This window comes from Amphiprion ocellaris, chromosome 1 (genome assembly GCF_022539595.1).
Source record: "Amphiprion ocellaris isolate individual 3 ecotype Okinawa chromosome 1, ASM2253959v1, whole genome shotgun sequence".
NCBI classification, from domain to species: Eukaryota; Metazoa; Chordata; class Actinopteri; family Pomacentridae; genus Amphiprion; species Amphiprion ocellaris.
The window spans coordinates 40,273,843-40,338,201 of NC_072766.1; the positions used below are offsets into that span (position 1 = coordinate 40,273,843).

The 64,359-nt window shown below is 37.3% G+C and overlaps 1 protein-coding gene and 1 long non-coding RNA gene across 2 annotated transcripts; both read right to left on the minus strand.

Annotated features, from left to right (window-relative positions):
• Positions 1 to 16,657: 16,657 nt before the first annotated feature.
• On the minus strand, positions 16,658 to 46,061 carry hsd17b12b (hydroxysteroid (17-beta) dehydrogenase 12b). The gene is made up of 11 exons (XM_023274040.3): positions 45,712 to 46,061; positions 34,941 to 34,987; positions 33,210 to 33,285; positions 32,472 to 32,579; positions 32,095 to 32,159; positions 28,758 to 28,802; positions 26,991 to 27,025; positions 24,022 to 24,103; positions 22,302 to 22,367; positions 22,031 to 22,180; positions 16,658 to 17,871 (listed from the first exon to the last, which is right to left on the minus strand). The coding sequence occupies exons 1-11, from the start codon at positions 45,887 to 45,889 to the stop codon at positions 17,764 to 17,766; spliced, it is 960 nt and encodes a 319-aa protein (XP_023129808.2). The 5' UTR covers positions 45,890 to 46,061; the 3' UTR covers positions 16,658 to 17,763.
• Positions 46,062 to 49,789: 3,728 nt separating this feature from the next.
• LOC129349598 (uncharacterized) lies at positions 49,790 to 55,538 on the minus strand. The gene is made up of 2 exons (XR_008602663.1): positions 54,423 to 55,538; positions 49,790 to 51,748 (listed from the first exon to the last, which is right to left on the minus strand). It is a non-coding gene; the product is annotated as an uncharacterized LOC129349598 (long non-coding RNA).
• Positions 55,539 to 64,359: the final 8,821 nt, after the last annotated feature.

The following is a 64,359-nucleotide window of genomic DNA, read 5'->3' on the forward strand; positions in this document are numbered from 1 at the left end:
TTTTTCAAACATGGTGTAAAAACGTGCCATATGATGAAATAATGTAAAGGAGGTCATGAAAAACATTCCAGAAAGGATTTCTCTGAAAAAAAAAATCATCATGAATTTTGGCGCAAAAAAAAACGCCTTACTATACTATGTCGAAAAAAAATGGGATTTTTCAAGCATGGTGTAAAAACGTGCCATATGATGAAATAATGTAAAGGAGGCCGTGAAAAACACTCCAGAAAGGTTTTCTATGAAAAAAAAATTATCATGAATTTTGGCGCAAAAAAAACGCCTTACTATAGTATGTCGAAAAAAAATGCCATTTTTCAAACATTTTGTCAAAACGTGCCATATGATGAAATAATGTAAAGGAGGCCGTGAAAAACACTCCAGAAAGGTTTTCTCTGAAAAAAAAATCATCATGAATTTTGGCACAAAAAAAAACGCCTTACTATACTATGTCGAAAAAAAATGGGATTTTTCAAACATGTTGTCAAAACGTGCCATATGATGAAATAATGTAAAGGAGGCCATGAAAAACACTCCAGAAAGGTTTTCTCTGAAAAAAAAATCATCATGAATTTTGCCGCAAAAAAAACACCTTACTATACTATGTCGAAAAAAAAAGCCACTTTTCAAACATGTTGTAAAAACGTGCCATATGATGAAATAATGTAAAGGAGGCCGTGAAAAACACTTCAGAAAGGTTTTCTCTGAAAAAAAAATTATCATGAATTTTGGCGCAAAAAAAACGCCTTACTATACTATGTCGAAAAAAAATGCCATTTTTCAAACATGTTGTCAAAACGTGCCATATGATGAAATAATGTAAAGGAGGCCGTGAAAAACACTCCAGAAAGGTTTTCTCTGAAAAAAAAATCATCATGAATTTTGGCACAAAAAAAACGCCTTACTATACTATGTCGAAAAAAAATGGGATTTTTCAAGCATGTTGTCAAAACGTGCCATATGATGAAATAATGTAAAGGAGGGCATGAAAAACACTCCAGAAAGGTTTTCTTTGAAAAAAAAATCATCATAAATTTTGCCGCAAAAAAACGCCTTACTATACTATGTCGAAAAAAAAGCCACTTTTCAAACATGTCAAAACGTGTCATATGATGAAATAATGTAAAGGAGGATGTGAAAAACACTCCAGAAAGGTTTTCTTGAAAAAAAAATCATCATGAATTTTAGCGCAAAAAAACGCCTTAATATACTATGTCGAAAAAAAAAGCCACTTTTCAAACATGTTGTCAAAACGTGCCATATGATGAAATAATGTAAAGGAGGCCGTGAAAAACACTCCAGAAAGGTTTTCTCTAAAAAAAAAATCATCATGAATTTTGCGGCAAAAAAAACGCCTTACTATACTATGTCGAAAAAAAATGGGATTTTTCAAGCATGGTGTAAAAACGTGCCATATGATGAAATAATGTAAAGGAGGCCATGAAAAACACTCCAGAAAGGTTTTCTCTTAAAAAAAAATCATCATGAATTTTGGCGCAAAAAAAACGCCTTACTATACTATGTCCAAAAAAAAATGGGATTTTTCAAACATGTTGTAAAAACGTGCCATATGATGAAATAATGTAAAGGAGGCCATGAAAAACACTCCAGAAAGGTTTTCTCTGAAAAAAAATCATCATGAATTTTGGCGCAAAAAAAAACGCCTTACTATAGTATGTCGAAAAAAAATGCCATTTTTCAAACATTTTGTCAAAACGTGCCATATGATGAAATAATGTAAAGGAGGCCGTGAAAAACACTCCAGAAAGGTTTTCTCTGAAAAAAAAATCATCATGAATTTTGCCGCAAAAAAAACACCTTACTATACTATGTCGAAAAAAAAAGCCACTTTTCAAACATGTTGTCAAAACGTGCCATATGATGAAATAATGTAAAGGAGGCCATGAAAAACACTCCAGAAAGGTTTTCTCTGAAAAAAAAATCATCATGAATTTTGGCGCAAAAAAAACGCCTTACTATACTATGTCGAAAAAAAAAGCCATTTTTCAAACATGTTGTAAAAACGTGCCATATGATGAAATAATGTAAAGGAGGCCGTGAAAAACACTCCAGAAAGGTTTTCTCTGAAAAAAAAATCATCATGAATTTTGCCGCAAAAAAAACGCCTTACTATACTATGTCGAAAAAAAAAGCTATTTTTCAAACATGTTGTCAAAACGTGCCATATGATGAAATAATGTAAAGGAGGCCATGAAAAACACTCCAGAAAGGTTTTCTCTGAAAAAAAAATCATCATGAATTTTGGCGCAAAAAAAACGCCTTACTATACTATGTCGAAAAAAAATGGGATTTTTCAAGCATGGTGTAAAAACGTGCCATATGATGAAATAATGTAAAGGAGGCCATGAAAAACACTCCAGAAAGGTTTTCTCTTAAAAAAAATCATCATGAATTTTGGCGCAAAAAAAACGCCTTACTATACTATGTCCAAAAAAAAATTGGATTTTTCAAACATGTTGTAAAAACATGCCATATGATGAAATAATGTAAAGGAGGGCATGAAAAACACTCCAGAAAGGTTTTCTCTGAAAAAAAAATCATCATGAATTTTGGCGCAAAAAAAACGCCTTACTATACTATGTCGAAAAAAATGGGATTTTTCAAACATGTTGTCAAAACGTGCCATATGATGAAATAATGTAAAGGAGGCCGTGAAAAACACTCCAGAAAGGTTTTCTCTGAAAAAAAAATCATCATGAATTTTGGCACAAAAAAAACGCCTTACTATACTATGTCGAAAAAAAATGAGATTTTTCAAACATGTTGTAAAAACGTGCCATATGATGAAATAATGTAAAGGAGGCCATGAAAAACACTCCAGAAAGGTTTTCTCTGAAAAAAAAATCATCATGAATTTTGCCGCAAAAAAAACACCTTACTATACTATGTCGAAAAAAAAAGCCACTTTTCAAACATGTTGTCAAAACGTGCCATATGATGAAATAATGTAAAGGAGGCCGTGAAAAACACTTCAGAAAGGTTTCCTCTGAAAAAAAAATTATCATGAATTTTGGCGCAAAAAAAACGCCTTACTATACTATGTCGAAAAAAAATGCCATTTTTCAAACATGTTGTCAAAACGTGCCATATGATGAAATAATGTAAAGGAGGCCGTGAAAAACACTCCAGAAAGGTTTTCTCTGAAAAAAAAATCATCATGAATTTTGGCACAAAAAAAATGCCTTACTATACTATGTCGAAAAAAAAAGGGATTTTTCAAGCATGTTGTCAAAACGTGCCATATGATGAAATAATGTAAAGGAGGCCGTGAAAAACACTCCAGAAAGGTTTTCTTTGAAAAAAAAAATCATCATAAATTTTGCCGCAAAAAAACGCCTTACTATACTATGTCGAAAAAAAAGCCACTTTTCAAACATGTAAAAATGTGCCATATGATGAAATAATGTAAAGGAGGCCGTGAAAAACACTCCAGAAAGGTTTTCTTGAAAAAAAAATCATCATGAATTTTGGCGCAAAAAAAACGCCTTAATATACTATGTCGAAAAAAAAAGCCACTTTTCAAACATGTTGTCAAAACGTGCCATATGATGAAATAATGTAAAGGAGGCCGTGAAAAACACTCCAGAAAGGTTTTCTCTGAAAAAAAAATCATCATGAATTTTGGCGCAAAAAAAACGCCTTACTATACTATGTCGAAAAAAAAAGCCATTTTTCAAACATGTTGTCAAAACGTGCCATATGATGAAATAATGTAAAGGAGGCCGTGAAAAACACTCCAGAAAGGTTTTCTCTGAAAAAAAAATCATCATGAATTTTGGCACAAAAAAAACGCCTTACTATACTATGTCGAAAAAAAATGAGATTTTTCAAACATGTTGTAAAAACGTGCCATATGATGAAATAATGTAAAGGAGGCCATGAAAAACACTCCAGAAAGGTTTTCTCTGAAAAAAAAATCATCATGAATTTTGGCGCAAAAAAAACGCCTTACTATACTATGTCGAAAAAAAATGCCATTTTTCAAACATGTTGTCAAAACGTGCCATATGATGAAATAATGTAAAGGAGGCCGTGAAAAACACTCCAGAAAGGTTTTCTCTGAAAAAAAAATCATCATGAATTTTGGCACAAAAAAAAACGCCTTACTATACTATGTCGAAAAAAAATGGGATTTTTCAAGCATGTTGTCAAAACGTGCCATATGATGAAATAATGTAAAGGAGGGCATGAAAAACACTCCAGAAAGGTTTTCTTTGAAAAAAAAAATCATCATAAATTTTGCCGCAAAAAACGCCTTACTATACTATGTCGAAAAAAAAGCCACTTTTCAAACATGTAAAAATGTGCCATATGATGAAATAATGTAAAGGAGGCCGTGAAAAACACTCCAGAAAGGTTTTCTTGAAAAAAAAAATCATCATGAATTTTGGCGCAAAAAAACGCCTTAATATACTATGTCGAAAAAAAAAGCCACTTTTCAAACATGTTGTCAAAACGTGCCATATGATGAAATAATGTAAAGGAGGCCGTGAAAAACACTCCAGAAAGGTTTTCTCTGAAAAAAAAATCATCATGACTTTTGCCGCAAAAAAAACGCCTTACTATACTGTGTCGAAAAAAAATGGGATTTTTCAAACATGTTGTCAAAACGTGCCATATGATGAAATAATGTAAAGGAGGCCGTGAAAAACACTCCAGAAAGGTTTTCTCTGAAAAAAAAATCATCATGAATTTTGGCGCAAAAAAAACGCCTTACTATACTATGTCGAAAAAAAAAGCCATTTTTCAAACATGTTGTCAAAACGTGCCATATGATGAAATAATGTAAAGGAAGCCGTGAAAAACACTCCAGAAAGGTTTTCTCTGAAAAAAAAATCATCATGAATTTTGGCGCAAAAAAACGCCTTACTATACTATGTCGAAAAAAAAAGCCATTTTTCAAACATGGTGTCAAAATGTGCCATATGATGAAATAATGTAAAGGAGGCCATGAAAAACATTCCAGAAAGGTTTTCTCTGAAAAAAAAATCATCATGAATTTTGGCGCAAAAAAAAACGCCTTACTATACTATGTCGAAAAAAAAAGCCATTTTTCAAACATGTTGTCAAAACGTGCCATATGATGAAATAATGTAAAGGAAGCCGTGAAAAACACTCCAGAAAGGTTTTCTCTGAAAAAAAAATCATCATGAATTTTGGCGCAAAAAAACGCCTTACTATACTATGTCGAAAAAAAAAGCCATTTTTCAAACATGTTGTCAAAACGTGCCATATGAAGAAATAATGTAAAGGAGGGCGTGAAAAACACTCCAGAAAGGTTTTCTTTGAAAAAAAAATCATCATGAATTTTGGCACAAAAAAAACGCCTTACTATACTATGTCGAAAAAAAAAGCCACTTTTCAAACATGTTGTCAAAACGTGCCATATGATGAAATAATGTAAAGGAGGCCGTGAAAAACACTCCAGAAAGGTTTCCTTGAAAAAAAAAATCATCATGAATTTTGGCACAAAAAAAAAAACGCCTTACTATACTATGTCGAAAAAAATGTGATTTTTCAAACATGTAAAAACTTGTCATATGTTGAAATAATGTAAAGGAGGCCGTGAAAAACACTCCAGAAAGGTTTTCTTTGAAAAAAAAATCATGAATTTTGGCGCAAAAAAACGCCATAGTATACTATGTCGAAAAAAAATTCAATTTTTCAGCATGTTGTAAAAATGTGCCATATGATGAAATAATGTAAAGGAGGGCGTGAAAAACATTCCAGGAAGGTTTCCTTTGAAAAAAGAAATCATCATGAATTTTGGCGCAAAAAAAAAACCCCACCATTGTATACTATGTCGGAAAAAAAATGTCATTTTTCAACATGTTGTGAAAACACGCGTCCAAAAAATGTCATAGTATAGCCTTTGGTTCAAAAAACGTCATAGTATAGCATGTCAAAAATGACGTTTTTTTGGGTGACGTGTGTGATTTAATTTTTTTTTTCTGGACTTGTGTTGCCTTGTTAGTATTGGGATCAGATTTTGACACCTGTGCTCCTTAAACTATTAAAAAGTTTAAAAATTAAATAATTATCCTTTTAACGTATGCTTTCAACGGATTAAATGCACGAACCAAAAGGAAATACAAGGAAAACGTGCATTGTATTTCATTTTCTTGCTTTAATTTGTTTTTATCTAGGCATTCTAGGCATACTATGACGTTTTTAGAGCGACATGCTATACTATAATGTTTTTAGAGCGACATGCTATACTATGACGTTTTTAGAGCAACATGCTATGCTATGACGTTTTTTTGCCGACATGCTATACTATGAACTACAGGCCATACTATGTCATTCTTGAAAAGTATACTGACATTTTCTGAACTACATCCTATACTATGAAAATCAAAGCATTTTTAAAAAAATCGTATATCCCTTTTTAATCATGAAAAGGAAAAACGCCTTGTATTTCAACTTTAAGTTTTGTATTTTAAAACGAAAATCAAATAACACTCGTTTTTTGTTTTTCAATACCCGTTTCATAACGGAAAATCCAATTACCAGATCCGTACACGGACCTTGTGGGGTCTCATCTTCAACATTTAAATTATTCTGATAAATTTGCACAATATATTTTATTGCAGGATTTTAACTTTATTGCACTATAGGTAAGGTAAATTAGTATTTTACATAATATTACAGGGTTATGAACTTAGATTTATGTTTACTTAAACTTGTCATTAGTAACCTCCATCTTATTCCTGTATCGGAAATCACTTTCATCAACGTAAATGTTGTTTTGACAGTCCCATAAGACTGTTTACACAAGCATTAGTACGAGAATAATGTTAACTCACCTTGTTGTTGCTGATCTTAAATCCTCTGATGGACATTAAACTGGTCGGAGCTTTAAAATCCACACGAGGAACGTTTGGATCCAAAACATAAATAAAACTGTGAGGATGTCAATAAAGGAAGACATTAAATCCGTACTGGGTGCAGGAAAACTGAAAAACTTGAGACTTAAAATGCTGAAAATCCGCCATGGTGGAAAAGTCGCGATTGATTAATGATCCGATCAGCTGATTGGGTCACGTGTTCCTGGAGGTGCGTTTACTGACCATCTCTAAAACATGTGATGTTGCATTTAAAGGTAGAAGTTAAATAATGACCTGGAAAGTTGTAGTTGTAGAAAATCTGGACCCAAACTGGCTTTCAAAACTTTCATCAGCCGATGAAGACCTTAGAAAAAAAACAGCTCCAGAAAACTGAGACAACCCTGAATTCTTTCTTTTTCTTGTCAAATACATATTTTTAAAAAAAAACACATAAATATTAGTGCAGAGATCTCTGGAACGCAGTTTGATTTAATCTTAAATAAATAAACACATAAATAAAAATGTAATATACATAAGAAACAAAATTTTAAAAAATGATTATGAAAAACATTCTGAAATAAATTGGCCAATAAATAGAATAGAATAATTAAATAAACAGGTTTTTAATTGTCAAAAAGGACACTTTTTTCAAAGACTACTTTTGTTTACTTGTGCCGCATTTATTTCATAGGAATATTTATTCATTTATGTATTGACTGGTGTTACATAAAACTAAAGCTTTTATGTGAATTAATTTGTTAATGCTTTTATTTTGTATTTGGGACTCTCGAGGAATTTTCTAACACTTTATTACTCACGTTCTTATGCCCCATTTTTTGCTTTTTCTGCATCAATTTATGATGCCGATGTCTTTATGTAAAGGAAAACTATTTAAAATATGATAGAATATAAGACAGTATTATTTATTCTCCTGCAGATCATCTTTTCTCTTTTGTTATGATCCCTGCTGATACATGCTGGATTCACCCCTCTGACCTTTTATGTGCCTTTTGTTTGGAGAAGCAACTTCTTGAAATGTATGTTTTTCTTTACTTTTACTGCACATATTCTAAATAACAATGGCATGTATTCCCTGTGTCTCCCTCCTGAACTCTACAGCTATGACCTCCCAGAAAGACCTGATGAAAACATTAATTATCATAATTATTATACAAGAAACTCAACGAGAAAATGCATGAAGAACACGACAGGACGCGTTCACCTCTTCACTGCTGACCTCTTGACTTTTACACAGCAGGAAAAGCACAAGTGTGCTAATAATATCTGCAGAGAAGTTCCTGTTTTTTTTTCCATGTCTGTTCCAGACTCTTACTGTGAAAGATTACCGAATCTTTATTGGAGCAGAGGAATCATTAATACACCTTTTCCTTCTGTCCGAATGTCTGATATGAAGCAGATCGATGCACAAAACACAAAATACGACACAATAAAAGCGCCATAAAACAAGAAGCTGCAGATTTTCCATGACTTCTTGACCTGAGGCCTCTTTAAAAACTCCTAAAAACTGAGATCCTGTCTTGGTTTTGGTTTATTTGGGACTGGAGTGGACGACTCAAGAGACAAATTAGTCTAAATAAGACTTTCATGCATCAGTTTTTGTAAAAGATGCTGCTGCAGTCCTTATATACGTTATGCATCATTTACACATTACAACTTCCAGATCACAGAGTGTCTATAAAGGAACACAACATTTAGTCACAGATATCTGGAACTGAATGATACAGTATTTTATGATCAAAATAACAACGTCAGACAAAAAAGACAAAAAAACCCCAACAAAAACAAGACAAAATATAACAAAAAGGATACACAAAGCACCAGAACCGAGAAACAAAATGACAAGAAATGAGACAAACGACATGAAACAAAACAATAAAAGAGACAAAAAAGTTACAAAGCGACAAAACAATGGACAAATGACTCAAACGAGACAAAAAAATGACAAAAGCGAGAAACAAAACGACAAAAATGAGACAACATGAAACAAAAATGAGACAAAAAAAATTGACAAAACAGTTAGAAAGTGACAAAAAATGGAAAAATGACACAAATGAGACAGAAAATTACAAAAGCGAGACACAAAACGACTAAAAAATACACTAACAACACAAAACAACAAAAGCAATGCACAAAACAATGAATCAAACAGAACACAAAATGACAAAAAAATAGAACAAAACACAAGCAAGACAAAAAGGAAATACAAAACGGCAAAAACAAGAAACGACAAAAGTCAGACAAAAAAAGACAAAAAACAACAAAAACAAGACAAAATATTACAAAAGTAAGACACAAAATGACAAAAGAACAATGAGTAATCTAGTATTTTACTTTATAATCTGAATAATTTGTCATGGTCTAGAAATTATCATAAATATATAGTTTTACAAATTTACAATTTGCAGTTAATGTCTTCTCTGTAATTTTGAAACTTTAAAAAGTCGTCCTACGGGCTGGATTGGACCCTCTAGTGGCCCGGTTTTGGCCCGAGGGCCGCATGTTGGACACCCCTGGTCTATAGAATTAGCAGGACGGCTAAATATACATTTTTGCAATGACATCTTATTTTGAAGGAGTCTTCGAAATACTTTGAAGGAGTCTTATTTTGAAGACTCCTTCAAATGTACACAATAACAGCATGTGGCACCATAGACAGAACACGCAGAAAACATGTCAACCACACATTATAACATGTGGAGCAAAACTTTAAAAAGTGTAAAATTCTTCCACGTGTCAGTTTTATAAAACCATTTTTTCATAAAGAAATGCACGTAAAATCTTTTTTTAAATCTGCACTGGAAAGACCTTCATATAAAATACATTGGTTTTTACATGACATTGATTTTAAACATTTTTATTTTACATTTAGACTTTTTTCTCTTTTCCTGATGTGATGATAAACAGACACATCTCCTGTTCAGAGTGGGTTTGAAAATATGTGAAATGAACCATTTTCAAGCCAAGTAGAAGAAGTTTCAGCCTAAAGAAACACTTTAAACATTTTTATTTATTTCACTATAAAATGGGTCAGTTTGACCCACAACATAAATGAACGAGGTGTGAAGCTTGCATTCACCCATGTGGACGCCATATACATAGTCATAACCCACTGGACCACATACAGTCCAGTGAAGCTCACTTCCTACTGCGTTCCCATCATGCATCTCTCTCCATCCTGCTGCAGGCTCCAGGAGTGGTATGTTTTCTGCTCTGGACTGGTGTCTTTTCCTTCCACCTGAGTCGTGTCTGGTGTTGTTTCAGTGGTCAAAGTGTCACTCTGGTGACTGATAAGAAGGTCAGGGTTCAAGTCAAGCTTAACCCTATCAGCTCCAGGACATGCTGTTACTGTGACGCTCCGCTCTGACCTCTGACTTCCTGCAAAAAGACGCTCTCCTCTTCTTCTTTTCTTCTTTTCCTTTCGGCTTTTCCCTCCAGGGGTCGTCACAGTGAATAGGATTGATTAGCACATTTGATTTGGCTTTGGATGCCCTTCCTGATGCAACCCTCAGGCACAAGGAGGACACTGGCTTGTGGCCCTTGAGGCTGCATTCTGCAAAAAGACAGTTTTTTCTTTTCATTCAGCACAATGATAATAAAGCTGTTTTTTGTTTCCATGGGTTCCACATGCAATTCAATAGGTTTCTGACATAAATACCATGAAAGTGTTTCAAAACTGCATTTTTACCATATAAAAAGCTCACCTCACATTTGTTCCACATGTTACTTTGGAAAACAGGAATAGTTTTTATTTATTCTTTTTAACATGAACCAAAAGCTACAAGGGTCAATATTAGCCTTAAGAAATGACCTTTTCACTGAGCCACAGCAGAAACTGATATTGTGCCAATGATGTGCTTTAACTTGCTCTAAGCTTGTGAAATAAAGTTAAAACTGAAATATACTTTCCAGTATACAGACAGTAAAATAACTTGGACACCTGGCCCTAAAACAGACAGATTGGTGTCGGCTTGGTAAAACCTGGAGATAGAACTAGAGAAACTAGATTTCTTTGGTCATAGAGATGCTGGTTATGCTTGGAGAAATAAAGGGAAAAGACATTACCATAGTGAAGCACGGCGGTGGTAGTATCATGCTGTGGGAAGGCTTTGGCTCATGTGTGATCTTTTCATGCATTAAATTTCACATGTGCTAAAACACTTGTACATTTAATGCACATGTGACCACGTGTGAAATTCATGGGATTTTTCTGTAAGGGATATTACAGTATGTGAATTTCATGCTGTTTGTTTAAAGTAAATTACTGTGAAAAAACCACACACATATGTATGTATATATCCTAAACCTGTTAAAAATAACAGCTAAAGCACAAACCTGTTTACTGTAAATGAATTTAAAGCAACAGATACAGACTGTAAACCTAATTAGTGTCTGTATATGTGATAAACACACCTTCCTTTAGAATATACAGAGATGCTTCTATCTCCTCTGCTCAAACACTGTGAAACTACAAATACTATTTCAAACTGAAAAGAGATGCAGAAGAAGGAGAATAATACAGAAAACTCCACAATAAAAGTTGCTTTTATGATGTATAAAACTTTAAATGTCTGAATCTGTGTTTTTGTCACTGTCGTCAGTACACTGCAGTTTCAAGGTAGAAATACTCAGCCATGGCGTTGGCTGCTTGTTTCACTGAACATGTGTGATGGAGCTAAAAAAAACACCATATCTACATGTTAACAAGATAAACAACTTGATTTCCATCCTTTAAAGTAACACATGCTGTATGTAAATGCAGTATTGCTGCAAAACATGTTATTCTCAGTGTAATTCCTTTGAAATAATAATAATGTAATGCAGAAATGTCCCTATATAGAAAAATAAGGGTATATAAAATGTATTGAACTGCAGTTTTCTCTGGTTGTGATGTAAAAGACAGAATATAATCTATTTAATTTTAGGATTTTTTTAAGCCTAAATGATCTATATTCTGGTTATAGTTTCACTTCAACACAGAGACAAATGTCACAGCTAGAGTTAAACTAATGCAATATCTGAGTTTGTATATGATTAATCATCTCTCTGGATATACAAAATACAGTAAGAGGAAAATCATTAATCAAAAACCAGAGTTTCCAGTAGCCTAATCTTGGAAACTCCAGAACAGAAAGTTAAAACAAAGAAATTAGCAGTTTTTAAAGTAAAACATGTATGAAAATATAATATAGCATCAAAACATGTTGTTTTTCTCAGTGTATTTCCTTTGAAATAATAGTAATATAATGCAAGAATATCTCTATAAAGAAAACAGCCTTTTCTCTTGTTTTGATGTAAAAGACAGAAGAAAATCCATTTCATTGTAGGATTTTTTAAGCCTAAATAATTGATTTTCCAGCAGTAGATCCACTACATCACAGAGACAAATGTCACAGCTAGAGTTAAACTAATATAATATCTGAGTTTGTACATGATTAATCATCTCTCTGGACATACAAAATACAGTAAGAGAAACATCTTTAATCAAAAACAAGAGTTTCCAGTAGCCTAATCTTGGAAACTCCAGCGGGACGGAAAGTTTAAAAAAAAACAAAACAGCAGCTTTTAAAGTAACATATGTTGTATGTAAATGCAGCATAGCATCAAAACATACTGTTTTTCTCAATGTAATTCCTTTGAAATAATAATAATATAATGCAAAAATGTCCCTATACAATACAATAAGGGTATAGCAAGTGTCTTTTTCTCTGGTTGTTATATGAAAGACAGAATAAAATCCATTTAATTTTCTGTTTCTTTCAGCTTAGATAACTTCCACTCTATTTTCCAGCAGCATCAGCAGCAGCAGAAAAGCGCCGCAGTTAAACTCGGACCAAAACGATATCTGAGTCTGTACATGATCAATCATCCCTCTGACTGCACAGACTACAGCTCGTCGTGTTTACAAAATGTCCCGTTTGAAACTGTGCATTAATTCCACTCGGCTCTGCAGTAAGAGGAAAATCCCTGATCAAAAAAAACACCAGAGCTTAGCACTTTTCTTCTTCCAGTAGCCTAATCTTAGAAATTCCAGTGGGATGGAAAAAGTTCAAAAAAGCCGGCAGCTTGCAGTGTAGGTTAGTGTGCTTCCAGCTGAGATTTAGGCTGGCAGGACGTCTCGGGACACTGAGCAGAAATATGTCAGAAATGCTTCGATAAACTCAGTGTGTGCAGGAAGAACGTCCCGAATCTGAGAGAAATGTGAGCAGAGTTTGCATGTGGAGGCCTGCATGCTGCTATATGAGGGTTTCCTCCCTCCAGGGGCAGGTCAGGTGCTCTAAACTGCCTATAGATGTCGGTGTAAGTGCAGCTGTCAGTCTGCGTTAGCCTCCTAAATGACTGGTGGCTTGTCCTGAGACAGACTCCGAGCAAATCCGAGTCCATCCAGAGATGGATGTTCAGCAGCGGTGACAGATACCAGAAGAGAAAAACAGCAAAACTGCTTCTCTCAGGGTCACTTCAGGATGTCGCTTCGAAAATTCAGGCTTCTGCTTTGGGGTAAAAATGAACCAAAACTCTGATTAGTTTAAAAATATTCAGCCAAAAAAAAAAAAAACAGGTTAATTTGCTTTGTAATGAATGATTAAACAAGGCAAGAAAACAGACTCCAGAGAGAGAAAGAGTTATTTTCCTGCATGCAAAAACCCCCCAAAAAGTGTTAAAAGAAAGCAGACATTTACATAACAAACCAAAAATTAAACTGGCTCCAGATGGCATACAGTAATCTGCACTTGAATCCATTCATATGCCAGACATCTGCAGATTTTCAAAATAAAAACAACAAAAAAACACTTTCTCAGTTGTTTTCAAGAAAGTGCAGCATAATGCATCCAAACAACTGTTTGCCCATTTATTCATTCTGTAATAGCTGCTTGATAATTGTTTGTTTTTGCCTCTCGAACTGAAACAAATCGCTTTTCTGAGAGAAATGGAGCAAAAACTACCTTCATAATAATAATAATAATGATAATCATAGTGGGAATAATTTGGTTGCAGGAAGAAAAGAAATCCAAGCAAAGGGTGGGATGTAATTTTTATTCCAAGGCCAACCGAGGAGGGCTCTGTCTAATAGCTGGAGGATGAATGTGTTGTGTGTTGTTTCCTTATAATTCATGGCCAGCGTCTGGATGAATTAATGGCTGAATTATATCAGGAGCAGAAGCGGTAATTTAAAGATTGCAGGTGTTAAAGTGCAGCTAAGCTGGACCTGCTGCATGTGATATAGTTTGTGCTATTTGGCTTCAGAAAAAGTGTATCAATAGTGCCACCACATGGAAAGGCCTGAAAAATTCCAATGACTTACTGCAAGTCAACATTTCCACCTTAAAGCACATCTATTATTAGATGTAGAGTTGTCAGCATGAGCTGATTTTTAATGCGACTCAGTGATAGAGAAGAAAGAAACACCAAATAAATGTTAGAATATAAGTTTTATGTTTTGAATTTATCATATTTGCAACAGGAAATATGAGCACAGACAGAAAGAAACACAATCATGTGCATAAAACAACAGCAATTTTACAATTTTAAAGGAATGCTTTGCAGTAAATCACAGTAACAAAGTAAAATCACAGCTAAAATGTGCCAAACAGTGGATTTGCTGCCAGCCCCTTCTGACCGGCTCTCTGAATCAAATCCTCCACCACAGTTCTTAGTGCCTTGACTCATCCAAACGCCAGTGATGGCAGCTTCACCAAAAATACCACCACCCACAGAGGTCCAATGTCAGCACAGTCTGCATCCACAACGCCGTAGACATCTGCTGGGGTTTCCAAAGACCGGTTCCGGACAAGCCAAACGGGTCAAACGAGTGGTGCGAGGACCGGAGCTCATCTGGTGCTCCTCCTCAGGCTCTCCACGGTCTGCAGGAAGGAGCGCAGGGCCTGGTCCTCCTCCAGGGTGGAGCAGTCCTCCTCCTCCTCCTCGATGATGCCACACTGCACGCAGCGGAGGCGGGGCTCGCGCTGGCCGGCCCTGCACACGCACGCCGTGGCCAGAGGCTGGGGGAACTCCTCCATCACCAAAGGCAGCAGATGGGCAGGGAGCGTGTCCATGCTGGTCGCCATGGAGAACCCCAACGTGAGGATGGGGAGCAGGGAGGAGGACGTTTGGGGTTCCAAACTCTGGTGTGTGATGCCAGAAAAGATCAAGATCAATCAGGGAGAGCTGTTTAACACGAGATCCTCCTTTTTCTCAGTATCTGAGTGTGTTTGTGAGCGCCGTCGAGCTCCTCTCCTTCCTTATATACGTCCCTGCAGCCCACTCGCCTCTTCCTTTGGGCATCCCTCCGCACACACGGCTCCTCTTCCCCTCCTACATCCTCGGCGATGACACATTTCCGCAGCTTCCATACCAGTGCACCGGAATAATCTCCCAGAAACTGTTGGCATGGGAACCGGACGGTGATGGGGTTTTTTGGGAGGGAAGAGGCAGAACAGAGAGAAAGCAACACATTTGTGTGTGGACTGTCAAAATGATGAATAACGGCGAGAAAGTTGCTCGACCTCGACATAAAATACGACATTTTTTCTCCACAGTAGAGTATCGACACACTACCATTCAGAAGTTTGGGGTCACTTATAAATATCCTTATTTTTGAAAGAAAAGCAGTTTTTTTCAATGAAGGTAACATGAAATGAATCAGAAATCCAGTGTAGACATTGTTAATGTGGTAAATGACTATTGTAGCTGGAAACAGCTGATTTTTAATGGAATATCTCCATAGAGGTACAGAGGAACATTTCCAGCAACCATCACTCCTGTGTTCTAATGCTACATTGTGTTAGCTAATGGTGTTGAAAGGCTCATTGATGATTAGAAAACCCTTGTGCAGTTATGTTAGCACATGGATAAAAGTGGGAGTTTTCATGGAAAACATGAAATTGTCTGGGTGACCCCAAACTTTTGAACAGTAGTGTATACAGTGGGTCCTCGACTTATGTTGGAGTTCCGTTCCTAGCCGATTTCACCATAGGTCAGAGTTCCATCAGAAGAGTCTGAATTACACTTGGGAGTCATAATGAAGGGCAAAACAGTTAACGAATAAAGCAGTCCAAGGTGGCGTACAACCGGCAAATGTAAACAAAGCCGTCTTATAGTGCTGTGTGACGACGTATTTGTCCACTCTACAATTGTACAATTTTATTTAGCAGACGCTTTTACACAAAGCGACATATATCTGACAATAGATATAAGTTAAGTAGGCAGGGCAGCACTCAGGACTTCACCCAAGGGTCCTCACTGGACAACTGCATCCTGACCAGGATGTGAACCATCAACCTCCCATGCCAAAGTCAGTGGTGCTAGTCACTGAGCCATCCAGCTGCTGCCCTCTGCTGGCCAATTAATTACACGTAACCATGAAATGCCGTACATCGTAAACTGAGGACCTGCCCGTAACCTGTTCCAACATAACAACTAAACGCTGTAAGTCGAGGACGTCGTAAACCGAGGACCCCCTGTATATTTACACTGACTAGAGATGCTACACATTATCACTACATCACATTATCATTATGAATCATATTGTGTCTAACTCCAACCTCATCCCTATTTGATCTAGTTAAAAAGAATCTTTTGACAAAGCTATATTTAATCTGTGGAGGCAAAAAAAACGTAGTTAATGCGATTTCCTATGCATCCAGACTTTAGGGACACCTTGTATTACTTGCTTTCCAATGAATTTAGTTGAAAATAAGCTCACATTTGCCCTCCAAAAATCACAGCCACATGATTCAAAAATGACAAGAAAAGTGAAACTGAGCACAAGAAATCAGAACAAACAAATAGCCGGATCAAGTTATTTGAAAAGCACGTTTAATGACGGCCAGAAGGACGAGTGCAATGAAATTTCTCGAGTCGGTACATCAGAATGATACGCAAACAACAAACTGCACTTGAGAGGAGCCTGAAGTTTAGAACCAAAGTTGATCCCTCGACGCTACACTTCTAGTCAAACGTTAAGCACAAACTTCCCCAACATATGAAAACTTAAAGCTGATTTCTGACACACATAAAGTCCAAAAAACTTAGTTTAGAAGAATGTCAAAGAAAATGAGATCAGAGATTTTACATTTGTCCAGTTTGTCTCATCTTTACATTTGGTTTAACAGTTAGTAAATCCAACAACACAGAAGTGAAAAGATTCATCAAGGAAACACCGTCGAGCTAATTCACAAGAAATCACTTTCAGCGTGTAAACAAAACACAGATTTTAATATTCTACCACAACTTCTCCCTCTGTGCTGGTTATTCATCTACAAACAACAACAAAAAAAGAAATGTAGTTTGGTTAAGTGGTCCCTTAATCAACACACAACTACTGATGAGAAAGCAGTAGCTCTTTAGTTGGAAAATGGCTTTTTAGCTGAAAAAAAGACATAAAAAAGAGCTCTTGAATGATTCTGAAGAAAGGTAAGTGTGTGCTTGAAGAAAAAAAGTCAGATATTAATATCTCAATAGCAACCGTTGACAAAATCCCACTACTGCCTCATGAATCTTGATATTTCATTCTTTAAGTGCTCCCAGAAACAGTAAGTAGCACCTCCAGTGTTTCATTAAACAGCTTTAAGCTCATCTACACAGGAGGTTCAACACATGTCCACATCTTCTCCCCGTCTCCTATAGGCTGAAATTTTGATTTGCAGACAGATGGTTAGTTTTGGGAGTTACTTTCCATATTTGTGTTCCCATTTTTTGATTATTTTTTAAAGCCGTTTACTCAATAAGGAGCCCCACTTGGTCCAATATTAACTGTTTTGGATTTGAATACATGCGATGATTCCAGATGCTGCCTCACATCATCTAGGAGGGGAGGTGAAATGCCGTTAAGCCCAGAAAGTGTGGCGCTTTCTCTGCTTGGTAGTGATGGTAACACAGCTGTCGGCCACCGTCGATCCGTCTAACCCTGCTTCTGCTTCTTGAGGTAACGAGCGCGCTGGGACAGACCCATCCCCATCACGTAGCTGCTGAGGATCCTGGCTGGGAGCAGCGCTGTAGTCACCCAACCCTACGGACAGACAGGTCATGGTCAGCTGGTGGCATTTACAAACAACACATTAGCATTAATTATTAATTTACCAACCCACAGGAGCAACAACTGCGGCAGGAAAAAAAGGGAAAATCCAAGCGACTGTGCCATTTTAACACCTCGAATCAGGCCTGAACTTCACAGTTCCAATAAAACTTTTTCTTTTTTAAAACCGTCTCTCATCAATGCCGTCAAAAGCTACAAAGACAATCCCATAGTTCTTTATAGTCGGCTGTAAAATATGCTCTGTCTCTCTGGGCCCCATGGATAAATTCAGCTAATCTATTTTTGATATATGGTGCATTAGTGGGCTGTTCGAATTACAGTAATAAAGTCTTTTCTGCTTTAGCTATAAAGCCTCAGCTTTAACTTAACAGCCTCCCAGATGAAACCACAGAGTTTGTAATCGTCCTTTTTTTTAAAACTAAAGAAGCCACTTCATGTAGTCTTACTGTAAACAGATTTATTTTATTCCTTCAATTCCTCATGTTTATTTACTTTAAAGCTAAAAAAGTGTCATTTTCTTAACCCTTAGATGCATAAGTGGGTCAAAAATGACCCGGTGAGGTTGTTTTCTTGCAATAATTTTGTCATGAAAAGCTTTTATCATTTCATTTTTCAGCTATTAATCAAAAAGATGTTTTTGATATCATTCCATTACAAATTTTAAGTTACCTTTTATACTTTTAGAGAAATTGCAATATTACTACCGCAAGCTCTTTATCACTACTAATCATATGAGAGGCAATGCAGTGCACAAACTTAGAGGAAAAGAGTGGAAAAATGTCAACAAAATGGATGTTGATATTCTTCTACTGCTGTTCTGTGTAATATTCTTCTTTTTCAATGATCAAAAGGTTCAAAATCTGTTATAAAGTGAAAAATAAACATGTTTCATACATGAAATCATTCTTGTGCAGACAAAAATACAAGCAAGAATATAAATGATTACTTTTAAGCAAAATGACAAAAATATGAAAGAGTGTAGAGTCTAATCACTTGTGCATCTAAGGGTTAAACGGATATACGATTAAATCCAATGTAGCTGCGAAAATTAATGCTAAACTTGATTCCAGGCCATGGTTGAGGGTCATAAAACATTAAAAAGAGCACTTTTACTGTCGAAAGAAATTCAGAGACAAGTCGATGGAGGCTTCGTTGGGTCAAACCGGTTAAAAAAAAACTAAACAAATAATAAAAGACAAATCTGTTTAGCTTCACCGCCTCATTTTTACGTCATCTGACATTTTCGTTGCAGACCAACGACAGGATCCGACGTAATTTGCTTAAAACACATGTGCATTTGATTGAATTTAAACCCGCATGCATATTCAAAGGGGGACGTTTTATCAGCTGGCTTGACCTCCTCCTCCGTCTAGTTTCACGTCTTTTAGCGTCATTACTGAGCAGCTGGAGGGAATCTGACAGAACATGCAGCGTTTTGCTGTTTGAGAACACGCCATCAAAACTAGACACCGCTGCTGAATTGCGGCTTATTACTGTGAGAAGCGCGTCGCTGTGCCACACAACCCAAGTGAGAGGATTATCAGATAATCACGGCAACGCTACTAGTCTGCCGCTTGTGGTTTTAGTGAAATACAGCGACGGATCTGTGCTGAATTTATGTTATCTGCAAAAAAAAAAATGTTTGAAAAAAACTGTCGACTGCACAGGATTAACAAAAGCTTCTGATTTATTGACCACCTGTATGCAGTAATAGACGGTGCTGTTATTTAGATGCATATCAATAAATATTCAGGTCACATAGTTTGCCAGAGACGGCGTGTAGTAGCGGGTGGGGGGGTGGAAGAAGACAAAATGACTGCCGCGCTCAGTGACCTCTGCGAAAATGAAGACACCTCCTGAAAAATCGGAAAGTAGATTTGTGTTTCTCATCTCATTTCTGATGCTCCTGTCTTCTGCTGAGTAATTACAGCGTTGGGATGCAGACAATACTGAAAGGTAGCGGAGCGTCCCACTCCATTATTTCTGAGGATGTTTACCTTTTGGCAGATGCTTTAGCAACTGTTGACACAACATTAATTCAGCGAATGGAGATGAGCCGGTAGTAGGATAGTGGGGGTATTTTGCCCTTTTTTTTTCTTTTTTTTTTTAAATTGGAAAGTGAAACTGCAGCCCGGTCCTGTTGCCATGACACACCCAGCACTGTCACGATCATCAGATTTTAGCTCATGGTCATTTGTCACACAGATAATCACAAGCAGGTGATTATGTAATCACCATGGCAGGCCTACATCCACCACGACTCTCTTGTTTTTTAGTGTTATTCTGCAGCGGATCCATTACAGCGCCATGTTAAAATGCTTTTATGTGCTCCAGCTGGGCTTCCTCGCATCTTTTACCGACATCCACGCTGCCAAACAGTCAAAAAGGTGCGTTTCCATTGTTCTGTGCCGATTACATAAAACGGACAACAATATGCGGAGGACGGATTTGGCCTGCAGTGGGATTTTAGGCTCCAACTCGCTGAAGCACTCTCAGCAGATCTTGAGTCACCGCTAGTGGTCAGTTTAGTGGAGATACAAATGGAAAAACACGGCGGACGTCCTCACTTTGGGTTTCCGTGGCTCATAGAATGGGTACTTACTGCCGGCAATAAACTGAAAGTACAGAGATATATTGAGGTTTTGTATTCTACAGAGGAACAGTGCTAGGTTTTTTTTTGCAGTTTTGTGGCACTTTAGCAGCCTGGAATGTGTTTTATCTCATTCTACAGAGGCTGTTTAAGGAAAAATGTAAATTAAAATGAAGCCCAAAGCTGAATGAGCGACAATTTGGGAAAGATTACATTGCATATACTTACTTTAGACTCCTTGTTTCTTGCTCTCATTTTTGCACTCCCTAGTCTGACTCACTGGATGGAAACTTGACAAATCTCTTTAACTATGGGAAACAACAAAAACCTCCGATCTGGGGTACTATTTCTGATAATCGACTTCATGAAACAGTCTAAATTCTTTTAAATGTCAACATTTTCTGGTTTCTTTGACAGTCAACTGAATATTTTTGGACAAAACACCACATTTCTCATTTAGGACTTTGGGAAACACTCATCTAATCTACATTTTTACCATTTTCTGACATTTTAGAGGCCAAACAACTGATTGATTCAAACAGAAAATAATTAACAATGAAAACAATCATTGGCTGCAATTCAGTTCATCTCCAGTTGGAGTCTCAATGTGATCAGCTTGTGGTGCAACATGATTTTTAGCACAAATTCAAGCAAAACTACTATTAAATCTACATTTTTGGCCCAAAAACTAACACTTATTTTTGATCTTGATCATCCAATAAGGCGGCCCTATTGGAATTTTGCAGCAAATTTGCGATTTTAATAAAAGTGCGTACAAATGTTCCATTTTGCAGGGGCACCATCACTACATCCTGGGCTTTACACTGCCCAAAATGACTGTATTTGTTTAAACCAATCAACAAACAGGCCAGAACTGTTTCCTCTAGCAGAATAATAATGAGGTGCAGTCAGATCAAACACTACCATATCGAAGTTAACAGTATTAACTGATTTTTTTTAAAAAGAATTTACTGAAATTTTACATTTTTTTCTCATTTTCTGAATTAACGTAAGTTAAAAAAATGTGAGTAAAATCACAAAAAATGGCATTATTTACACATTATGTACAAAAATCAGTTTAATAGCAGTTTCTTGTTTTACAATGATTAACTGCAAAATTACTGAATGTTACATGCATTTAAATCAACAGAAAATTAGGATTTCACAGACATTTGTATTAAAGTTTTAAAAATGTTATTTTACAGAATTTCCCCGCTTTGTTAAATTGCAGATATGTAGTAGAAATCACAGAAAAAATATGAATATACATGCTGATTGTAAACAAAAGAGGACAAAAATGTAAAATTATTGTCCACATCAAATATAAAATTTTTAAAAATAGTAATTTGCTCTCTTGCAGAGTGTGACATTGCAGTCAAATGAGCTAAAAATATTATTTCACAGACATTTTACAGCGTTTTTAAAGTTTTTTTATTCATTTTTACAGCGTTCCACCAGTTTTTAAATGAATTTTTCTGGCACCATTGCTGCCGGATTGTCCGTTTTTCGACAGAACTGGGTTTCTTTACAGCGCAGACTTACCATTATAGCATGAGGCAGGTAGCCGTTGGTCTGAGTCTGCAGGCCCACGGTGTTGAGCTCGGCGGCTACGTAGCGCTCCGGAGTGGGCTTGTCCAGAGTGGCTCGTCGGATTTTACTCAGCTTGGTGGCAACAAAAAACGGCAAAACGCTCTGGAAAAGAGACGGAAACTGTGTCGGCACAATACTGACAGATTTATTCCTCTTAAGCCTCAAGTCGTACAAAAGTTTGTGTAGCATCCAGCTCTATTAAAAATGTGCTGGCTTGATTTACCTGGATGATGATCCCTTTGCTCTTGTATTCAGCTTGCAGCCCTCGTGAAAAAAAGTCCACAAACGCCTAAATAAAACAAAGGCAGGTCATTAAAAGTAAATCTACAATTCCATACAGAAAAAGGGGGCAAATCCTCACACCAAAAAACCCATTTAAACCCTCACAGAATAAAAAAAAACAAACAGTCAATATTGTGCAAAATCCCAGCAGCATCCTTATCAGTATTAATGGCAGCTGTAATAAAGCGAGATTATCATTAAACCAGGGCCGTAAAATAAAGAGTCCGCGTAGATTGATTTTAATTGCACATTTAAACTTGCACTGCAGAAAGTGGGATTTAGGAGACAGACATGACCCAGAATTAAGACACCAGCAAATTAATCAGCTGAAACTGTGAACAGCAGGTTGTTTTTTTTAAGCTAACACACACACGAGGCTGTTAGAAAACATTATGACGCCACATGCTCCTATAAACATTTTTAATTGGTGCTCTACTTCGGGACCCCAGTTAGTCACCGGCTTATTTATATTCAACAATTAAAGCTGCAACAATTTGAAAACAGGACAATCGCTCTGTTTATCTCTACATCTAAATCAGGGGTGTCAAACATGCGGCCCACGGGCCAAAACTGGCCCTCCAGAGGGTCCAATCTGGCCCCTGGGACGACTTTGTAAAGTGTAAAAATTTCACAGAAGACAAACTGATTAACTGCAATCAGTAAATTTGTAAAACTATAAATTTAAAATAATTTCTAGACCATGACAAGTTATTTTGATCATAAAGTAAAATACTAGATTGTTCTTTTGTCATTTTGTCTCATTTTTGTAATATTTTTTGTCCGAATTCTGTCGTTTGTCTCATGTTTTTGTCATTTTGTTTCTCATTTTTGTCTCGTTTGTGTTTTTTGTCTTATTTTTGTCATTTTGTGTTTCACTTTATTCATTGTTTTGTGTGTCATTTTTGCTGTTTTGCTTCATGTTTTTGTCATTTTTTGTCTCATTTGTGTCATTTTTTGTGTCGGTCCATTTCTTTGTTGCTTTGTAACTTTTTGTCAACTTTTTTGTCTCTTTTTTGTTTTGTTTCACGTCGTTTGTCTCATTTTTTTTGTCATTTTGTGACTTGCTTTTGTCATTTTGTGTCCCATTGCAATATCTTGTCTTGTTTTTGTTGTTTTTTTAAAGTAAACTAAATCATTCAGTTCCAGATAGCTGTGACTAAATGTTTTGTGTCTTTGTAGACAGTGATCTGAAAGTTGTAATGTATAAATGACAAACTGAGGCATAATATTGCTGAAATTTAATTTATTTTTCTCAATAAATTTCAGATTGTTCATAAAGTTTTGTAAAAAGATAATTCCTTAAATGCGAACATTTTCAGAACATACTTTTTTTTACACTAAAACAAAGGAAAAGTCGGGAGTTGTCGTTATTTATAGGCTATTATGTTCTGATTTTACTGGTTGGCCTACTGGAGATCAAATTGGAATGTGTGTGGCTCCTGAACTAAAATGAATTTGACACCCCTGATCTAAATAAATGCTGGACTAATAATATTAAATTATTAGCCTGTGGGTTGGACAGAATTATTCATAATACAAGCACAAAAATTGATTTCTCCTCAAGGGCCACAGCATACAGGGAAATTTAAACCAAAGGTGTGAACCATTTAAAAAGCAGGAAACACCCAATGAAAAGGTCTTAAACCATGTTGAGGCTTTACCTTGGAGGCAGAATAGATGGTGAGGAGGGGAACAGGGTACATCCCACTGGCAGAAGAGATGTTCAGGATGGCCCCCTTCTTCCTGGAAACGGGAAAATAAGGACAAAAAAATGCTCTTTTACACCAAAAAAGAAGCTGAAATTATGGGAGAAAAGGGGGGGGATGTGCAACAAACAGCCTGAAATCAATCCTGGGATGATAAAAGAAGATGTGTACTTGCTCGCCGAGCCAAATCTGCTCTTGTTGTACATCAAAGTGGAGCTGGTAGATACTGATAAGATCAAAGATACAGCAACATCAATACCTAAATGTTTACAATCCGATGATATTTTCTGCTCTGGCCTGTGGTGCCTTCACACAACATTTTATCTCAAGAAGATGGATGCTATTTTGAGAAAAAGTCAGAGTTTTATTATCGCGTCATCATCTCTCCTGGAATATTTCAGCCATGTCCAGTCGCCACAACAACCTACATTCGAGTCTGTAACCCACCAGCATCTAACAACACAATGCATTAACATCAGAGTTCACAGTCCCAGAGGGCTGCACTACAAACAGAGTTCAACATAGTCAGGCCTGCTTCGCGTTAACTGGCTCAACAAAACCTAAACTCCAATCAGAGAGGATGGGTGGTTGTCAGCTTTGTTTGTTAACCAGGTTTTCTTCATTAGTTTCTGTGAGCTCCCAGAAAATAGGCCCTTTGAGACGTCATTTGACTCTTCTTCTGCACAAAATGGACCAATGCCATGTCGCCTACTTTAGCCAAGAGGAGCAGGTTGTTATAATGGAAATCTATGAAGAATTTAGAGAAATACTACTGCAAAAAGTGATGCTACTGCATATAATGTAGGAAAGCAATGCTGCTAGACACGCATGTTAATATTGTAAATTCATATATTTAGTGACTCTCAATATCAGCTGCTTATTTCTAATGCAATAGCTGCAAATTAAAAATCTGAAATTCAGTTTTCTACATTTAAACATGATGCTAAAGTGTATTCAGGCCTGATACTGTCCCATATTAAGGATACGTGGAAATTGCTTCAGTTTTTTTGCGACACATACTAATAGAACAATCAGTTTTCTAATCTGTGTTCCATCAGCTGCAGTACCATCAGAGTAAAACAGGCCCAAACATATTTATGCTTTTCTGGATCACTAAATGAATGCATGTATGTGCTAACAATTGTGCAGGAATATGCAGGTTTTGGGAAACCTGCATAATTTAGGAAACTTAAGTTTAATTTGGGAAACTTAAGTTTAAATTTAAGTTTCCCAAATTAACTTGAACACAGTCGTTCCTCGCCATATCACGGTTCACTTTTTGCTGTCTTACTGGAGTGCAGATTTTTAAACTGTGTGTGTGTGTGTGTGTGTGTGTGTGTGTGTGTGTGTGTGTGTGTGTATATATAAATCGCATGGTATAATAAGCATTTTCAAGCCTACAAAATTTCAAATAATATAAAAAAAATAATTAAAACATATTAAAAGAATATTAACCTAAATAAAATGCGTAGGGTACAGCGCTGGGTGCTGATTGGCTCAGAGACCGTAGCATCAGTCTCCTCCGTCTCTCATGTATACCAGCGTTCAGCATCTCGCTTTGTCCATTTCACATCGACATCTAACCGCTGTGCATAGTGTTGCTCTGCAGTGTTGTGTTTTTGTGAAATTTTCATCAAAAATTTCATTTGTTTCAAGCCCTACGATGTCAAACATTCTACACTTTCTAAGGCTTCTGGCACCAAACCCAAGTGTCAGAGGAAGATCACAGAAAAGGTGGAACTCCTTAAACTATATAGAAATAATACAGCAAATATAAGGTCGCTACCTTGTGGATTTTCGTCTATCGCGAGGGGTACCGGAACCTAACCCCAGCGATAGACGAGGGAAAACTCATATAGTGGAGAAAATCATTTACTTGTGTTGATTATGTCATGTTTCAATCTATGTTTAATCATTCAGAATTTCCATACCGTATTTTATACCCATTGTACTCATTAGCTTACTATTAAAAGTAGTGAGTCATAAAGGTAGTGATCTTCAGTTTTTAGTGTGTTTGAGGTATGTGAACCTTAAAGAATTTAAACCTGAACTGAATGTTCTAACAGGATGAAAACAATACCACTGAACACTGTACATTTGATTCAGTTCAGACAGAACTACTGTGTGAATCAATAAAACGTAAAGCATGAGGGAGGGCTGCATCCATCACCGTTATATCCGCCTGTTCAATGCTTTAAAAACATCCCCAGACAAAGAGGTATTCAATTTACGTCCTCAATTCTAATCAAATCTACATCTGGAACATCACAAATCACGACAGAACGGACAGCGGTAAATGAAATGAGTTACATTTCCGTCTCACACTGTTCACAGATTCTTTCATCTTCAATCACACCTCTGCATCTTCCAGCTTTAATACGCAGCGGAAATATACGACATCTTATCTGGACACGAGGTGATATGTTGCCCTCAGACAAATTATACCGGACATATTCACATTTATAATCAGTCTTAAACAAACTCAGACTGCTGTAGCTTTTGTACATTTGACCCAACTGGAATTGGAACATCCACATTTCTTGTTTTTTGGAAACAATCCACCAGCAACGATCTCCCAAATCTTGCAATACATTAGATATTTCAGACGTCCATCCACCTTGGACAAAATTAAACATTTTTCTGGCAAATCAGCTGCTTGGTAAACTCCACAGCCAGTTCCACAAGCTCCACTGACAAAACAGAAGCATATTAGTGAAGCTATGTGATGAATTCTAGGCGCTGTTCCAGAAAAAAAAGAGCATTTATGCACAATACATGACTTGTCATGTTCTTGAGAACATTGATAAGTACGTGTGGAGTCTTTTTTTTCCAATTCATGGCATATTAATGAACCTCTTATAGCCCTGCTGCCCAACACATATTCTGCTGTTAATCATCAGTCGTGTATTAACACATCAACTTACCTCTCCACCATTCGAGGCAAAACAAGACGTGTCATCTGGAAAAAAACAAAGAGAAAATAAAGTGAGAGAGACAGAAAGTGACAATTGAGCAATGCAGACGGATAAAAAAAAAAAGGCAACTGTTGGTGGATCGTGTGTGGAGTTTCTAAACGTGCACGCGTGTGGGTGGCGTGTGCGGAGGTGGTGACGGAGACAAAGAGAGAAAGGAGGAAATAACGATGATAGCGGAGCGAGCCGTTTAAAGAAATATTGCATAACATAAATTAAGTGGTTAGGGAGTGGGTGGACTTTAGCTGCTGCTCGGGGAACTGCTGAACACGGAGAACAGCGACGGAGGTGACTTATGACGCTTTATGTCACTGTCAGGTGGCTGAGGAGGGTTTGTCTGTGGGACTATCCTCTGCTCACTTACACGTCCGAATCGACTCGGTTAAAGTTAATTAAACAAAATCGGTCCAGAAGCCTCAGCGTGACACAACTTAAGTCCATAATGTGTCCTGGGACTGAGCCACCATTTAGTCAAAATTACTGTCAACATCGCTACATGTGCAGTTTCTCCCTCAGTCTGTAAAAAAGAGAAATATAAGTACATGTAAAGAACACAAATACAAATGATATGGCAAAGTCTGACGGGGGATTGCAAATGTAATGCCTAAACTTCCTGTTACCCATAGGTGACGTTATGATTACGACTAAATTTTTGAGTGTGGATGTCTTCAGACTGTTATGAGTGTTCGTCACATGAAGTTTGCACCAGATTGGATCATGTGGAGCTGAGATATAAACATTTCAGTAGTCATGGCGAGACATCGAAATTCACAGTGTCGCCTCAGACACACCATTTGATGACAAGTCACCATTTTGTCTGTCAATCATCATCAATGTCTTTAGGCTTATGTCACCACATTTCAGCTGAATATGGGCCACGGGTTAAGAACAGTACATCAAAGTGTAAAAAATTTAATTTCCTGTTGCCAGTAGGTGGCGCTATGACTGTGAATGGATTTCATCATATAGATGTGATCAGGGCAGGACTCTGATCATACGTACGTGGACGAAATTGTTGGTACCCCTCAGTTAATGAAAGAAAAACCCACAATGGTCACAGAAATTATTTCAATCTGACAAAAGTAATAATAAATAAAAATTCTACGAAAATTATCCAGTGAAAATCAGACATTGTTTTTGAACCGTGGTTTAATAGAATTATTTTAAAAAATAAACTCATGAAACAGGCCTGGACAAAAATGATGGAACCCTTAACTTATTATTTTGTTGCACAACCTTTTGAGGCAACCACTGCAATCAAACCATTTGTGTAACTGTCAGTGAGACTTCTGCACCTCTAAGCAGGTATTCTGGTCCACTCCTCATTAGCAGACTGCTCCAGTTGTCTCAGGTTTGAAGGTTCCTTCTCCAGACGCCATGTTTCAGCTCCTTCCACAGATGTTCAATAGGATTTAGATCAGGGCTCATAGAGGCCACTTCAGAATAGTCCAATGTTTTCCTCTTAGCCATTCTTGGCTGTTTTTAGCTGTGTGTGTTTTGGCTCATTATCCTGTTGCAAGACCCATGACCTGCGACTGAGACCAAGTTTTCTGACACTGGGCAGCACATTTCTCTCTAGAATACCTTGATAGTCATGAGATTTCATTGCACCTGCACAGATTCCAGACACCCTGTACCAGATGCAGCAAAGCAGCCCCGGAACATAACAGTTGTGAATTTGTTCAAAAAGTCTCCATGAATGAAAGCTGCAACACTCACCTGGCACACTGATGTTATGTTGACGTTGACCATGGTGTCGATGAACTGCAACAAGAAGAACAGAAGCGTTACTACAACTTCTGCATTTGTGCATTCAATTGTATAATAGGGGTTTATCAGTATATGTCTTTGTACTGAATGAATATAGCTGATTAACATGCGAAATTCAGTTTGAAACTCTGTGCTTCCATCTTGTCGTTTAAGTGTACACAGACCAACCTGAGCTTAAAAACCCTCCATTATAGTAAAAGTCTGCTGTGCAGGAACACCACAGTTTCTCAGTCAGCTAGTATAAAAGACAGGAAAAGTGGGTAAAAGCTGGCATTGCTAAACTGTAGCTGGTTGTACGTTGAAATTGCTCGCTCGTTTAAGACAGCATTATCAGGAAATCAGTAAGTGCAGTACAAACCCAGCTTCTTGGGGTAATTCTGTATGTATGCAAAGCAAGAAACGACTACAAAGGAATCTTGAATCTTAAATTTAAGGAGCCTTTTGCTAACAGTTCACCCTGAGTCAAAGGGATAACAAACACTGCAAGTGTTTTTATAGCAGTGGATATGCGACTATTGGTGGAGAATGCGGGCATTAAACAGAAAGTAACTGATCTCTGTTACAAAGTTCCACTCATCCACATTCATCTAGCAAGTCACAGAAGCCCTTTATAAGAAATACAAGCTACATCTGTCCACAGCTGATCTGATCTAGCATCTGCGTTCACGCTCACAGGAATAGGTGGACATTTTGGGAGTTAGTGGACAGTAATGGCACAGTTAAGAAGTTACTTGCATTATAGTGTCAAACTCAAAGCTGATAATGTGAATGAAAATACAGTACAGAACAGATAATTTTCTAAATGCTGCACCTTAATGGGTTGTCTTTTTCTTATTTTATATGCATTTAAGGGCATATTTATCTTGATTTACAGTTGTGTTCAAAATAATAGCAGTCCCACATCACTAGCAAGATAAATCACTGCTTGTGTTAAAATTTCACTGCTACACTCATTGCTACACTGCAAGTAAGTTTCTAGAAGGTTTAGTAGAGGTATAGAAAACCAACAGATCCAACAGGCATGACGTGCATCTGCTGATTCTGTGAAACTGAATCATTAACTGAAAGGGCCGTGTTCAAAAAAAACAGCAGTGCTGAGTTCAATTAGTGAGGTCATTGATGATGTGAAAAAACAGGTGTTAAACAGGTGACCCTTATTTAAGGATCAAGGCAACTGATGCTGCATATGCTGGCTGTGCATTTGTCCTTGAAAAGCAGAGTAAAATGGGTCGTTCAAGACTGTTCAGAAGAAGAGCGTTCTTTGATTAAGAAATTAATGAAAGAGGGGAAAACCTATAAAGAAGTGCAGAAAATGATAGACTGTTCAGCTAAGATGATATGAAATGCTTTAAAATGGCAGCCAATACCAGAAAGGCCGAAACAACCAGAAACAACTATTCGAATGGATCGGAGAATAACCAAAATGGCAAAGGCTCAGCCAATGATCAGCTCCAGGAGGATCAAAGAAGATCTCAGGTTGCCTGTGAGTACTGTAACAATCAGACGACGTCTATGTGAAGCCAAGCTACCAGCAAGAAGCCCCCACAAAGTCCCATTGTTCAAAAAAAGACGTGCTGAAGCGGCTACAATTTGCCAAAGAACACACTGACTGGCGTAAAAAGAAATGGCATAATATTTTGTGGACTGATGAGAGTCCAAAGTGGACCCACTGTCTGTGGGTCTAAGGACCACAGAAAGTTTGTCAGACGTCCTGCAAACACTGAATTCAAGCCACAGTACACGGTGAAGACGGTGAAGCATCATGATATGGGGATGTTTCTATGGTGTTGGTCCTATTTATCACATACCAGGGATCATGGATTAGTTTGAGTACATCACAATACTGGAAGAAGTCATGTTGCACTATGCTGAAGAGGAAATGCCCCTGAAATGGGTGTTTCAATAAGACAATGACCCCAAACACACCAGCAAGTGAGCAAAGTCATGGTTCCAGACAAACAGAATTCAAGTAATGGAGTGGCCAGCACAATCCCCGGACCTTAATCTCATAGAAAACTTGTTGGGTGACACAAAAAATGCTGTTCATGAGGCAAAACCAAGAAATGCAGAGGAATTGTGGAACGTAGTACAATTGTCCTGGACTGCAATACCTGTTGACTGGTGCCAGAAGTTGGTCGACTCACAGATGTGAAGCAGTTATCAGAAACCGTGGTTATGCAACTAAATATTAGTTTAGGATTCTCAGGAAAGTTGAATCTTCAAGCATTTCTTAGTTTATAGAGTACATTTTTTTAGTTTGTAAAGAAAGATGTCAACACTGCTATTTTTTTGAAGATTATATTTCTTGACTTTCTGTAAAATATTATCAATTACTTTTTCCAATTTTCTTGCTTTGAAATAGAATGTGCAGTGTCCCCAATGCATTTGTGTTCATTAAAATATAATTTATTTGAAGAATTTTGAGGTTTACTCACCTTTTTAAACACATTGCTATTATTATGAACATAACTGTACTGGTGGCAGCAGCACTGACAGGCATTTTTAGGAATAACGACTTTAATCTCATTTAAAAAGAAAAAAAAGCAGTTTAACATTTTGCATTTCTTGTTTTCACTGTGCCGAAAACATACCAAACTGTGATCTCGAAACAGAGATATGTACTCTGATTTTTTTTGTACCACTACAGACTAATTCCTGAGAAATTAAGATAATTTTCAGAATTTTTAAATACAAAGGGCAGGTACTCCTGATGATAATTTGTTCGGTCAGGATAATAGAAATTATATTCACAAAGGCCAAAAGGTTTAATTCACCCTAAAGCAACAGATTTGAGGATAAGGAGGAGAAAGCAGATACATTGTTTCATGAATGAAAAATTAAACTCCCATTTTTAGATAGATAACGCTGGGTAACACACTTTACTGACTTTATGACTTACAAAGCTGAATGACTTCATGAATTATACTTTCAGGGTCATTTTCTTCTATTCAACAGTTTTAAGAGGCAGAAAAGTGATCTGAGTGCAGAGCCGTCTACTTATATTGATCGGCTCTGTAGTGGAGCTGCATTGATCCAACCTGGACGGCTGTCGAACATAAGTGAACTGAACTAATACATTAAACAGCACAGAGGAATTTAGACGTTGGTGGATGCCAGAATGGCGAACAGGAGTGGAATAAAATGTGGCACAAAGTGCTGCGCATGGAGCAGAATATGCAATCTTTGCTGAGTTCATTTTGGATAACCTTGTAAAATACTTACAAACCTGCTATTCTTTATTTAAATGTGTTTTATGCACAGAAAACTCATAAAAGTTTGAACTCACCGTGTCCAGATTAGGAACATTGAGGAAGAATTCAGGGTAAGAATAGGATATTCCAACATTGTTCACTGTTAAAAGAGAAATAACAGCACTGTGAAATTCAAAATGCAACATAATATTGAGATAAAAGCTCATTTAAAGATTAAACTCAACATGAAAAAATGTAGAGTGTCATTCCTTTATTCGGTCTTAGGAGGGCAGCAAAGGGCTAATAAATTAACCTTTCTGAATACATGAAAAACTTGCATTTATCACAGTGGATTATGCAGCAATTCCTGCAGCCTGCAGGCCTTTATTCAGATTGATTTTGCCGTCTCATGTGACCAGATAATTAAATTTTATGAAAAACGAGGTGGCCTGAACACCTGCTGCAGTCTTACCCAACACTCCGATCTCCAGTCCTGTGAGTCCATCTTCAATCTTGGAGTAGATATCAACGGCACTGAAGTCTGCCGCGATCGTCTTGGTCTCGACGCCACATTTACTGGCTGAGGACGCAAACATGCATTCTGATTAAGTTTATATGAGAAACAATGAAAACACACACTACTTACTTATAGAAAGCACTTATGAATGACAACAATAATATGAAATTGTCACTTGGAGAGGGAAAGGGGAGAGAAGAGGAAAAATTATTAAATGCTGAAATAATCATCAATGAGGATATCCCTCCCTTAAGAGGAGGCTTTCATTTAATTGGACAGATTCACTTTCTGCTCCAGCAGGAGGCTCAAAAGCATAAGAGTCTTGCTGAATCTCTACTCAATAAAGGATCACTTGAGCAAAACTCATAACTCAGCGTGATACCGTTCAGTCGCTGGACTATCATACAGTCCAATACGGAGATGACGTTTCAGGTTGAGGATAAATGAGGCCGTATGGCTGCACGGGTCATTTACACTCAACTGCAGTCCGGCAGCTGTCATATTTAACACATGAACTATATTAGTCTTGTGCCTTTGGACCCTGACAGTGTTGATTTCCCTCGACTCGGAGATGGTGGATTAATTAGACTGATGGATTAAGTAGAGTAATATGCAGCTACATCCTGTAATTCACGGTGATGTGGCGTGTTGGAAATAACACACGGGGATAAAACAAGCACGCATGTGTCTCACCGATCGACTTGGACACATCATCCAGCTTCTCCTGAGAGCGGCTGATCAGCACGATGGAAAAGCCTCGACGGGCGAGCTGTGAAAAACAGAAAACACAAAGTCAACAAAGGCGGCACAGCAATGTCAGGAATTAGTTCAGCAATTATCAACCTGTTATTCTTCTAAACTCTTACTGAAATAACAGCTATTTCACCGCTGAGCCCCCAAATGTGCCTACAGGTTTGAAATTTAATAATTATTGCAGGTTATTTTTTTATTTATTATAGGCCTATCTAACCTTTCACTGCAAAATGTACAAATTTGTTCCCTCATGTTTTGAATGTGTCTGAATGGCATAAAAAATGAACTGAAAAGCATGTTATGTTTAAAAAGATAAATTAAAAAAATCTTAAAATCTGATAAATTATACCATTTATTTGAGGTGGAAACTGCAAAAACGGGGGGGGGGAGAAAAAAAAATCAATGGATTTTCAACTTTACAACTACTGAACTGAACATGTCTGACCTGCAGATCCTTTAGAAAAAAATATCAAACCTATGCTATAAACTGTCAAAATCACTTCATTCTACATGTCATTTAAAAAAATGCCAAAAAATAAACCCTTTGCAATAGAAAAAGACTGTTTAAAAAAAGAAAAAAAACATTCTGCGCTGCTTGATGCAACTAAAATGCCATAAGTGACTTCACTGTGGCCAACAGTCAGGTGACAAAAATTTGGAGATTTTCAACTGAACTGCAGGCAGTGTTTACAAAAGTAAGATAGGAGACAAACATGGAAACAAATTTAAAATATAAAAAGCTAAACATCTGTAATACGCAGAGGCAAAGCTCAGGGGCACTTGGAAAAATGTACTCGCTAATACTTTTACTTTTTTTAAAAAACATTTCTGTAAAATAAATAATCAAAGAAATGAAACGTTCATTTTGTCTCTTATGATTTATGGTGATATAGGTGTTTTATACTGCACACAAGGCAGTTTTTTTTAGTTCTCTCTAAGTCTAGGACTTGAAAAATGAGACCACAGTGGGGAAAAAGGTGACAGAAGCAAAAAAAAATTCAGAAACCATTTAGGGTTCAGAGGTGTAAGCAGATCTATTATTTTTGCAGTCAGTTTGTAGATAATAGAGAGGAAATAACATTAAACAAAAGTGTAATTTGTGAAATATGGAATCATTCACAGAGGTGTGTTGGAGTTTTAGCTTTAACATTTAGGTTTGTGTCTGTAGTTGTAAAGAATGGGTATGAAATTAAAGTTTTGTCACGAAAACTGTAATTCTACAAACTTCCATATCTGTTTTGCACGTTTCATCTGTATATCCATGTCTGAAAGTGGTACCAACAGCACAACTGGCTAGAGAAATTATGCCAGTCATCTAGTAGTCAGTTTTCTTCTTACAGAACCAAAAAAAAACACCAACAAGTCAAAAAAAAGTACATAAACAGGAACATTACTTTGTCTAGCGTAAGCATTAAGAAACTTTTTTTTGGGTAGATTCTTGCCAGCTGGCTGATATTATTAGCCATCGATCTTAATACACAAACTTGGGGAGCACAATTCACAGACAGAAACTGAAATATGAGTCCCAAAGAAAGAAAAATAGCCCATATGTAATGACCTGAAAGCTGAAATGCTTGAAACCGAAATTATAGGTATAAATCAAATGTAGGATTACGGCTACAAAACTCCATTTTCTAGCACACCTTTATGACATTTGCAGGATAATCTTACCTCCTCTGCATACGCTTTGCCGATCCCATCTGTGGCTCCCGTCACAACTACAAAGAAGAAAAGAACGGACAGAGAGATGCTGAATTGGCAGGAAGAAAGTATATACCGTCCTAAATGAAATGTGAAATCTGAGGCTTTAATGAGACACAAGTACAAAGTATGGATTCCTTTCATGAATCTCAACGGAGCTCGATTGGCCGGTGAATTAAAAGTGAGGAAAGGAAATTTCACAGCCCTTGTACGCTTTTATATTTATAGTTTAGAACGATTAGAATCAATTCATACAGCAGGAAGGTGAATCATTACAGATACAAGTGATGTGAAAATGTATCATTGACAAAATAAATACATTAACAGATCATATTAATATCTTAAGAACTAATGTCTGCGACTTCTACCTCGGACAAAAGGCTCTTTCGCACTGAATATTGAGGATTTAGTAACTGAAAACTACAGATTTTGGAGTGTGGATGCAGGATTTTGCTTCCATTTAGCCACAAGAGCATCACTGAGGTCAAACGTTGATGTTGGGTGATGAGGTCTGCCTGGCTTACGTTGTTAAGATCAGGGTTTGGTACCGCTCAGTCAATTTCTCAAGTAGGAAAACCATTTCTTAACAGACCTGGCTTTGTGCACGAGGTCACTGACATGCTGAAACCCTTTCTGAAACTACGGACGCATACAGTCCAAAGGTGCTAACTGGAACTAAAAGTGGTCATAGGCAATGACGGCACAGAGGAACCATTTTCAGTTCCACAAAGAAGCTTTCAGCAAAGGGGTCTTTAACCCTTTGATGCACAAAATGAGTCAAAAGTGACCCAAATCCAAGGGAAAAAGGGGTATCTCCTGACCCACACTGCGCATCAAAGGGTTAAATAGCCGCTTCTTCAAACGGTTCTTTAAAGAACCCTAAAATGTGAATAAAAGACCAATCGAAAAACATGGAACCATTTAGGGAATAAATAAAAAGGTTGTTTAAGGAAAAATTTTAAAGATGGTTCTTTGAGGACCCATCTCATGTTCGTTTAACATTTAATGGCTGTTACTAATACAACAGATATTAACCGATAAGGAAGAAGACGCAGGATATTCATGTCAAAAAATGTACTGCACGTTAGCTGTAGCACCTGATTCTACCTTTAGGTGGAGACTCTTACTATTTATTTGGATGGTAGACTGCATATTATGTGATTTTAATGCTGCAGAGTACAAAGAAAGTGGTCACTTTGACGACAAGCAGTTTATGTTGACTAGCAGATAGCATTCAGCTAATGAAGGGCACCATGACAAAGACTTCTGTGACGCTTAATGACTATCAACAAGAACTCACAATTTCAAAATGAGCTAAAGCATTCTTGTTAAATAATGCTTGTTATACCTTGAAATACCTTTTCCTGCATGAGGAATAACATTCACTTTGTTTAATTTGTGTTATCGGTTAATTGATTATTGACTAGTAACGCTGAAATATTATCAGTTCAGAAAACTGTACAACATTTGCATCCCTAATTTTGAAAATAGGTTGTTCAATTAGTAATTTTAAATTCTGGACTGTTGGCCAGACGGAACAACATATTTAAAGAAGCCAGCTTGTGATTAATAGCGAAAACAATCATCATCTGCAGCTTTAATTTTATGCCATTACCTGCCACCAAATCTAATAACTCCAAAGTCCTTCAATTAATGATGGCACTTTGCAGATCCAGAGAGCCTTCTTAAGAACCATTTAGGAACAATTATTTTTCTGAGAGTAGGTGTCATCATGCTACTTAGCAGCAAGTAATTTTTTAGTATGGTTCTTCTACAGAGCTTTTATACAGCAGGAAGGTTTAGGAGCCAAGGAGCCTTTCCAATATTATGAGAACTCCCAGACCTAAATTAGACAAAACCACAAGGACATCATGAGATAAATAAGGAATAGCCACGTTTTCTTTATATGTATCTAGCGTCAAAGCTGTGATCGTCAGCCCTTTATAGCCGATTGTCCTGCTCAGGTGTCAAACCACGCCTTCACAATAAAAGCCCGCTGCAGCCTTAAATGTCCTTTGTTAATCTGACCTGCAAGAGTTTGAAAGAAATATTTCAGCAGAAGAAAATTTTTTAAAGTGAGAGGACGGCAGTGTTTTTCCTCTTACCGCTGTAGATTCATGAGTAAAGTAGTTTTTTTTTCCTCTTTGGTGTAAAATCAAGATGAATATGAAACACCGGGGGATTGCCACAGCTGTGCAGGAAACCTGAGATGAGCAGACAAAGAGTGCCACCTACAGGAACTTTATCACCACAGAAAATCTCACAGTGAAGATGTCAAGATTGTTTGACTGGCGAGTGAATAAAAACTCAAAGATGAGGAGGACAAAGCGAGGAGGGAAAAGTGAGTTCCTCTCCGTCATCGGTGGCAGTCGAGCGAGCAGATGCCCTGGAACTGCCTGGCACTAACTGCAGCAGGGGCCTATTTTTAGCAATCCCCATCTTTCAGAAGGAACCATTCATCACACCTCTGGCTAAATATAACAAAAAGTGGACGGGGAGCAGGATGAAAAGTCTAAAGTGTTACAATTCCCCCTTTGGTGAACTGCAAGGCCTGTTTAAAGAGCAACACCTTGCACAAAATTACACATTTTGTGCTTTCAGAAACTTATTCTTCTGGTTTTATTCGTCTCTTGTTTGCCATTGTGGTTTACTTGTAAGAGCAAAGTGCACTTAAGTTGGGAATACTGGTGCGTCGGTGAGGTCAAACCACATCTGTCTGGTCGGGTGTACCGAGCAGCGCAGCCTCCAGGGTTTGCTAGCGGGGCTTTTACACACTTAGGCTCATTAAATACTACATGCATGGCGAACCGACGTAAGTGCAAACTCCGTTCACAGCAAACTGTGCCACCTGAGACGAGTCACAGCCGCCAAAAATACCAACATTTAGGATAAAAAGTGTAGTTTGGCGATTTTGATTGCTTGTATTCTGCAGCCAAGCTCAATAAAACTCACTAAAGTTTATTCTGGGGCTGAAACGATTCCTCGAGTTTGTGTGTCAACAAAAACTAAAACCTCAGTTAGAGTTAACTGGTATAAAGGGGTTTATCGACTTTCTTTGTTAATTCAGACTTTCTGCTTCAAACTCGGAGCGTTTGAAGATCATTTGACTTGTTTTCCACAAAAAATTAACTGATCAATTTTGTGTCTTGTGTCATTTTGCATTGTTTTTGTCATTTTTGTGCTATTTTAGCATCATTTTGTGTCTTTTTGTGTAATTTTTTTTAGTTATTTAAGCATTTTTGTGTCATTTTTATGTTATTTTAGTATTCTTTTGCACCACTTTTTAAAGTTATTTTAGCATCCTTTTCTGTGTTGTTTTTGTGTTAAATTTGGCATCATTTTGTGTCATTTTTCTGCCTTTTTGTGTCATTTAAACATCATTTTGTCATTTTTGTGTAATTTTAGCATTCTTTTGGGTCTTTTTGTGTCATTTCTTATTTATTTAAGCATCCTTTTGTGTTATTGTTGTGTTATTTAAGCATCGTTTTGTCATTTTTGTGTTTAATTTGGCATTTTTTTTGTCATTTTTGTGTGTTTCTGTGTGAACAGGTTGTTTTACTGAAGAACAAAGAGGAACATAAAAATTTGTGATGGTAAAAAGCTGTACAGTACACCTCAGATGTCCGCCAGTGTTCCACCAGGACAGTTATTTCTGATGCACAGCTCTTGATGCTTAAACCTGCATGACAAGTGCTTGATCCGATTACTTGATTAATCACCAGAATAATCGCTAGAATACTCGATCACTAAAATAATCGCTAGAATACTCGATTACTAAAACAAACGATAGCTGCAGCCCTAGTTTAATCTATAATTAGTTTTTTCTTTGCTGGAATGGGTAATTAAAGACGATCCATCAGTGGCGGATACCTGAGGCGAACGTTTGCCACATCTTTTGCAGGGCGATCAATTAATTAAGCCAGAAAACGCAGCTTGTAGCATCTTTTAAAATGCACTTTCCACACAGAATTTAAAACCTTATTAGATGCAATAACATGGAACAGCAATTTATAATGCCATAAGAAACGATGTTCCAGCTCTGGAAAACGATTAATATTGTCAGCGGAGGGCATATTATTTTTAAAAAATGTGCAGAAAACTAAAGTTCACACCTGACTGTTGCTTTTATTCATGAAATGCTGCTTGTGCCGTTGCCGCAGTGTCTAATACAAATATCCCCACAGAGATAATGAAGTTTATTTTGGGCAAATATTTTGTTATCTTGACAGTGCGATTCATTCCCTCTCCGGCTCATCCATCTATCTGCCCTTCGCTGTGCCCAGCTCCCCTCTTTGTGTGATTTTCTTGAGTGCAGATGATGCTGAGATGCCAAGCGTCCTCCAGGGCTGCAGCAGAGCCAAACAGAAGGGAGTGGAGGAGGAGGAGGAGGAGGAGGAGGAAGAGGAGGAGGAAAAAAAGAGGAGAGAAAATGACAAACATGGGGATCCTGGGGGCAACTAAAAATAGCGCAGAGGACAGGAGGGGAGAGTCTGCAGGCACAATGATGAGCGAAATATAGGCTGGGCTATTTTTAGTTGTTTTAAGAATGAACTGTTTTGCAGTCGGAACAGAGGGAGATAAAAAAAAGGGAAAAGATTTTACAGCTGAGTGCATGTTCCCTTCACTCAAATAAAACAGGGTCTATTTTAGGAACTGCTGTCTCCTGCAAATCTAGGTTAGACCGGCGAGGTGTTCTGATGATGCTGCTACTATGAGCCGCCATTTGGGTTTTATAGCCAACATCATTGAATTGCTGAACACGTTTGCTTTTTCACTTAACGTCTGCACCTAGAAGTGGGCATAATGACATTTTTACCAATAAATCTGCCACATTAAATCCCTTTCTCATAATGGCACCAGTTGCACATAAGTGGAGGTCGATTATAGCATCTGATATTTAGCAGTTTTCTCATCATCGGCATCTTTATTTATTACTTTTTTGCAATGATTTATGATAAATGTACAGGAATTTAACATATATAAAGCACAAAATTGAGAAAATTGTGTTGGAGTTCATTATTCTAAATGCAGATGCATATCAGCTCCAAATATTAGTAACTAATAATTGGTAAAAGCCTCATAAATAACATCATAAAGAGCAAATACTGACCAGTAAAGCAAACGTGCTGCATAATTGAAATGATTAATCAATAATAATAATAATCACAACAAACATAAAAATGGGTGTCATAAATGTTGATGCCAGCTGGGCTGCTGTACCATTTATGAAAGTGCTGCTGAACATTTAGTAAACGACAGTCCAGACAGGTCAGACTGGTCAGAGATGACAGAAACGCTACAGTAACTCCATTACCTCTTTACAACAGAAAAACGTCTCAGAATGCACTACATGTCCAACCTTGAGGCACCTGGACTACAACAGAAGACCACATCGGGTTCAGCTCCTGTCAGCCAAGAACAGAAATCCGAGGCTGCAACTGGGCACCAGCCGATCAAACGGATAAAGACTGGAAGAACTGAGGAACATCACAGATGGCGAGTCACAGTTTGGCATCAGGAGCATGAATTCACAGAGCCGACCTGCCTCACGTCAACAGCCCAGGCTGCTGCTGGTGTAATGGTGTGAGGAATGTTGTCTTGGCACTCTTCAGGCCCCTTAATACCTATTAATCTTACCAATTCCAGGATTGCTGCTGACCATGTGCATCCCTTTATGGCCACGATTTAACCGCGTCCTTACAGCCGCTCCCAGCAGGATAACACCGTGCCACGCCATGACGCAAAAAGTCATCTCAAAGTGGTTTTATGAACACGATAATGAATCGCTCTCCCCCTGCAGCCTCGTCAGTCAACAGATCTGCAATAGAACATCTCTGGGATGTGGTGGGACGAGCAATAAACGGAGCAGAATCTAGAGGGAAGGTATTACTACATTACTACAATAATCCAGCTACACTATCATTGCAAAATAACAAAGCAGACATGTTAATAAGTGAGTCATTGTCTCAAAAAACAACACACAATTTGATTTGGACGCCACATCAATGGCTCTCTGCAACTACCAGAATCTGAAAGGAATATTTTCACCACCTGATGGAATCCGAAAAACTCAAAGTATTTGTACGTTATTTCTGACAATTTACTGAATTACTAACAACAGTATGGGCCATAGAAGATTCTTTACAGACACGTTATTTCCATCTAAAATCCATTTTCAATAACTCAGCTACATTATTATTGGATTACAATAAAGCAGACATGTTAATAAGTGAGCCATTGTCTTAAAAACCAACACACAATTTGATTTGGACGCCACCACAATGCCTGAATGGAACACAACCACAGCCTCTTTTTCCTCCTCCCAAACACGCAGCAGTGAAATATCGCCATTGAACCAGAATGGTGAGGATCCCACGTCTCATGTGAACCTTATTTATGAATGGCTTCTGCTCTGGTTATATAATCAGGCCATCCGCTCAATCAAGTCCACTTCAGCGAGACAAAGTTTGTGAATGAAAGTAGCAGGTGAAGCCGCTCACGGGGCTCCTTCACCTCATTGCATATTCTGAATCATTTTGCATGCGTGATCCAAAAATAACACACACACATACACGTACGCACGCACACACACACACACACACACACACACACACACACACACACACACACACACACACACACACACACACACACACACACACACACACACACAGACAGACAGAAAAAAAGACAAAAGCCCTCCCCGGTACGTTTCCATTTTTAGCAGTGCACAAAAAGATCAAACGCGACTCAAGCTTTGTATCCTCAAAACATTCAGCTTCCTCCTGCAGACTGAAACAGACGGCTCAGAATCTACAATCACTTTCAGATCAACTTGTTTTAGTGGCGAATTTCGACTGATAAAATGACAACAGACTAAGTAGTGAGGTAAATAGATAAAGAACAATGTAAAAGTAGACAAGGAGAGCGCAAATGAATGCAAACGCATGAAAAATGTCTCCAAACATTCGTCCATTTTGCTTTTACTTTGAGATTTGCAATCATTGCATTTGATGCAGTGCAAAATAACTGCAGCATCTATGCAAACATTTCTTACTTTCTCTTAAACCATGACAGTGTTTGAGCTCTTCTGAAGCGCCTGAATTAATGATTATTCAGAAAGCTGCTAATACCTGCACTTTAACAGCCTTTAAGATGTGAACTTTAAACGGCGGCAGACTGGCCAGCGTTAAAACAATCCCAGCAGTCCGTTCAAATTTCAAGGTTGAGCCAGGGAGCAGGCCGGACAGATGGACAGCGTTCAATCCCCTCCAGCCATAATCCAATCACCAGAATTACTACAGTCAGCAGCCGATGACAAAAGGTCGACTGTTTCTTGTCCGTTCTTTATTTCTTGTAAAAGAGTACCACAGACAGACTGACACTGTAGGTTTGTTTGGTTGCAAAGAGGCGCTAGTGTGTAACGAGAATGTGTTGTGAAGCTGGAAACTGTGTGAAACATTAAACCATCAGGTTGAAGTAGTTCTGGAGCTGGGACGGTCTAACACAGCCTAACTGAACCCAGTACAGCAGCTCAACTATGGATTCTAGCTCTAGAACAGGGCTGTCAAACACGCAGCCCCATTTCACAAAGTGTAAAAATTACAAAGAAGACATTCACTACAGATTGTCAATTTGTAAAACTATGAATTTAAAATAATTTTGAGGCCATGACAAGTGGTTTTGATAAAAAAGTAAAATACTAGATTGTTCACTGTTGTTTTTGACACAAAATGTATCTCATTGTTGTAATATTTTGTCCTGTTTTGGGGTTTTTTTGTCTGACTTTTGCTGTTTGTCTCACGTTTTTGCCATTTTGTTTCTAGTTTTTGATGTTTTGTGTTTCCTTTTTGTCTTGCTTGTGTTTTTGTTGTATTTTGGTCATTTTGTGTTTTGCTTTAGTCGTTGTTTTGTGTATTATTTTTTGTAGTTTTGTGTCTATGTTTTTGTCATTTTGTTTCTCGCGTTTGTCATTTTTTTGTCTCGTTTATGTCATTTGTCCATTTTTTTGTCCCTTTGTAAATTTTTTGTCTCTTTTTTCTTTTGTTTCATGTTGTTGGTCTCATTTTTGTCATTTTGTTTCTTGCTTTTGTCCTTTTGTGTGTTGTTTTTGTCATTATGTGTCTCATTTTATTAACATTTTGTCTTGTTTTTGTTGTTTTTTGTCTTTTTTGTCTGATTTTTGTCATTTGTCTCATCTTTGTCATTTTGTTTCATGACGTTTGTCTCATTTTTTGTCATTCTGTGTCTCGTTTTTGTAATATTTTGTCTTTGTCTTTTTTTGTCTGACTTTTGTCGTTTCGATCATAAAGTAAAATACTACATCATTCAGTTCCAGATAGCTGTGACTAAATGTTGTGTTCCTTTCTACACACTCTGTGATCTGTAGGTTGTAATGTGGAAATGATAGACTGAGGAATAATATTGCTGAAATTTCACTTATTTTTCATAAGAAATTTCAGGTTGTTCATAATGTTTTGTAAAAAGTTTATTCCTTAAATGTGAGTATTTTTGCATTAAAACAAAGGAAACATTTGGAGTTGTGGTTATTTATTTATAGGTTAATATGCTGTGATTTTACTGGTCACTTAAGATCAAATTGGGCTGAATGTGGAACCTGAACTAAAATGAGTTTGACACATCTGCTCTAAAATGTTCAGTTTCTGATGAGACTCTTGAAAATATGTGAATTCAGGTGAAAGGTGGTGTTCTGCTGGACCACATAACATCAAAATCTGCTCCTAATTGTTGTATTTACATATTTGAGCAGTTCAGGAAACCATAATCACTAATTATGCATTTTATTAATAATGCTTTCAAATTGAGGGTGTGTCTGATGTGAAACTATGCAATTAAATGGCTAAAGTGAATGTACTCTTACAAAACAAATGAAAAAATTACTACACAAACAGTGTAAAAAAGCATATTGGGAGCATTTTCAGCATTACATATAAAAAGCAGTGGGTGTTTCCTAAATGCAGTTTGCCCTCATTGCTCAATGCTGTTATCTGCAGCTGATAATCAGAAACAGTGAAGTAAGATTTGTTGCCACAATGACCATGAAATCTGAAGGTTTAAAGATATAGTTAAAGTTATTTAACGCTGTTTGCTGTTGCAACAGATTATCCAACGCTACGACACAGTGCCATCACCACATTTAGATAAAATCAAGGTTGCTCTGAGCTGTCGTCGACACATGACCCAGCAGTGACGTCGGAGGTGGTCAGAGACGCTGCAGATTATAACTTTCAACCAGAAGAGGTCAGTGAACAGAGCATTTAAAAGACTGGGAGTCAGTTATTCTTTCACAGCAGCACAAGAAAATGTCAAAATGTGAATATGAATAACCAAAAAAAGTTAATTTGTAAGAAAATACTAGTAATAAAGTTAGAGGAAATGAAATGAATTTGGGTTTTTTTTCTATTAATGTGAAAAGTTACTGTACAACAACAATGAAAGCTTCCCAAAAGCCGATAGTGTGTCCAAAAAAGTCCTCAAATTGTCTGTTTTATCCACATAATCCCAAAAAAACAAACACGTCATGTACCACCATTCATAATACAAAAGAGCAGCAAATCTTCATATCCGAGATTCCCCAAAAAGGAAATAGGCATTTATACTAATCAATTAATCACCTAATCATTATATTGATTATAATCCTTGGAGTCACCTGCAACCTGGAATACAAAACCAAAGCTTTAGAACTGGACTTTTTCTTAAAAAAAAAAAAAACAAAAAAAAAACTATAGGACAATTCTGGTTTTAGGTTTAATTGAATTTTACTAGTTGTCATTTTCCATCATCAGTTGTACTTAAAACCTAAATGCTCTAATTAAGTTTTATTATTATTATTATTATTATTATTATTATTATTATTATTATTATTTTACCAACTTAGCCTTTTAATATTTTTATTGTACAAGTCTCTTATTAGTGTGCCCACAGATTTTATTTTCCTACTTTGTACATCAATGCACTCTGCAATTAAATAAAAACTGAGTGAATGAAAGAATAAATAACCACTAAAACATTGCTGACAGATTTATATTTGACTTCGAAATCCAGCTTTACTCACTGTGCACCACAATGCAGAACTAAAACTGAATTCTTTTTTTTTTTTTTTTTATTCTTAGGACAATTCAGGCTTCAAACATAATCCTATTTATCCTCCAACTGTTCTCATTTGACAAAATTAATGTGACTTTAAAATGTAAATGCTCTAATTATAATGCTTTTCATTATTTTACTGACTTTTTCCTGTTACTTCTTGGTTTGGAGATATCGTTTCCTTTTGTACTCTGTACCTCCATGTACTCTGAGTTCGAATGAATTCATGAATACATAACAACTAAAGCATGACTGAATTCTATATTTGATTATTGTTCTTGTGATTTCTGTTGTTTACAGACAGAAAATATTATTCTTTTTTTTTAGTAAAAAAAAAAAAAAAAGTACAGAAACAATGACTGCATGGATACAACCACAGGACGGAGACATTCCCTCTGTTTTACCAGAATTAGGACGCTTTGTTTAAATATTCAAAACGCACGTTGATATTAATAGCATGAAGTGACTCCTACTATCATTTTTATCACTTGATATTGAAGTTACATATGGTGCTATGTGTTAATCTTGGCTTTTATTAGTGGTAATATCTTCTGTTTAGCTCGTAGCTTTGCTTAAGTGCTTTAAATGAGCTTTAAAACATAAAATATACACATGAGAAGCAGCAGTGTCTCACCTGCCCACTGGCCCAGCCTGCTGGGGGACACCAGCCGGCCGTTGCCCAGCACCCACACCCTGATCCCGGATAGCAGCCGGCACACGGAGCACACGGACAGCCAGGCCGCGGTCAGAGCTCCGAGGCACAGCAGCGGCGCCTGCACGGCCCGGAACACGGCCTCTCCGCTGGACGACATGGCTGCTCCGGGCTCTCCTGAGGCTGTTCTCTGCGGTTCTTCTGGCGGCTGGACTTCTGGTCCGAGTGTCGACGAGCTGACAGCGGCTCAAACCGAACAAACAAACAAACACGCGTCAGAAACTACAATCCGGGATGTCGCTGCTGCTTTAGACGCTTCCGCATCCGCGTTTGGTCCCCTGCTATTGGTCCGTTTTCTTCTTCGTGCCGCGCTTTTAAGTGACTCTGCTGCCACTTGCTGTTTATGGCTGTTTATGGCGCAACCACGATCTGCCATCATCAGCGTCCTGTTACGATGAAAAATATATATAATATTGCTTTTTCTGAGCTGTTAAATTGTTTAAAAAATGGAAATATATAATATAATATTACATAGTAGTCTAATTGACTCCTCTGAGCATTTAAAATAGTTTAACATAAATTGGACTCACATCATATCATCCCAAACCAGCACCATGTTACAATTAAAAATATACCTAATATCGCTTTTTCTGAGTTGTTAAATTGTTTAAATTTTTAAAAAATATATAATATTATGTTACATAGAAGCCCAATTTAATCTTCTGAGCATTAAAAATAGTTTAACATAAGTTAGACTCATATCATATCATCCCAATCCAGCATCCTGTTAAGAGTTTTTGTTTAATTATCTAATATTGCTTTTTCTGAGCTGTTAAATTGTTTTAAATATATTTAGATATATAATATAATATTACAGAGTAGTCTAGTTTAATCTTCTGAGCATTTAAAATAGCTTAACATAAACTGAACTCATATCATATCATCCCTAATCATAAAATTTGCACAGAAATTCTTGTACTGCTGCATCTTTGGGCTTTTTAAATTTATTTTTCAAGCTACTTTATATTGTGTTGTTTACAGTGTGTCAATACTGTATTTATTCATTTTCATTTGTCATGCTTGTATATATTGTTAGTTGTATTACTTTTTTATTATTTTACTGTGTTTATTTGCTAAATATGTTTGCTGTAATGATGTGAATTTCTACTGGTGTGGGGAAAAATAAGGTATTATTTTATCTTAAAGATTCACTTTTCTGCTTGCATGATCTTGTGTATTTACAAATCAGTTCATGTTTGCTCTTTTTAATCTAAATTAATCTCATATGTTTATATCTATTCCACAATATAAGCAGTTCTAAAATGCTTAAATACTACTTCCCATTTTCTATTTATTTGTTTTGCCTTCATCAGTTAAAATATCTTGTTGATATATTTTTGCAAATGCACACACTAACATTTTTATTCTATATTGTGTCATTTTTATTTCAGATGTTCTCTCTTGTTTTGTTTTATTTTTAGCTGCCTGCTTCTTTGGTGTGATGTCGTCTCTCTAATTCTTTAATGCTCTATCATTATTTTGTTCTACTCTAAATTTTAACCTTCAGTCTTGTTCTTTAATTTTCAAACTGCCTAGTTCCCTTGTTTAGCTAATTATTCATTTAACTAATTGTCATTTTTACTATTTATTTTTAATTGACTGCTCTTACTTGTCTCCTATATCTTGTTTGATTGTCTCTGTGTGTTTGCATGTTTTAACTTTGTAATGCTGTTCTTAAGGGTGCTATATAAATAAAGCTATTATTATTATTTTTGTACGTCTCTAACAATCCACACTGAGGATTGAAGCTTTCTATATTTACTGTGTGTTGTCTTTACTTTTTCTAATAGCTGTAATATCTTCTCCACTCCAAGTGTCCACTGATTTTACACGATTTGGAGCAAAGTCCAGTCAACCAGAGATTATATTTTCTGTGCATTACTGTAATTTAAGGATGTTTCATTGAAATTTTTCTCCATATTTTAGAATTTTTCTCGACAAACTCTGAGTGCACATCGTTCCACCTTGCAAATACATCACTAAATCTGCAGGGTGTGTTTAGAATTCACTTTTTGCATTAAGGTGTGTAAGATGTTTATATATATATACATATGTGCACAAATGGGCAACAAATTAAGGAAAAAAACAACAATATAGGGTGTTTTAATAAGGCGTTGAGTATCTTTGTGCCACGAAAACAGCTTCAATTCACCCTTTTATTGATAATTTAAGTCTGTGGAGCACACCTGGAAGAGTTAACACCATTCTTCTAAAAGATAATTCCTCGTTTGGTGTTTAGAAGATGATAATTGAGATTTTCTAACATGTCAGTTCAAAATTGTATCTGATTCACGTCATTTTCATTCTCTTTAAACCATTCAGTGACACCAGGATAGATGTATTGTCATTATAGGATAGAAATATTTTATTATAAATACAGGTAATCATTCAGGACAACCTTACATTGATCTGCAGTGACTCTTTTCTCAAAGTGGATCCGTAAAATGGCAGCAAAATGTATCCCACAGTGTAACAGAGGGACCAGATCTCCTCACTAAAGGTGTTAAAGGTTTCTAGCTGTACAAAATAAAACTTTAATTGATCATTGATGGTGTATTCTTTGCTGTAGCCGTTGATTTGATCACACTGGTCTGTGCAGCTCTACAGACTATTAATAATTAACCTTGCAGCATTTTTTTTTCTAATCGATGTCTTTTAAATAAGTCAAAATACCTTATTGTAAAAGCAACAGTAGAAATTCAATATAAAATGCCAGATTTTCTGATTATTGTTGTAATTTAATCTAATTTAATTTCCTATAACTGCAGTGGAGGTTTTCTGTACATCTTACACTTACTAGTTACTTGATTTACACCTGTGGTTTGTATTTGTGGATTCTGTATTTATAATTCTAAAATTCTGACAACATATTTAACTATAAATCTTGAAATTCTTCATGTTATTCATATTAATAATGGCTTTAATGGAAAAAGTTTATGCAGGGCAGGACACACATTGTAGGAAATACATTTTTGGGTTTAGCAATCATATATAACCTGAAAATATATTTAGAGAATGAGGAGAAAGTTGCTAACATTATATATATTATATTAAATTTATAGGAACATTTTTAAGTTCCTGGATGGATCTGAAAACAGATCTGTGCAGGATTTTTGCATTTTGTGACACAAAATGTTGGAAAAACTTCAGTTTTCCAACAACTACACGTATGAAAGGTACTTTTTATTAACTATATGTTGTTTTTTTCTATCATTTTCTTTCTTTTTGCATCACAGAAGACACAAGACGTAATTAAATCCAACTTAGCATCCACACACACACACACACACACACACACCCCAACACACACTCGCATACGGAGAACACGATTCAGCCAAGTGGAGCAGACAGCAGTGGTCCATAATGTGAGTGTGAGTGTTACATAAGAGCATTGCATCTAAAAATAGAAATGCAGCAATTGTAAACAGGAGCCTAAACTGTTGGCTTGAAGCTTTGAAAGGAACCTGAATGAACTTTAGATTAAAGCGGCTGCTCGGACGTGAATGGACCGGCAGCTGATGGAGAACCACGAGAGCCTGCAGGTGGAACACAGCAGGCCTGAAGTCCATGTGAGCTGAACGAGGCGGAGGAACAGGCAGAACTGCTGCACCCAGACATGATCTGGTGACAAAATGTGCAGAAAACGTTGGTTCAAACATCTGCATGAAAAGCATATGAATGTTTTTTGTGATCATAAAAACATGTTGCATTAAAAGCAGCAGTTTTTACCATGATATTTTTATTTTTGTGTCATTTTGGTGAAGGAGTTTTGTTGAAAAAGAGACAAAGTTTTATATTTTTTCACCCTGAGAGGAATCAGTCCAAAACGCACACAAACATGAAAGTGCGACATGAATGTGCACAAAAATTCATGCAGCACATGTGATGTATTTATCATAATTTATTCATATTAAACTCTGTTGTTTGTGGATTTTGCAGGAAAACTTTATTCAGAATCTGTTGGATTCAACTCACACTCTCAAAGGAAAACCACAACACGTCATCTTTGCAGGCTTTTATTAATATTTATTTCCACGCGTTATTTTACAGCAAAACCATCACAGAGCTGAGAAGCAGTTCTTTAAAAATTACACACAAAGAGGACACACGATATAAGATTTCACAGGGCTTTTATTAGATCAGAGCAAAAGCATCATTAATATTAAATCACGCCGCACCTTTAGAAAGAAAACAGCAGAAGATAAACCTGATATTCATAATCTGAGGAAATGAGGTGAAATTAGGATTAAGACTGAGATTTTATGAAACATTTAACAAATCTGAGGCATAAAATGAGACAAAAGTGAGACAAAATGTGAAATTAAGTGAAAATAATTGTAAGAAACTGATAGATGAGAGAGCAGAAATGAAAAAAGGCAATAAAACTATAAAAGGAAATGCAACACACACATCTGCATCCCATGACAATAATAAAGACACAGAGTGACTGTGCACACAACCGAGAGAAAAAAAATCACAAATTCAGCAGCAAATTGAAAGTTGAGCTAAATGACTCATCAAGAGGAGTTTTATATTTTAATAAATCTGCTTTTGGAAGACTTTAGAAGTCGACGTGTGTCTGATTTACTCCAGTTCAAGATTCATTCATTCATTCATTCATTCAACCTTCAGCTTCACTCCAGAGATCACTGATCATCACGATAGTTTCTCTCTTTTTCCTGGAAAAGAAACATGCAGCGTGTGTTCGGCTGCTTCTATTAGTTGATTATTTTACGTACAACATTTCTCCCTGATGCAAACGCAGGAGCTGAACCTGTAGCTTTCTGGTGCTTGGTGAGATTTTAGGATCTCAGCAAATAAACACACACTCATGACACGTGTGCACATTTAGACTGCAGATTGCAAACGATAAAAATAAAGAATCATATCGTCTTGATGCACACACGTCTGCAAAACTAACGCAGACGCACACTGACTTCAGCTACAAAACCTGCTCTCTGTGTCTTAAAATAAAGATTTAAACACGTCAGTGCCGCAACTAAACAGTGAAACTATTGTTGGAGAAATGCCTCAGCATATTTAGAAGTATTATTTCTGCGTAATTTCTTTGTCTTTGTCCAAACAAATCACGCTTTGATTTGCAATACAAGGATGAACATAATGACAACAATGACACGCAACATCTTTGCTCCTTGAATCTACACACATTTTCCTTTAAGATGTTTTAAATCTGGCTGTTTTTCAGTTCATCTTTTCACTATTTCCGTCTCTTTACTATGCTTTTGTCACTATTTGCACAAATCATAAAGCAGAGAACTACAGAAACATGATTTTACATCTCCTTTAAGCAGGTAAAACGACTACTACAAGAAGAAGGAGGTTTAAAACGTCTCAGAGCTGCTGGACCAGAGTGAAAGGTGGCTTCCAGACCTCAGCACCAACATAACGTTTAAGATAAAAGCAGGTTTCAGTCAGTCACATTTCAAAAGAAGCCATAATTTATCACCACAGGTTTTGCAAAGAATCTCCAAGTCTGTGCAACAATCTGGGGACAGATGTGTGGAAGTTAGCAGCTGATGTTCACATGTGTGGTATGAATGTTTGATATGACGTCGTGTTGTGACACTTTTTATTGTTTCAGTGCTGAGCCTGACTCAGCTGCAGTGATTTGGGCTCATAAACAGCTTGGAAAGAGAGTAAATAAAATGAATTCAGCTTGTTTTGGCATTATAATAGCATGCTGTGATTGAGAATAATAAAAAGAGAAAGAAAGATGAGGGAAATAAGAGTTTAAATACAACAAAAACCTCAGGATGAGACGTGAGACGTGAGTTTGTCCACACTGAATGTACACGTCAGCAGCTGTTGTTATTAAATATGACGTAAAACCACATTTATTTTTCTTTTTATAGGTTTGTCCACTCACTCAGTGACTTCCGCCTGCTGACCTCGTCGTGTCGTCGTCACGGCTGCGTCTCTCAGTTTGTGACGTAGAAACCTGCGAGTTCAAAAGACACAAACACACACGGAAAAGAAAGGAAAAACATGAGAAAAGCTGAAGTAAACTTATTACCACAGCAGAGAGACTTTTTTTTTCTTTCTACATCGTGCCTCGGTAGGATCTGAGCATTCTGGTACTTGGTGAGTGTGATGGAGAAATGTTGCAAATAGAAAATAGAAGGAATAAACGAGACAGAACATGAAGGAAATCCACAGCTGCATGAAGAGAAACAGGAATTCTTCATTTTCCAACTTGCACTAAGTTCCCAAAAGCAAAAAACAGAGAGGAAATGTATATTTTTAAAAAGCAAACGATTGAAATTGAACAAAAACGTACAGCTGAGCACACATCATCACAATCATTTCTGGCTTCTAATTTCATATTAAGCGTCTTTGCAGAAATCTCAAAATCCTCATTTAAGGCTGCACATTTGAATAAATTTTTAAAAATAAATCGTCTGTGATGGAGATGAACAAAAAGCCTGGAAAATAATCAACAGGAGCTACTTTTATAACAGGAATCCCCCAGAATTGATTCATTTTCTTCTCCCTGACATGACTGTGGCCAATATTCTGAGTACGTCATTGATGTTTACTCAGCAGAGAATCACAAGAACCAAGACCAGCGCTGCTAGAATTTTAGCAGCATTTTGCAATTTTTAAAAAAAGTAGAAATATATTAAGTCAAAAGAGATAAAAAAGGACAATACTAAATGAGGGTGGTGCAGTTCTGGTGCAGAAGAACTGAATAATCGATGCAAAACTCTTCCTGTAGATTGTAACTAAGACATGTGTAGAATGTCATTAGAAACCCTACACATGTTTATTTATAGCACAAACACAATGCGTGCACAATGATGTTTAATGTACAAACAACCTGCTGGATGAGTGAACTCTGCCATGTGTGAAGAAGATGCACGTGTGTGTTCACTTCATGATGCACCACAGCTGGAGACGCTTAATGATTCATATTTAAATCCATGTAAACGTGTTACATCGTGTGTGTGTGTGTGTGTGTGTGTGTGTGTGTGTGTGTGTGTGTGTGTGTGTGTGTGTGTGTGTGTGTGTGTGTGTGTGTGTGTGTGGACACTTGTACACTTTGTGGGTGCAGACCTTCCGTGGTTGGAACAGCACTCCTCAGACCGAACGTCGTGTTTTATCCTCCACAAATGCTTTTTGGGGTAAGGGCTTCCCAGATTCATGTATGTACAGCAAGCCCAGACCGCAAAAAGATTCGTGACGGACAAGCTCCCCAAATCCACTCCGCTCCACGACTTCCTCGGAGGGGGGGGGGGGGGTCTTCATCCTCAAAGTGTTTTCACGTCTAATTCAAAGAACCCCCCTTTTCTCTCTTTCTTTTTTAATTTCTTTTTTGGTTGCACGGCCTGTTTGGAGACGCAGCTAAACCAGAAGTGAAACGCTCAGGATTTTGGCATTGCTTTGCAGCAACACGCAGCCTTGTTATTAAAAAGAGCGGCGGTGAGGAGAGGCGGCATCTCATCGCTGTTACAGACTTTAACACGCAGCAGAGGGATGGACGCGATCTGATTGGACGGGACGAGGCGTCATCCGCCAATAGCGACGCGAAGGAAAAGAGCACCTAAGCAGGAGGCCGAAGCACCTGACAGCTTCATGACATCCACCGTGGACAGCAGCGACTCCGAGTTAACCCACGACGGCTGGAAACACCCGAGAAAACATCGCGATCCGGTGCGTTTTTTTCCGTTTCCATAAACCCGTGGATGCGTTTTTACGCACGGGAAAATTACGCGTAGGAACCAGTTTCCATTAATAATAAAGTTTTTCTTTATTTGCAAAGGGTTAATTTGGCTCCAAACCTCCAGCTGCCGAAGCAAAAGGGGGCCCCACCCTCCGCTCCGTTTTCATTGGGCCGTCCAGCCTCTCATTGGCTGGACGCGTCTCCCAGCCGGTCACGATTCCCCCCATCTGTCTCGAGCGCACCGGAGCCAGACGCCACTGACGCAGCACGCGCCTTCCTCACTTTTAGCAGTCACGACTCGAGACTCATCGTGGAACAAAAGGAGGAAGAACAAAAAAAGACAAAAATCTGCAAACAAGAAGCATCAAATCGTTAAAAAAAAGAAAAGAAAAATCTCCACAAGCAACTGAATGTGCCGGAGCTGCTCGTCCTTCAGCGTCTGCACGACAAAAAAAAAAAAAAACAAAACACCGAAATGTGCAGATACTGAAATCCCGAAGCATTAAATGTGGAATATGGTGCAATTAAAGTGAGCAGAAAATCCCACAGTGGGATGTGAGGGTGTAGAATAAAGGAAAAAGAGCATCTAGAGACACTTCAGCACCACAACAAGAGGACAGCTCCTCCTTCGCTCCACAAAAAGCACCTTCAGCTGCAAAGAATCCCAGAAAACCTCCCTGAATGTGACCAAAACCCACCAGAAACCACGAATTTGAGCACACCGACAACATCCACCCTTCTAAACTGGGGTGATCCCCGCGTAGCTGCACCGGTTCTCTCCAAGCATGGTGCAAAAAAATATAGCAGAAATCCACACAAAACATTCATGACATCGTGTTTTCTTCCCCCTCCTCTCTCTCCATATCTGCAGCTACATTTTTATAAAAGCATTTAAAGCAAAAGAGCAGAAAAGAGGAGAAACAGGTGCAGCTGGAAGGAAGCTTTAACTCACCGTTTGTAGCAGCGGAACCTCCTTTTCTTAAAAAAACAAAAAACAAAACAGCAAAAAACACGTAAAGTGGCAGAAAAAAAGAGGCTCTTTCTCGTATAAAATCTGCTCCTGCTTGCCGCTTTTCTTCACTGTACTCTTGAATGGTGTGCCTTTTATAGGAGTGATGCCCCCTATCTATTTCTGGATCACGATCCAACCCCGTTTCTATTTTTAGCCGCCGCGCGTGATGAAAAAAGAAAAGCTCGCAGAGGTTCCTTGGAGGAATTTCGAGCGTGCGGCGTTTGAGACCCGGCTCCCGCCTCTCCCCTTCCTCCCTCTCTTGCCTCCCTCTCTCTTGCTCTCTTTCTCCCATGCGCGTGCACGACAGCATCTCCCCCTTTCTTAAAAAAATAAAATAAGGATGCTGTGGAAAGAAGAAGAATTTTAAAAAGTGCACAGATTGTATTTAAACGGAGCGATGAAAGTGTGCAGAATTGGGCTTTTTATTAATTCATGATTTGCTGCTGCTGAGCGCTCACACGCACACATTTACGCGCCCCCTTCCACCCCCCCACCCCTTATCAGAATGTAAATGTCTTAAAAACGCTCACACTGGAGTATAATTCTACACCTCATTGGCACATGATGGTATTTTTACGCGCCCTGGATGCTTTTTTTTCCTCCAAACGCCAAATAAAAAAAAATAAAAATAAAAAAACACAAATGGAAAAATAAAACCCACTTCCTTCTCCTGCGGGCTGCGTCAGTCACCAGGCATTGACGTCAGGTGGAGAATCTCCCACTTTGAAGGTGGAAGCAGGAGCCTCCGTTGCCTATAATTTGACTTTTTAAAAAAAGGAAAAAAAACACCACAAGACCCAATGAAACATGATTGGAGATGTAAAAAAAACAAGGACAGGCTTCTCCAAACTGGACATGCTGTTGTTTTGCAGCTGTTTCATGTCACTGGGAGTAAAAAAAAAAAAGGTCACCATGAGACAAAAGCACCATTTTTACGCCTTTTCCACCCCCTTTATGAAGCCTATTTCTAATCTTAAGGTTTTGCAAAACGTGCGTAAAAGTGGCTCCGGGTTTGGGTCTGAGCGGAACCACCGGCGGCCCGTCGGTGCGCCGCTGCAGAGGTGGAAGGCTGCAGCGGTCGGGCTCAGTCCTGCAGACTCCCCCTGCACAGGGCAGAATGCTGAAACGCGTAGTAACGGAGCGGCGCTTGGCCGACCGATGATGCTATTTTTAACTCCCATACTCAACATGCCTGGCGCTGCGGGTTTCTCTGCTCAAGGTAGCTTTACTACTGTACGGGAGGCAAAATATAAACACAGGACGGATTCCAGGCGCAGAGACGGAGGGCTGGATGTGGATTCCCTGCACAAAAACCACACACAACACAGAGAAATAATCCTCCTCTAATGATCAGATGTGTCTTATTTATCCCCTCGTCGTTGCATCTGTTGAAGAATGAGGCTGGATCGTTCATTAAAGCTGCAACCTGTAGGATTTTCATGGCATTGCATGTACAGCGGATTCAACTTTTATTCAATTTTTCACATCCTTTATTGAAATATTTAGCATTTTTAAAAAGAATATTTACTTCCCATCTATGTAGATATGATTTCTCATGAAAATAAACAATCAGGTCCATTGAAAACCCACAATGTGATCTGTTAAGGCTGTACAGGGTCTTCTATGACGGTAGATAGAAGGAAAATGTAATAGTAATCTCTGATATAGTCATTTTTAGGCGCAAATATCAAACATTTGCTGGTTCCTGCAGCTGAAATGCAAACATTTGCTGCTGTAATTCAAACAGAATGGAGGGCTACAACGTGAGTTATGTCTATTTTTAGACTAAATGACGGCTTAAATCAGAAAACCATCAAGAAATTTATCGAGACTGATACTATTTGTTGGTTGCAGCACTTCATTTTCTAGTAAGAACTGGCTCTCAGTGGAATGTTTGATTACCTAAAAGGTCATTTGAATGATATTTCTAGGTAGAAAGAGGGCCACACCAGGCAGAATCAGGGAATTTAAGGTTGTTTTTCCTCTCTGGCTTCATAAAAGTCTTTCATGCAGGACAGCGACCTGTAAGAAAATGGATCCAAACCACAAGTACACCTGTGTTTAAACAGGATTTTAACCAGAAACAAGATACACAATCACATCACTCCTGTTTCAGCCTCTTTACACTTCCTCCTGGTATGGTTTTGGATAGATTTTAGGAGTTTATTGATCAGTTTTAAGGTCCTTCATGGCCTCAATCTAAGCTTTTTCTCTGACCTTTTAGTACTGTATGCTCCACTTTGAGATTGTCAGGCAGAGGTCATGTTTGTTCCAGGGTCTGAGAGAGGACAAAATGTTTGCACTAAGGCTCTTTAAGTCTCTTCCTAAACAAACCTTTAATGTCTTTCAGTGATATTTTCACCACAGTATTGTTCTTTACACCACGTTGTTTCAAATTCTTATGATTTCATGACTTTTCTTGTATTTTGGTGCTTCATGAAGCACGAGGGATCTTGACATTTGAAAGGTTTTTCCTAGAATGACAGTTACTGATGCAGGTTACCTTGCAGCTCTCCGATTGATTGGTGGTTTACAGCGATGACATACAAATTTGGCTGGTTAGTGCAGTACATACATGTCTAACAGAAGACACTAAAGCAGGGCTGCAACCAACAATTATCACTACTGTAGATTTATTTGTTGATTATTGTCTTGAGTAACTGTTTGATCCATAAATGTGTGACAATCTGAAAAACAAACATTTACCAAAGCCATAGATGTTGTACTTAAATGTCCACAACCCAAAGGTATTCATTTTATTGTTAACAACCCAAAAAAACATTCCGAATTCAAAGCCTAGAATCAGAGAATTTAGATTTTTTTTCTTCTTTAAACACAATTCAAACTGATTGATCGACTGTCAGAATAGTTGCACAATAATTTAAACTGACAACAAAAAACTAGAATGATCATATTAAGGGGTTTCAACTGCAGAACAACCTAAATTAATCTCTGTGTAAAAGAGCACACAGACAAAAAGCCTAAACTATGCAGTTTTGAATCCAGAATCTGAAGCAGTTACTGAAGGAAGTTTCTGAAAACTGCTCTGAGAGGAAATAGAGAAGTGCTGTAAAATTTAAAAATGACTAAAATTAAGATTTAGATTATTTTAGTCAGCAAGACAAAACAGTGGAAGGAAATCAAATTTGGCTTCACTTAGATTCACAACTCTACATGGCAGGGGCAGGATTTATTTCCTTTATATTTACAGGAACAAGGGAAAACTTGCTTATTTTGAGCTCATATTAGCCTTGGAAGCCAGATTTAGATATGAGCAAGTTTACTGGTGATTTAGATGTGAAAACACTCACCTTTGTAAAGTTCTTTAGGTTGTTTTTTCTATTCGTCACCCACCTGTTTGAACAGATCAGCAGGTTTAGAGCAGCATGTTGACGAAAAAGTTCAACGTCTGTGTTGATCCTCAGTCATCCAGGTCATTTTAGCTTCTTGGAGATGTTTTACCTCTTATCCAAGATGCTTCCTCAGCACTGAAGGACGTCGTCTTCAAGAACCTAAAACAGAAGTCCAGCTGCTTTAAACTGAAGCTTCTCAGAAAGACTGATGGAACCTCAGTGGAGCTGTCCGTGGTGCTGAACAAACCGGTCAATAGAAACAGGAGGTGTCAGTTCAGGAAATATGTGGCTGCACTGTCTCAGATTCTGTTCAGGCTTCACTTATTTGTTAGATGAAATCTCAAATTAAGTTCTACAAAATATTTTGACAAAGATTTCACATCACCACCAAACTGTCAAAAAACTGGATTCTTGTTTTGTCAAACTTTCCACACAGCAAATTGTACTGATGTTAGAGCCTCAAAAGTTGAAGAGATGTCGACCAAAACTGTATTTTCAGTGGCAAATGTCATCCATTACATCCATATATATACACTTAGAGGAACTTTCAGAGGACACGATGCCACCTTAGTTGGAAAATTTCATACTTTCTTCCATTTTCAAGTGCCAATAATTGCTCATTTTGGTTATTTTTGGACAATTTTGAGTCATTCTAGACAGGTTTCAAGTCATTTTGGCAGTCTTTATCTTATTTTAGACAAAACTGGAATGATTTTGGACAAGTTGGAATCATTTTGCATAAATTTTAAGTAATTTTGGACAAATTCAGAGCAAAAATATCTAAAAATTGGAACCTTGTCTTGCCATATTTGCAAAACATCAAATTCTACCAATGTTAGAGCCTCAAAAGTTGAAGAAATGTATTTTTAGCAGGAAATATGGATCCATCCATATATATATATACACACTTAGAGGAACTTTCTGGGGACACAATACCACCTTTGCTTGAAAATCTGGCACTGTTTTTCCATTATCAAGAGGCAATAGTGAAAAAAATGACTACCCAGGTAAGATGCTTTTCACGGGTGAAAATGCAAGGATTCCCAGAACTGAAAACATGCAAAATTCTCAAAATTCAGCAAAAGATATGCCAAAGAGCTTAGATTTGGGTTCCAAACAACAAATAAGGAGATTCTGAACAAAATCTGAGATGGTGGAGCAACAACGCTGACTGACCCAGGACTGAGAAACATAATTTAAAGCAAAAATATCAAAAATTTACTAGTTCCAGCTTCTCACATGTGCAGATTTTCACCAGTTCTTTGTCATTCATACAGACTAGAATATTGCAATATGACTTTTTTTCTCTATCTTTACACTAAATGATTATTTAATTGAGAAAAACCAATGGCAAATTGACCTGCAATCCAAATAACTATTAGTTCCACAGTAAAACACAGTAACTTCATTAACTAAAACTGGCTCACACTGCAGGAAATGTAAAAGTAAAGAGAACATGGGACAAGTTGAAGAGACTTTGGTGTCCATAACCTTCTTATTGTACTGAAGTGGAATAAAGACACCTAGAAACTCCCTGGAGGATACAGTAAAGCAGAACATAACAGAAGTTCTATGACTGAAGTCAACTAGTGCAGATGAATTCTAGCCAAAACATAAAGAGGAAACGGTGGAGAAAACTGTTTTACTGCCACACTGGTGTTCTAATCTGGTTTTCATTTTGGGCTTTCAGATCTGGAGATAAACATCTTCAAACACCCAGAGACCGTCGCTTTATTCTGGATATAAAAACCATTAGAATGATGTTTACTAAGATGTATATGCAGACATATACATATGTTTATAATACATATGTTTTACACATAATATAGTTATTGTCGACTTACCATGCTCTTAATTCCTGCAGGTTTATGTTAGAAATGTGTTCTATTGACTCTCGTTTTACACATTTTCAGCACTATTATTTCACATTACAACCAAAGTGCTTATTGTAATATCATTTGAATGTCAAATGATTCAAAATTGCCTCACTTTTAAGCAGAATAGCAGGGTGAAAACTAACGTTTAGATAGACTATATTAAAAATCTAATCTAATCTAATATTTAAATCTAATATTTTTTGACTATTTCTATGTCAACCCTTTATTTCTGACGACTCAGTCCTTCTTTACTTGGAAAAAATTACTAATTTCTGGAGTGATTTTCAGTTTTATTGCTGCTCTTGAGGGGTTGTGTTGCTCTGTTTCCCTTAAAAATACCTCAACAGTGTTACAGTTTTCACTTTTTCCTTCCTTAGAGACTTGTGATTTTGTGCACTGGATGGTTCTCATGCTGGAATATTCCTCTTTTGCGCTAATAAATCATTGTATCATCACATTCCCACATCTGTTCTTCACTGTCAGGACTATTCACTATGGTGGCTCTAATCAGGTTTACACCAAACCTGCTGGACTCCATCTGACCTGAACTAATTCAACTTCATCTGACCAAAGAATGCGCTCCCGATGTCCATCAGGTTTCGGTTTCTGTTCTTTAATAAGCGCCATCTTGTGGTTTTGTTCTGAACAGAAAGCAAAGTTGTTTTTCTTGGATGTTCCCCATGAAATGATGAGGACATTATGCACCAGCTTTAACACAATCTTAGCTGTGACAGAAGCTCAGGTTTCCACTGATACACCAACTCTGAGACGTGTTTTTTTAGCTAGATTGTGAAAGTAGTGCACTTCCTGTGGCAGCCCTGATTAGTGGTATGATGGTTGTTCTACACTTCCCGATTATTGCTGCAGCTGCATTTAAATGATTTTTAGTTTCTCATTGATCTTCCTGAATCATTTTCCATCTCTGGGAAACTTCACAGTCATGATTTTTCAGTTCTTCTGGCAATTCTTTTCTTCGTGGAGCCATGATGTAAGCATGCAGACAAAATCCATCATTTGAAATCTGAGAAAGTTTCATTCATTTTTACTTTCTCACTGATCTTCCTGTATCCTTTTCCATCTCTGTGAAATCTCACAGAGATGGAAAATCCGATTTTTCTGTTCTTCTGGCGATTCTTTTTCATGTGAAGCCATGATGTAAGCATGTAGGTAGACACAATCTAATGATCCAAATTAGTGAATGTTTCACACGTTTTGTTTCTCACCGATTTTCCTGTATCCTTGTCCGTCTTTGTGAAATCTCACAATCAGATTTTTCCTCTGGTGATTCTTTTCCTTGCGGAGCCATGATGTCAGCATGCAGACAGATACAATCCAACAGTCCATAGCTAAAAAAGTTCTGATTTTTAGTTTCTCACTGATCTTCTTGTATCATTTTCCGTCTTTGTGAAACCTCACGATCAGATTTTGGAGTTCTTTTGGCGATTCTTTTCCTTATGGAGCCATGATGTAAGCATGCAGACAGATACAATCCATTGGTCCAAATCTAAGAAAGGTTCCCTGATTTTGTTTCTCATTGATCTTCTTGCATCCTTTTCCATCTCTATGAAGTCATAGAGTTACGATTTTTCAGTTCTTCTGTTGATTCTTTTCCTTGCAGAGCCATGATGTAAGCAAGCAGACAGATACAATACATCGGTCCAAATCTGAGAACGTTTCACAGATTTGTTGTTTCTCACTAATCCTCCTACATCCTTTTCCGTCTTTGTGAATCTCTCAATCCGATTTGTCAGTTCTTCTGATGATTCTTTTATTGCGGAGCCATGATGCAAGCATGCAGATAGACACAATCCATTGGTCCAACTCCTAAAAGGTTTAGAAAATCACACGTTCAAACTTAGTTTTACATTTAACAGCTCTATTTACCTTTGTTGCATTGAGTATCTTCATAGAGGCCCAAATTTTCAACATATTCTTTGTAAAGTGTTTATCTTTGATTGTTCACAGACCAAAATATTGCAGGTGTCAACTTAGAAATTATTCAGTTTTCAGCCAGTGATGCAATTTTGAATCATCTGACATTAATATTTCATTGGACAGGGGTATATTCACTTCTATATTCTCTTCCCAGTAACGTACTATTATATTTGTTGAATCAATCAATCAGTGCAGGTATGTTTTTTTCTGCAGAACCACATCATACGATAACAACAACGCACGCAAACGTTCAAAGGAAACATTGTTGCCCCCATGTGCTGAAATCTTGATCCACTCTTAAGTCTCTGCGCCTTTAAAATAGTCATCTCCTTTCATGTCCGTGTGGGAAATTCACTATTATTATGTAATATCTTGCAGCAACATCCATTCAGTGTTACTATATTCAGCTGTGGCGAGCCAAATATATCCACATACTGTGAGCTGCGAGAACAATTTTCAACGTGGAAATGGGCATCAAAAGTTTAGCAGGCAGAACAAATGTCCCGCTTGTCCGGTTGTTTCAGAATCAAACATAAAGAACTTTTCAACATCTGTTTGGCAACAAGTTTTGGTTGCACATAAAGAAATGTGAAGAATGTAGGACTGTAAATTTGCACGAGTACAAATATTTTTAAGAACATGCTTTTGCACATTTTTGCTATTTAAGGGTAAACTTTCAGCTTATTACTAGCATGCAATTGATGATATATGATGTAGTTTAGCTCACACGGTGCAACACATGGATGCTATAAGTTCAAACGTGGATACGTCGGATGGAAAATGTTGAATCAATATTTAACATGGTTACTCGACTGGAGATTTATTATGTATAAACGTTGGCTTTAAATGAAGTGCATTATTCAGACGCGTAAAAAAGGTGCACGGAAGTTTAGCTAATGCAACAATAAAATTAGCAGCTACTGCTGCAGCAGACTTGACAAAGGACTCCCAGCGAGTATACTATCGCTCTGAAAACACTCAATGGGAACGGAGCATCACACACACCCCATTCAATGCAGTGTCTCTGTGGTGTGCCAACTCACATGCCTATTACATAACAGGGCTCCTACTCCCAGGCCTGACGCCCCTGACAAATCCATGCACGCTTTGCTGCACATGAGCTATTTATACACCGCGCCCAAGACGGGGCCGGTCAAAAATACCGCTCCAGTCAATTATTCATTGAGAAACATTCCAAAACAGAGCAAGGGGGGAATGGGTTTGGCTGCACAGGAATAGACAGAGGAAAAGCGGGGCTAACAATAAATGACATCCATTAGCGATGCAGCAGCTCGTTTGTCCTCAGCGGTTGCCCAACGCGAAGGAGATGGGCGGGAAAATGTGTAGCGGCGAATTTGCCCTCTCATGTGTTGTATTTATAGGAGTGTGTGCATACACTTCAGCTACTCTGCAACCATCTTGTTCCTTTACAGGAGGCTAAAAATAGCAGGCTGCACTGTGCTGGTGCCATTTTTAGATGGTGTAATTTAAAGGGTGGGGGGAGAAAAAAGAAAAAAAATGCTGTTTCACACGGATACTATGCGGATGCGCTGTTCCATGTTTGTTTAGTGCTGCATTGACAAAATTATACACTGATAAACAGCTTTAAACTGCAAGGTTTTGATTAATATCACTCATATGCATTGGTTTTTTTATGAAGACAAATTATTATAAATTTCAGGACTATATTTAGAAACTGTGCAAGCTTCTAAAATGTATTAAAATGATTCAATTTGGCTTCTGACCACAATCAAAAACATTAACTCTTGGCTCCAGTTAATTCTTTAGATACCGAGAAGCTCTACAGCTAAAATTTTATTTAAAAAAGAAATTTGGCAGCAATTTTGGTCCATGATTACTCATTAGAGTTCTTTTTTTAAAGCCAAAATTTACATTAAATGTGAATATTTTCCTCAATGCGTCAGTTAAATGGAAGATCTAAGGGAAAAGGATTAGGAATTGGACAGCTTAAAGCACCTTTAACTGAAGCATTTATGAGTATTTTCTCCTTATTTCTGAACACAAATTCAACATTTTGTGGTATTTTCACAAAAACAAAAAAAAAAGTGTAAATCTTACCTTGTGCTTTTCATGTTTTCCTCTTTCTTCCCACTGTTACCAAGCGCTTTCTCAATGGGAATCCTGGATTTGTTGGGTTCCTGTGTCGAATTTTGTCAGTTTTTGACTTACGAGAAATTATGCAGTAATGACAGCCGTTTTTCGCTATTTTCTGACATTTCATATCAGCAAAACAAGCATCTTTTCACAAAGAGTATGAACATTAAACCTACTGATAATGAAATAATAGGAGAAGGGACAATGGAGTGAAATTAAGTTGAATAAAAGTGATTTGTGAAGAGAAAATAGAAGTTTTTCTGCCAATATTGTGCTGAACTAGATTATTATTTTATTTCAGTAATATGCACTCACCAAAGAAATCTACAGTTGTTATGATGCGTTCTATTTTTTGTATTATTATAAACACTGTTGTCACTTTCTGTGTAGTCTAAGATCCAAAACTGTTCATTAATTACCTGAAGGATGACTGATTTGTGTAGTTTTTAGTGGCTGGTGCAAAATAGAAAAACTGTGAAATTATTTTGCTTTCAGTGTATTAAATGTTATGGTTTGCAACAACTAAAATTGACTCGTATTTTATTCCACCTGACTGTGAACTATAGTTATCATGTCTCACATGGACATTAAGGTGCA

Coding starts and splice junctions, on each gene's coding strand:
- hsd17b12b (XM_023274040.3), bottom strand. CDS start 45,889: ATGTCGTCCAGCGGAGAGGCCGTGTTCCGGGCCGTGCAGGCGCCGCTG. Junction 33,286..34,940: donor GCAAAGCGTATGCAGAGGAG/GTAAGATTATCC, acceptor TGTTTTTCACAG/CTCGCCCGTCGAGGCTTTTC. Junction 24,104..26,990: donor TTGCCTCGAATGGTGGAGAG/GTAAGTTGATGT, acceptor TCCCGTTTCCAG/GAAGAAGGGGGCCATCCTGA.